General features: G+C 35.5%; 5 protein-coding genes and 2 long non-coding RNA genes across 7 annotated transcripts; 4 read left to right on the top strand and 3 right to left on the bottom strand.

Annotated features, from left to right (window-relative positions):
- Positions 1-9,143: 9,143 nt before the first annotated feature.
- LOC109017701 (F-box/kelch-repeat protein At3g23880-like) lies at positions 9,144-10,337 on the bottom strand. The gene has a single exon (XM_018997750.2). It carries the CDS (start codon positions 10,335-10,337, stop codon positions 9,144-9,146), a length of 1,194 nt encoding a protein of 397 aa, XP_018853295.2.
- Positions 10,338-26,009: 15,672 nt separating this feature from the next.
- On the bottom strand, positions 26,010-27,206 carry LOC109021980 (F-box/kelch-repeat protein At3g23880-like). The gene has a single exon (XM_019004737.2). The coding sequence runs from the start codon at positions 27,204-27,206 to the stop codon at positions 26,010-26,012; it is 1,197 nt and encodes a 398-aa protein (XP_018860282.2).
- A 9,542-nt stretch (positions 27,207-36,748) lies between these two features.
- Positions 36,749-37,684, top strand: LOC109020203 (ribonuclease 1-like). The gene is made up of 3 exons (XM_019002621.2): positions 36,749-36,997; positions 37,125-37,326; positions 37,464-37,684. Exons 1-3 carry the CDS (start codon positions 36,749-36,751, stop codon positions 37,682-37,684), a joined length of 672 nt encoding a protein of 223 aa, XP_018858166.2.
- A 6,890-nt stretch (positions 37,685-44,574) lies between these two features.
- On the bottom strand, positions 44,575-45,913 carry LOC109018875. Its single transcript, XR_002000668.2, has 3 exons — positions 45,828-45,913; positions 45,040-45,100; positions 44,575-44,703 (listed from the first exon to the last, which is right to left on the bottom strand). It is a non-coding gene; the product is annotated as an uncharacterized LOC109018875 (long non-coding RNA).
- Positions 45,914-46,680: 767 nt separating this feature from the next.
- LOC118349833 lies at positions 46,681-47,262 on the top strand. The gene is made up of 3 exons (XR_004802765.1): positions 46,681-46,752; positions 47,063-47,113; positions 47,186-47,262. It is a non-coding gene; the product is annotated as an uncharacterized LOC118349833 (long non-coding RNA).
- A 15,403-nt stretch (positions 47,263-62,665) lies between these two features.
- Positions 62,666-63,172, top strand: LOC108981173 (F-box/kelch-repeat protein At3g06240-like). Its single transcript, XM_035695612.1, has one exon. It carries the CDS (start codon positions 62,666-62,668, stop codon positions 63,170-63,172), a length of 507 nt encoding a protein of 168 aa, XP_035551505.1.
- A 6,893-nt stretch (positions 63,173-70,065) lies between these two features.
- On the top strand, positions 70,066-71,247 carry LOC118349852 (F-box/kelch-repeat protein At3g23880-like). The gene has a single exon (XM_035695611.1). The coding sequence runs from the start codon at positions 70,066-70,068 to the stop codon at positions 71,245-71,247; it is 1,182 nt and encodes a 393-aa protein (XP_035551504.1).
- Positions 71,248-72,089: the final 842 nt, after the last annotated feature.

The following is a 72,089-nucleotide window of genomic DNA, read 5'->3' as shown; positions in this document are numbered from 1 at the left end:
CCATGTTTTATTTTTGTTCAGATACTCCATTTCCTCTTGCATTGCAAGTAACCATTTATTAGCCTCCTTACTCTCCATGGCTTCTTGATAGGATCTTGGATCTAATTCCACTACCTCTTAAGCAACCGTCAAAGCAAAAGCAGTCAACTCAGCATAGCCATATCTCTGAGGTGGCTTGATGACTCTCTTTTGCCTGTATCTTACCAAGTTATAAGAATTTACTCCACCTTGATTTCTGTCATCTGAGCTTGACTCTTCAATTTTTCCAACTTGATCATCCAGTTGAATTGGCGTGGTTTCTCCTTGCTCCACCTCAAGTTGCATACTGTTAGAAACAAGGTTCTGTGTTATTTCAGTTGTTTCTTTTTGTACTCGAGTCATTTGTTGTTCATTGAATGTCACATCCCTACTAATTATACACTTCTATTTTTCAGGTTCATCAACCTACAATTTGTAGCCTTTGAGCCCTTCTGGATACCCCACATAGATGCACTTGAGTGCTCGAGGTTCAAGCTTGTCTGTTCTTGAGTGAGCATAGGAACCACAGCCAAATACTCTCAAGTAGTCATACCTTGAGGGTTTTCCTGACCACATTTCTTGAGGGGTCTTGAAATCAATTGCTGATGAGGGACTTCTATTTATCAAATATACTGCTATAGCAGCAGCTTCTGCCCAAAATGATTTTGCTAGGCTTGAGTTTGATAGCAGGCACCTTACCCTCTCCAAAATGGTCCTGTTCATTCTTTCAGCTAGACCATTTTGTTGAGGGGTTTCTCTTACTGTTTTGTGCCTAGCCAGCCCCTCCTTTTGACAGAAAGTGTTAAACTCATTTGGTAAGAACTCTAGTCCATTATCAATTCTGAGTTTTTTCACCTTCCTTCCCACCGGGTTTTCAACTAAAGCTTTCCATTCCTTAAACTTAACAAATGTATCACTTCTGTTTTTAAGGATATAAATCCATACATTTCTCGAGTAGTCATCTATGATGGATAAAAAATAGTTTCCTCCACCATGAGAACTAACATTTGCAGGTCACCACAAGTCTGAATGGATATAGTCCAAAACTTGTTTGGTGTGATGGACTGCAGGCTTGAAACTGGTCCTTGTGGATTTTCCAAGTATGCAATCTTCACAAAATGGTAGTTCTCCCAATTTTTTCTCACCTAACAAGCCTTGTTTCTGAAGCTCTTGATGTAACGCCCCGTCCCCAAGGGTCCGGAGAGTTAACTCATATCACTTAAAAATCATTTTCCTTCCACATAGTACATATTCTAATTTTTTTCTATCGCACAAAATACTCATATATTTACATCAATTACTCTAGAATAACTATTCTAAGACAATACAAAATTTAATAAAAACATCAATCTCTCAACAAATCACATCATCAGAGCACAACAAGCTTACTGAATGAAAATCCTCAATACCCATATAAACCTTCTATGCTTAAACCATCATTCTTAACTCTTCTCACCCATGCTCCATATCCTTGATCCTTAACTGAAACATTCAAATCATTTGAAAAATATTGTGAAGATAAGGGGTGAGTTATCAACAACTCAGTAAGCAGAGAACATATACTAGTATGTAAACATGAGCCTTTTCAGAAAGTTCAGTATGCATAAACAAAAATATTTTATTTTTATATGTAGATCTCAGAAAAACGTGTTATCAGAAAATCAGAGCGACTTTTCAATCTTTTCATACTCAAAATCAACAATTCATATTTAAGGATCCATTTCATATTCAAAAGCGCTTTGGCATAACATAACTGAACATCTTCATTTTATCATATCATATCATATACCATGTTTAACCCCCGTGGTAGGGTTGTGCTATCCCCAGTGGCCAAACCAGGCATGTATCATGTGGTAAACTTCCCATTTTTCAATCTTGGAGTCCCGAGTGTGCACATAGGAAAAAACACGTAAAAAGACCACTTTGTTTCCAAAGTGGGTGCACTCTATCATATCATAGTGGTACCAACCATATCACGTGAACCAGTATCATCATCTCCGAACCATATTCAGAATAGATAAGTATGCCAAAGTTTTATCATATCCATATCATATCAAAACACGTGCGAAACATATTCATATAATTTCCATTTGATCAAAAACAGATCAAAATCATTTCATATCACATGCATAAAAATCTCAATGATATCATATTCGCTCTTTTGCATATTTCAGAAACATGTCAAATATTGCTCATGTCTACACATTTCATGTCAAAAACATTTCTTTTCTCTTTCATACGTATCTCATGAGGGAATGCGAAACTTATACTGAGGTTGTTTTTCATTTTTTTTTTTTTTAAAACAACATGCACATTTTTACAAACCAACCTCAGTTCATTTCTTTTTATGCAAATCTAGCATAGGAACCCCGCTTACTTGGACGACTTAACTTTTCCAAAATTTTCCTCAAATATGTCGAGTTGGTTATAAATCGTCACCTATAAAGATAATCACGTAATTTCCGTAAGTTTCCAATCAATCATGTATTTCGATATTTAAGCCTAAACTTCTTAAATAACCTATTTTAAATTTCTCAAAACTTAAAACCTTCATAATCCCAAAATATAACATCACTTCCTAAAATCACCAATATCCGCCACAACCCACGTTATACACAAAACACCAATATTTAAACCCGAACAGCCAACAAATCTCATAGTCTAAACCAATCATATTAACAACTCCATCACCCAATCCAATCAACCCCGTTACTCCTCGGACTCAGTCCGGCAAAACCAATCAGCAATTAAATACAGTGTAATGTGCTAGTGTAAAAATACATTAAATTCACAAGAATTCTTTGAAAAATACTTACAATGCTATATAATAATTTCTGGAGGATCACAGAGGTACAAGAAGTGGAAAAACAGCTGCGGAACAGTGCAAAATACACTGTGGCCGTGGGTCACAGATACCCACTTTTAAACGGGTGCAAACGAAGACCCGAGATTGATAGGGTAGGGCCTAGGGATGTCGGTGAAGCTAGTGGTGGTGATGGTTGGCCGTGAGTGGCGGCGCAAAGGGTGGTTTAAGGCAAAAAATACCCAAAACGGAAATGGAGTTGGATGTGCTTCACCGGTGATGGATCGGAGGTGGGGTTGGGTCCAATGGGTTGCTTGGAGGTTGAGGATGAAGTGGTGGAGAAATGGTGGCCAACGGTGGTGCGACGGCGGCGCAGCGGCACAAGAGGTGCCGTGGCTTTAATGGGCTTGTGGTGGCTAACGGAGGCGCGGCTGGGGCTGTAAATGGAGGGGTGACTTCGTCGGCGGCTTGGGAAGACGATGGGCCGAGCGGTGTCGGTCACCGCTGGCTCACGACGGCGCTGGGAGGAGAAGAAGAATCGGACGGAGGGAGAGAGATGGCTGGCATCGCGCGCGAGAGAGAAGAAAAGAAAGAAAAGGAAGAAAAAGAAAAAGAAGAAAAAGAAAAGAGGAAAGAGAAAATGTAGGGAAAGAAATGAGGTCCAATCCTCACATCTTTGGTCACAAAAAAAATGATCCAACGAAAACGATTTTAAAACAACAAGTGAAATAAAATAATTCAAACGTAGTGATTACAATGAAAATAAATAATTAAACCCAATAATAAGTTAATTAATTTGAGAAGAAATTTAAACGCATAACAATAATTAATTTAAAGAAAGCACTTCAAAAAAAAAAAAAATTTCGTAAACTAAAAATCATAAAATAACCCAATTAAAATCCAATAATTTTAAAACAAGAGAATAAATTTTGAATCAATAAATTCTTCATTAAAAATACCCTAAAATACAGGGTGTTACACTTGAAGACCCCTTTCACTGACATGCCCTAGTCTCTTGTGCCACAACACAACCATGTCATCCATTTTGATATGAACAGATGATGCCTCCCCACATATTTTTTTCCCTATTAGTGTATAGAGGCTATTTTTTATGATGCCTTTCATTATTATTAAAGATCCCCTTGTCACCTTTAATACTCCTGATTCTGACTTGAAGGTGCAGACAGAATGATCAAGCATCCCAAGAGAAATTAAATTTCTCTTTAACTCTGGTATGTACCTTACTATTTTCAGTAGCCTCTCCATACCATCATGTAGCTTCAATCTGACTAACCCTATTCCTAGAATCTTGTAGGTCCTGTTGTTTCCAAGGATCACCTGCCCTCTATCTATTTCAATGAAAGTTTCAAACCATGATTTCGAGGGGCACATGTGAAATGAACACCCTGAGTCTAAGATCCATTCCTTGCCAGAATCTACCTCAGAGACGTTCAACACTTCAGCACTGTCATATCCATCTAATACAACAGCAACATTTCCTTCTCCCTTAGGTTTGTTTCCAGAATTTTGTTTCCTCTCAGGGCAGTCTCTTTTAAAGTGCTCTTCTTTGTGGCATACAAAACACTTGAGTTGTTTCCCTTTTGATTTTGACCTCGATTTGTTATTCATTCCCTTGTGACTTTATTTTTCTGCTCTACCCCTTACTGTCAAACCTTCCTCAATTTCTGTTTTTGTGTCAGCCTTGTTTTGCAATTCTCTTGAGTGCAAGATAGACTGCACTTCATCTAAGGTCAAGCTTTCTCTACCATACATTATAGTCTCTTTAAGATTTGCATACGAGGTGTCTAAAGAACTTAGTAGCAAAATAGCTTGATCGTCATCGTCAATTTTAATGTCTATGTTTGCAAGATCCAAGATGATCTTGTTAAACTCATCAAGATGTTCTTCCATAAACATACCTGGGGTCATTTTAAAGGTGTAAAGCTTGGTCTTCTTATGGAGTCGATTTGCCAGGATTTGGTCAAATAGAGGCTTTCTAACTTTAGCCAAACCCCTGCAGCTGTCTCTTCCTTGGCAACTTCTCTCAAGACTTTGTCACCAATGGAAAGAATTAGAGTGTTGTGGGCCTTCTGCAAGATCTCAGTTTTTACTTTTTCAGACAAAGAATTCATGTTCTTTTCACCAAGAAGTGCATCCTGAAGGCCCTGCTGAACTAGAAGAGCTCTCATCTTGATCCTCCATAACCCAAAATCATTTTTTCCATTGAACTTCTCTATGTCGAACTTGGCATTTCCCATCTGAACCTCAGCTCTTGATACCACTCGTTATAGCTTTGAGTTGCTTACTGTGTTAATGCTTCCAACTCAGATGCCAAGATTTGTAATGAATAAAATAAAGAACTTGTAAACAGCACATAAAAGAAATGTAAAGAACACAAAAGAATTTACGTGGTTCGATCCTAGTGATTTACGTCCACGGCAGCAACAATCAATAGACTTTTATTAATTGATGATCAAAATACAAGTCTTGAGATTACAAGAACATTCTCTCATACACACCTCACCTATCTTAGAGCCTTACACAAATTGTTCTCTCTGTTTCTCTCTCGTATTTTCTGTATTGAATGCAATACCTCAAGCAAATGAAGGCCTCTATTTATAGACTTAATTAAGTTGTAATGGATCAATAGAATGAGTTTCTGTTTTCCTATAAACAAGCCAAAACTCGAGTCTTTCCACATGTGCAGCCATGTGCACATGTACTTTGCTCTAAATGGTTGACACCTTTTATAACAATATATATAAAAGTGGCCAGCCATTGCATGCCCTCTTTAATTAAAAGGATCAGGAGTACCACTCCAGTACTAGTGCAACTATATATGAGCTTGGATCCATGCAACAATATCTCGGGAAATATTTGGGAAAATATTCTATAAAACCCATACAGTAAAATAATTTACAGAATCACCAAACCCCGAAGAAACCATGATCACAATCCACACCAGCTTGTTTTGCATCGAAACCAATATTTACATCATTAGAACCCATACAGTAAAATAATTATGTCATGCATGCAAAGGAAATCTCTTGACGTCGTTCGTGTTAAAATAGGTATAACTCTTGCAAGCTTATGACACGGCCATGCATGGAGTCATGAATTAAAGTGTAATTGGTAGGGGTACTACAGTCTACTATTGCGGTCTGGTACACGATAGATGCAGGTAATTGCATGGAGAGATACGTACGTACGTACATATATGCAATCATCATGATTATATGCAAGCTACCATGCACCTCATGACCCGACCCAAAAGATATGTACGTACGTATATATGTAGCTGTACGTGAAGTGACGATCAGTGACTTCTAGCTGGGCATATGTACGTACGTACGTATCTCTCCATGCAATTACCTGCATCTATCGTTTGGCTGGCATATCAACAACATCAACGCAGAAGGTATTATGAATCAGCAGGATTGAAATAATTATAAGTTGTTGGGTATTAATTTGTTTGTTGATCGAGGTCTTCTTGATTGGTATATTTGAACTTAATATAGACCTACGTACGTTACCCACCCATAATAAATTGCTAAACTTATCCCATTCCTGATCAGTTGACCATTTGATGAGCAGATTTTTGAGATATTGCTTTTTGTGAAAAAGACAAAAATGATTGTGGGAAGAATATTTGAAATGAATGCATAAAGCTATAGTACTCTTGAATCCAGACATAAAAATGGAAAACATTTTAGAGCTCGTTTCAAGAAAAATAAATATTTATGAAGAATTATTTATAATGAATATAATTATTTATGATAATAATATACTCATCTTAATAAAAAAAAAATACTAGTTTTAATAATAAATATATAACTAACAAGAAATAAACAATTTTTTTTTTCCTTTATAGTGGCTCATGTACTACAAGGTGGAAAGATATTTAAAATTAATACAGAGGATCCAGATGTATATATATTTTCTAATGAATTAAGGATTCTATATATTATATATCCTTGTTTTCTACAAAAGAAGATCTAGTACTGCATGGCATTAATCAACATTACTGTTATAGGTAATATTGATAGACATTGCCACATGCAAGTGATCACTGTATATTTTCTAGCAAGCTATTTGATCTTTTTGTTTTTTTTTTCTTATTCTTAGGGTTTGATTGGACCTTTCCACATAACAACTGAGATTCACCAAAGGCTTAAACAATTAATAGATTTAAATACAAATTCGAAGATGGCAATATATGTACATGAGAATAATATCCACCCACTTTGAATAAGAAAAATTTTATTCATCATCTTCACACATCACATACTACACTTATATATATATATATATATATATATTTAATCTTACCAAATGTGTGGTATATGGATGATGAGTATAATAATTCAATAAGTTTAAGAAAAAAATAAAAATAAAAACTTAAAAATTTTAAAAAATAAAAAAAATAAAAAAAGATATGGCGTGTGGTATGTGGGGATGATGAGTAGTAAAACTCTTTGAATAATGGGTTAAGACTTTATCTTTGAAGTTGTGTAAATTGAATAATGGGAGAATAGTCATTCATTTTATTTAGTTCCAGCTAATTAAGGATACGTTTGGATAATAAGAATATTTAAGAATAGTTGTAAAAAATAGTGAAATGGTTTGTGAATAGTAATAAAATAGTTTGGGTTAAGATTTTTATTAGTTTTTGATAAATGAGCAAAAAAGTTGAATACAAATATTATATGGTTAAAAATTTGTTTGAATATAACTTTTTAATAGAATTTTTGTTTGGAAGTTTGGAAAAGTTTTATAGGATTTTGTATTTTGCTTGAGAGTTTGGACAACTAAGCTGTAATGATTAGGTAATGATTACATGAAAAAGTTGATGATTTGAAAATGAAAAATGTTTAATTCATGTTTGATCAGTGATGTTTGAAATTAAAAAAATATCTAAGAATAGTTGTATTCTCAAACAGGTCTTAAAGAAATTTTCAATGGGGAGATCCGGAAAGAAATTAAACAACATCCGATTAAGGAAATCTTCATTTCAGACGTAACATGATCATCTAATTAAAGATCAGCTTCCATTAATGGCAAGACGAAACAAACTGTTTTCTCATAGAAAAATTCATTTAGTGGTTCGATCTCTAACCTAAATGTTTTGTAAAATATTTTATATATGCATGAGTACGTACATTATAAACCACGACACAACCAATTACTGATATTAATGAAAGCATTAATCAAAATTATAAAAAGCCGCTAGATTTAATTAATTCGTAATTGCATGCTTTCAAATTAAAAATTTCCGATTTGCTAAGACGTTGTAGCAGTTGGGTATTCTATATATGCAAAGAGCATTAATGAATAATTACTCATCCATCAATCGAGCATGGATTATCATGAACCAATTAAATTAAAGCTCTCATCATCATCATCATCCCATGTCAAATGGATCATGTCATATATATGGTGCGCATTTACGAAATTTACCATACACGATCCACGCGTCTCTGGCCACAAAAATGCATGCAACGGCAATATTCTTTAATTTCGAATCAGAGAGATCGATAAAGCTCTCATGCATGCATCCTAGCAGCTTGAACTCACGTACAGTACTACAGATCTCACAGAGTTCAACCCAATAATCATGAGGCGCAGCTTTATATTAATACATGTAGATGATCTAGTACTACAATATATATTTAATGACAGATATTAAGATATATATTTTATATGAAAGATCAGAAGTAGTACTAGGGTCAATAAAAATATATCATGCACTGAGAAAAAGCTGAGAAATTATTTTAATTTGTGAACTTAACATAGAAATTTGCATATATGTTTGTTTAGAAATTAGTCGATGAAGATTATAAATTATGCAAATTAAGTGATTTAATTTGAATGTTATTGGAAACATATATGGTTACTTTTTCTTAAAGATCGAGCGATTACGTAACTCAATGTTCGACTGATCAGCATGCAGATCGGAGAAATTTTGAAGGACAGCAGGCCGGGTCGTTCATGCATATTGCTTTCCACAAAAAGAGACACCATAGAGATTATTATCTTGTTTGGATTTTAAAAGAAATGTTTACCAAAACATTTAAGAGGGCATTGGCTGGCAACTTCATTGAGAAGAATTTGCCATATTGTTTTGGAAATCAAAGCTTGTTTTTATTAAAATCGCTTTAATGCATACAACGAATGCTTTTAATCACCACAGAAAAATATAGAAAGATAATCCTGCATTCGTTAAGTACCAAACTCGTGAAGATCAGTACTACTGTATATATATATATATATATATATTGATATCAAATATTATTAACATGAACAAAGTCGATATAAATCATAATTAATTAATTAATCCACTAATGGAAACTAGGCTTTCCATGTAACTAATGACCTGAAACGAGAATACTTGATCTCCATCAATTTGAAGATTAATAGTACTCATCATCTCTTTGGTAGAGACGTCATACAAAGCCAGCTGTCCATCTTTTTCGAAGAATATGATGTCATTCCTCCAAAATTCTAATGGTCTACAAATTCCTGTAAGAGGGCCAACCCTGAACAGCTTTGTCCAAGACTCCCTAACCCCATATTCATTTAATAACCATACATCCCAACACATAGGTGACCACTCCGCATGTCTTTTTTTCCAACTAATAGCCACAGCAACCAACTCATTCAACAAGAAATATTCAACATCATATCGATATCCATTATATATAAGGCTATCATTCGGCATCGGAGTTATTAGGAATACTTCCTTGGCTACGTCAAATGACACAATACCTTCCCAATCACTGTCCGATGCCCACCAATTACCAATCCCATTCAGGTTTGTCTTCATACCTCCAAAAGCATTCCAAATACAAAAAGGGAGGTTGTCAACTTGTGTCCAAGAGTCAGTCCTTAAGCTATATACCTCGCTATAGAACATGACTCCCATTTGATACTCGTCTATGAGTGCCATTTCATACATGTCTAAGTTAGGGTAGTTTTCGAAGAATCGAAAATTTCTGATTATCTTGTAGTTGTGAGTTTTGGCATCAAAACCAAATCCGATGCCATTAGGGCGAGCACTATAGTTGGCAGGAAGGCCGGGCAAGTTTGATACAGGGACAACCTTTGTTTCTTTGGTTGCAGGGTTCCATAAAAGAGTATTCAAGCCACAATTGTCATGAAGACAAACAAGACCATCACAAGAACCCACAATAAAAATCTCTACTTTCTTGTTGATAATTCCAGAATATGGTGAAGGTAGGGGTACTTGCGCAAGGGATACTTGAAGAGTTTCATGAGAAAGCGTGGAGACGACATGTTTGGAAGTGATTTTATCACGCCGGTTAACGAGAAAAAAGGCATTCTTGTTCCGATTGGAAGGGGACTGAGTGTGGAGGAGATGTTCATAGATAAAGGTTTGATCTGAAATGAAGGCGTACCAAGATTTGCAGACACACTTGAATCGCGATAAAGAAATAACAGGCAACCATACCAGAATATGTAACAACAAGTCTTCTGGAAAGTGGTTGTTCATCACCATTGTTTCTTTACTTGATTGCAAGCTTGACTAGTTTGCACAATATGAAGCATGAGTATGTACGTCTTCTTATTATAAAGCGGCCAAGAGGTTTGAAAAGTAAATGAGAATTTGTTGTAATAAATGTGAAAAATCACCCGACGTTAATGTTGTTTATGCTCATAAAGGCTTTCCCTCGAAATCTTCCCGAATCCACCATTTCATGATCAATATGATATTGCTAATTACCATACAGATGGCTGGCCATTCAAATAATAGCTGGCAACTAGATCGAGTACTAGCTATGATTTATGTAAAAATATTGACTTACATAAAAAAAAAAAAAAAACGGTGATTAATTTTGATTTTGAGCGTTGTAGATCAAATATCGATTTATGTTACCCATACCGTACAGATGCATGGCTGGTCATTCATATAATAGCAAATGGCTAGATTCTTAGGTATTGCAATTAATATCTTGAAAGGAATGCTATATATTAATCACCACATGCTGACACAAAATCATTACTTAAGATATATGCTCTAGTATTTCCCTCAAGATACATGATAAGAAATTTGATTTTTAGAGACAAAATCTTTAAGGGAAGAATTAAATTTGATCCCTAATTGTAGTTATTTTAGATGAAATTTAAATTTTGTCCCAAAACATGGATGCAATTTTTTATAAGTTTGAGCCGACAATTATATGTTCTAACTATAGTTTCTGACATGAAACATAGCGTCTCAAATGAGAAACGTGTTTGAACGTAAGTTAATCGGTTTGAACGGTAATGTATTTTATAGTTGAACGTTGCGATAAGAGTTTGAACAATATTTGTTGTGGGAAGTTTTATACAATTGTGGTGGGGAGGGTTGTGCCTAGTTTGAACATACATTTTTTGTTCAAACTGTGTTTGAGACCATTCGATGGTATGGTATTTTTCATTCTGAAATTACCCAAATGTCCTTGTATTGTAACACAAAGATCTACCAATTCTCTTAATAAATTGGTTAGTCGTTAAGCATGTAATTATTTTATAATCAAACAATAATATAATATAAATAAATTGCGTAACACTAATATTGGTAACGAAGGGAAATCCTTTAAAAAACTTTTTAAAGGTAAAACCCTACTGGGCATAATAGAGGGAGTAGTGGATGATGTGTTTCCATATAAACTCTCTTTATTTAGTTACAATAGATTTTGAGATTTTGCTTTTGCTGTTTTTTGAAGTTAGTAGTACTAGTATTGATTGAGCATTAAAGAAGATATGAAGATAGTTGTACTAGTACTAGCGAAACGTTTCACTAGTATCTTTTTTTTTTTTTGGAACATATTCTTTGCAGCGACTAAACGTGGCTTTGAAACGTCCCTTTTTGGTCAAAAATACATTTTTGGGACGATTAACGTATGTTGCAAATACGTTTTTAGCATCAGAATCCAAATTTGTCAGAAAATACATTTTTGCGATGATTAGGGTATGTCGCAAATGCACTATGAGGGGCAGTGAAAATCTGAATGAGGGGCTCAACTTTCAATTGATTTCTAAATGAGGGGCGATGGGAAGATATGTTTCATTATTCAGTATAATGAGCCTATTGTGATTTGTGTGGAATTTTTGACGTGGCAGAGTATTATTGGAGGCTGTTAAAGGCTTACTTTTCGGTTGGACTGCTGCAAAGCGGCTTTCTAAGAATTTTGTAGTCGAGGAAGGATGGAAGTGCTCTTGCTCTGTGAATTAATTGTCGTTGGGTTCGGTCATGATCATCCTATGGTGATTGCTTATGATTGCATGTATTTAGCCTTGTACGTAGTGGCCTCTCGTTCCTTTTGTAACGCCTAACCCAACAGCCTTTGTTCCCACGTCCCAAATAGCTTCAAGATTCACGACCTTTGGCATACAGTTCCTGAAAGGGCTCTATTTAGAGCTATCCGAAAGTAATCATTTTGGAAGTAAGTTGTGAAGGTTGTTACTTACTTACATGGAAAGCCTAGTTTCCACTTTTGACACATGATTTGTAAGAGGTATCCCAGCCCCTTCCATCTCATGCACAAAATGAAAATGATCAAGCGAACACTAACAACAAATATAAAACATATAAACAGGTCAGAAGGTAATTATTTTTGAGATATGCAAGTATGAAATAATATTGAATAATACCGTAGCATTATATATAATTGAGACTCTGGGGCCAAACTCATGGATTTTGAGGTCGTTGAATTGGGACACGGCCACCGGAGCAAATGGTCGGTATATAGTACTTGAGTTATGTGTTCCAAACGATAGATGTAGGTAATCGCATGGAGAGATACGTACGTACGTACATATATGCAATCATCATGATTATATGCAAGCTACCATGCACCTCATGACCCGACCCAAAAGATATGTACGTACGTATATATGTAGCTGTACGTGAAGTGACTTCAGTGACTCAGAATCATGATATGGTCATGTAAGGACCAATGACAGTATGCAACAACAGAAAAAGCAAAGCGAGACAAGGTGTACTGCATAATCATATGAGGAAGACAAGGAGTTGTCTCATTACTAACTAAAGATCTGTTGTCCCTTCTTTATATAAGGTTACAACTTGAGTTGTCCAGAAAATTTAGTTTTGATTGATTCGGAGAGACTGAGAGTGGACAAAATTATCAAAATTCAAGTTCTTTTAGATAAGGTTACAACTCTTACCTTACATTCATGTCCTGTTGGTGATGGTTGATCGGGACGATGGACAAAATTATCAAAATTCAGCATTGATCAAATGGGGAATTTTAATTTCTCCGTCCATGGATCTAGCCACATATTCTGCCTAAGTTGAACAGAAAAGTATTACAGCCACAAAGAGATTTCACAAAAAAAACTCACAAATTGACGTTACTTCATATGATACGTTAGATCTATTTTATAATAAAAATAACTTCATAATATGATGTATCACTTAAAGGCATATTAGTTTGTGAGTTTTCTTTTGTGAAATATTTTGTGATTAAAGTATTTCTCGATTAAATATTTTTTTCTAACAGATTACTTCCTAGTTGTAGGTGTGGCAATTCGTATTCATGGGTCGTGTTCTTGTAGTGTCAAATTATGGACAAATTCAATTATATGGGTTAACCCGAACATCACCTATTAAGCTAAATCGTTCAGACCTATTAAACCCTAATAAGGTCCAGTTTAATAAAAGGTAATACGATACGACTCATTAAGACCAATTTAATAATTAACTATAAATGAGTCAAAACGACATGACCCATTTTGATCCATTTCATGTATATGAGTTGAATTAACTCACATATCTCATTTGTCATAATTAATATAATTTCACACATAAGTTAAAATCTATATTTATCAGTAACCATAATATCTAGAAAAATTTTCAAAAATTTTCAAAACTTTAAAATGAGAAATTTTCAAAATTTCTCACAATTTCCTACCAAAATATCACTCAAACACAAGACAGTTTTCAATTTCAAATTTTCAACCTTTTCATTTAACCATTATCTAAACTATACAACTTTTACAAATTTTAAAACAAAACACAAAAATCAATACTATCTTTTCAAACTTTGACACAAAAATTATATTAACAAATTATTTTCAAACAATTTTTTAACTTTATATTATTTTTATTCAACTGTTACTCTCTCATTTTTCAAAACTCAATAAAACACCTTAAGTCAAACCATTTTATTACTATTCATTGAATTTTGAGATAGTCCATGTGTCCAAACAAGCCTAGCTATGACTACCTATTAATAAAAAAAAATCAATATTTTTTAGATTCTAACCTATAATAAAACTGATATTACAAACTCAACAACAACAAATATGAGCATGGGTCCAAAATTACAACCCCAGCAATGCATATTGAGAAATAACAATATTACAACCTAACAATAATAAAATTGAATTTTTGAAATATTTAAATGGTTATTGCGGGTTGACCCATTTATTAATTGTGTTTTAATGGGTCAACCTGTTTTGGCCTGAACCTATTTATATCAAACTCAATCTTGTTAATTTTGTGTCATGTTCATGTTAAACTTATGAGTAATATCACATATTGCCACCCCTATCCAGTTGGCCAAGTTCTTACATTTAATATATTTGATGCCATTCAAATCCTTTTTTAATATTAAGAAATGGTAAAGAATAATATTTTATCTAAAACTAGACTCTTCCAATTTTTGGTATTCTTCAATTAATGTTATATCCCTATATAGCTGATCGTACTTCAGAAAGTACGTATGATCACCTTATATAAATTAATTAAAGATAAAGCTACCCTCACATACATACATACATACATACATATATATGTTATAGCTTTGAGTTGCTTACTGTGTTAATGCTTCCAACTCAGATGCCAAGATTTGTCATGAAGAAAATAAAGAACTTGTAAACAGCACATAAAAGAAATGTAAAGAACACAAAAGAATTTACGTGGTTCGATCCTAGTGATCTATATCCACGGCAGCGACAATCAAGAGAATTTTATTGATTGATGATCAAAATACAAGTCTTGAGATTACAAGAACATTCTCTCATACATAGCTCACCTATCTTGGAGCCTTGCACAGATTGTTCTCTCTGTTTCTCTCTTGTATTTTCTGTATTGAATGCAATACCTCAAGTACAAATGAAGGCCTCTATTTATAGACTTAAGTTGTAACATAATAGAATGAGTTTCTGTTTTCCTATAAACAAGCCAGTACTGGAGTCTTTCCACATGTGCAACCATGTGCACATGTACTTTGCTCTAAATAGTTGACACCTTTTATAACATTCTCCACCTTGGAAATCATTTAGAACTTCCAAGCTGCCTTTACTCCTCTTTGACTGTTGCTGCAGATCCCCTCTAATTGGCTTGGCAATTTCCCATATTGATCAAGTCCAGACAATGTCTGAACTTGACTGTTGGCAATGACTTAGTCATCATATCAGATGGATTTTCTTCTGTTGGGATCTTTTCTATCCCAATCTCTCCAGGTGAAATAATGTCTCCCACAAAGTGTAGCTTAATGTCTATATGTTTTGTTTTTTCATGGTATACCTGGTTTTTGCAAGATGAATTGTGCTCTGGTTATCATAGTGAATTGTGATATTCCCTTCATACATGCCTAATTCATGTGATATACCCTTTAGCCATATAGCCTCCTTTATAGCCTTTGTCATTGCAATATACTCTACCTCGGTTGTTGATAAGGCAACTATTGGCTGTAGATTTGCCTTCCAACTGATGGCACCTCCAAAAGCAGTAAATACAAACCCTGTCAAAGACTTCCTTGTGTCTATATTTCCTGCATAATCAGAATCAACAAACCCTTTTATTCCACTTCCCTTTTGTGAGTTTCCACCAAACTTCAGTCCCAAACAAGCTGTACCAGATAAATACTGAAATACCCACTTGATTGCTTGCCAATGGGGTATTCCAAGATTGCTCATAAATCTGCTGACTATGCTAACAGTATATGTCAAGTCAGGTCTAGAGCATACCATAGAGTACATTACACTTCCCACCATGCTAGCATAAGGTATTTTATGCATAAACTCTATTTCTTTATCTACTTGAGGAGCTTGTGTTACTGACAGTTTTGAGTGTTGCCCCATGGGAGTGCTTACAGATTTTAAATGATCCATGCCAAACCTCTTAAGAACCTTTGAGATATATGCCCTTTATGATAAGTAGAGTAGCCTTTTCTCCCTATCTCTTACTATTTCCATTCCCAAGATTCTCTTTGCAGGCCCTAGTTCTTTCATTTCGAATTCTGACTTTAGAATGCCCTTGACTTGTTCAATCAGTTTTGAGTCTTTACATGCTATTAGCATGTCATCAACATACAACAATAGATATACTAAGATTTTCCCAACTTTCTTGTAATACACACAGCTATCATACCAACTTCTCTTGAAACCATTTTCAATTATGTGTGAATCAAACCTTTTGTACCATTGCCTAGGGGACTGTTTAAGTCCATATAAGGATTTCTTCAGTAAACACACCTGATTGCTGTTTCCGAATACCCTTCTGGTGGCTGCATGTATATGACCTCATCGAGGTCTCCATGTAAGAAGGCTGTTTTTGCAACCAATTGTTCCAAGTGTAAGTCTTCATAAGTAGTGTATGCAAGCAGTAGCCTTATAGAGGTGTGTTTGACGACTGGAGAAAAGATTTCATTGTAATAAATTCCTTCTCTCTGTGTAAACCCCTTGGCTACCACTCTTGCTTTATACCTTGGACCCTCAACTGCTGGTATCCCTTCTTTTCTCTTATAAATCTACTTGGACCCTATCAATTTTTGTTTCTCTGGTTTAGTAACCAGGACCCATGTTTTATTTTTGTTCAGATACTCCATTTCCTCTTGCATTGCAAGTAACCATTTATCAGCCTCCTTACTCTCCATGGCTTCTTGATAGGATCTTGGATCTAATTCCACTACCTCTTAAGCAACCGTCAAAGCAAAAGTAGTCAACTCAGCATAGCCATATCTCTGAGGTGGCTTGATGACTCTCTTTTGCCTGTATCTTACCAAGTTATAAGAATTTACTCCACCTTGATTTCTGTCATCTGAGCTTGACTCTTCAATTTTTCCACCTTGATCATCCAGTTGAACTGGCGTGATTTCTCCTTGCTCCACCTCAAGTTGCATACTGTCAGAAACAAGGTTCTGTGTTATTTCAGTTGTTTCTTTTTGTACTCGAGTCATTTGTTGTTCATTGAATGTCACATCCCTACTAATTATACACTTCTGTTTTTCAGGTTCATCAACCCACAATTTGTAGCCTTTGAGCCCTTCTGGATACCCCACATAGATGCACTTGAGTGCTCGAGGTTCAAACTTGTCTGTTCTTGAGTGAGCATAGGAACCACAGCCAAATACTCTCAAGTAGTCATACCTTGAGGGTTTTCCTGACCACATTTCTTGAGGGGTCTTGAAATCAATTGCTGATGAGGGACTTCTATTTATCAAATATACTGCTATAGCAGCAGCTTCTGCCCAAAATGATTTTGCTAGGCTTGAGTTTGATAGCAGGCACCTTACCCTCTCCAAAATGGTCCTGTTCATTCTTTCATCTAGACCATTTTGTTGAGGGGTTTCTCTTACTGTTTTGTGCCTACCCAGCCCCTCCTTTTAACAGAAAGTGTTAAACTCATTTGATAAGAACTCTAGTCCATTATCAGTTCTGAGTTTTTTCACCTTCCTTCCCACCGGGTTTTCAACTAAAGCTTTCCATTCCTTAAACTTAACAAATGTATCACTTCTGTTTTTAAGGATATAAATCCATACCTTTCTTGAGTAGTCATCTATGATGGATAAAAAATAGTTTCCTCCACCATGAGGACTAACCTTTGCAGGTCCCCACAAGTCTGAATGGATATAGTCCAGAACTTGTTTGGTGTGATGGACTGCAGGCTTGAAACTAGTCCTTGTGGATTTTCCAAGTATGCAATCTTCACAAAATGGTAGTTCTCCCAATTTTTTCTCACCTAACAAGCCTTGCTTCTGAAGCTATTGATGTAACGCCCCGTCTCCGAGGGTCTGGAAAGTTAACTCATGTCACTTAAAAATCATTTTCCTTCCACATAGTACATATTCTAATTTTTCTCTATCGCACAAAATACTCATATATTTACATCAATTACTCTAGAATAACTATTCTAAGACAATACAAAATTTAATAAAAACATCAATCTCCCAACAAATCACATCATCAGAGCACAACAAGCTTACTGAATGAAAATCCTCAATACCCATATAAACCTTCTATGCTTAAACCATCATTCTTAACTCTTCTCACCCATGCTCCATATCCTTGATCCTCAACTGAAACATTCAAATCATCTGAAAAATATTGTGGAGATAAGGGGTGAGTTATCAACAACTCAGTAAGCAAAGAACATATACTAGTATATAAACATGAGCCTTTTCAGAAAGTTCAGTATGCAGAAACAAAAACATTTTATTTTTATATGCAGATCTCAGAAAAACGTGTTATCAGAAAATCAGAGAGATTTTTCAATCTTTTCATACTTAAAATCAACAATTCATATTTAAGGATCCATTTCATATTCAAAAGCGCTTTGGCATAACATAACTGAACATCTTCATTTTATCATATCATATCATATACCATATTTAACCCCCGTGGTAGGGTTGTGCTATCCCCGGTGGCCAAACCAGGCATGTATCATGTGGTGAACTTCCCATTTTTCAATCTCGGAGCCCCGAGTGTATATACAGGAAAGAACACGTAAAAAGACCACTTTGTTTCCAAAGTGGGTGCACTCTATCATATCATGGTGGTACCAACCATATCACGTGAACCAGTATCATCATCTCCGAACCATATTCAGAACAGATAAGTATGCCAAAGTTTTATCATATCCATATCATATCAAAACACGTGCGAAACATATTCATATTATTTCCATTTGATAAAAAACAGATCAAAATCATTTCATGTCATATGCATAAAAATCTCAATGATATCATATTTGCTCTTTTGCATATTTCAGAAACATGTCAAATATTGCTCATGTCTACACATTTCATGTCAAAAAAATTTCTTTTCTCTTTCATACGTATCTCATGAGGGAATGCGAAACTTATACTGAGGTTGTTTTTCACTTTTTCTTTTTTTAAAACAACATGCATATTTTTACAAACCAACCTCAGTTCATTTCTTTTTATGCAAATCTAGCATAGGAACCCCGCTTACCTGGACTTCTTAGCTTTTCAAAAATTTCCTCAAAAATGTCGAGTCGACTATAAATCGTTACCTATAAAAATAGTCACGTAATTTTCCTAAGTTTCCAATAAATCACATATTTCGATATTTAAGCCTAAGCTTCTTAAATAACCTGTTTTAAATTCCTCAAAACTTAAAACCTTCATAATCCCAAAATATAACATCACTTCCTAAAATCACCAATATTCGCCACAACCCACGTCATACACAAAACACCAATATTTAAACCCGAACAGCCAACAAATCTCATAATCTAAACCAATCATACTAACAAGTCCATCACCCAATCCAATCAACCCCGTTACTCCTCGGACTCAGTCCGGCAAAACTAATCAGCAATTAAATACAGTGTAATGTGCTAGTGTAAAAATACATTAAATTCACAAGAATTCTTTGAAAAATACTTACAATGCTATATAATAATTTATGCAGGATGACGGAGGTACAAGAAGTGGAAAAACAGCTGCGGAATAGTGCAAAATACACTCTGGCCGTGGGTCACAGATACCCACTTTTAAACGGGTGAAAATGAAGACCCGAGATTGATAGGGTAGGGCCTAGGGATGTCGGTGAAGCTAGTGGTGGTGATGGTTGGCCGTGGGTGGCGGTGCAAAGGGTGGTTTAAGGCCAAAAATACCCAAAACGGAAATGGAGTTGGATGTGCTTCACCGGTGACGGATCGGAGGTGGGGTTGGGTCCAATGGGTTGCTTGGAGGTCGAGGATGAAGTGGTGAAGAAATGGTGGCCAACGGTGGTGCGACGGCGGCGCAGCGGCACAAGAGGTGTCGTGGCTTTAATGGGCTCGTGGTGGCTAACGGCGGCGCGGCTGGGGCTGGAAATGGAGGGATGACTTCGTCGGCGGCTTGGGAAGACGATGGGCCGAGCGGTGTCGGTCACCGCCGGCTCACAGCGGCGCTGGGAGGAGAAGAAGAATCGGACGGAGGGAGAGAGATGGCTGGCGTCGCGCGCGGGAGAGAAGAAAAGAAAGAAAATGAAGAAAAAGAAAAAGAAGAAAAAGAAAAGATGAAAGAGAAAATGTAGGGAAAGAAATGAGGTCCAATCCTCACATCTTTGGTCACAAAAAAAATGATCTAACGGAAACGATTTTAAAACAGCAAGTGAAATAAAATAATTCAAACGCAGTGATTACAATGAAAATAAATAATTAAACCCAATAATAAGTTAATTTAATTTGAGAAGAAATTTAAACGCATAACAATAATTAATTTAAATAAAGCACTTCAAAAAAAAAAAAATTTCGTAAACTAAAAATCATAAAATAACCCAATTAAAATCCAATAATTTTAAAACAATTGAATAAATTTTGAATCAGTAAAAATAATTTCTTCATTAAAAATACCCTAAAATACAGGGTGTTACACTTGAAGACCCCTTTCACTGACATGCCCTAGTCTCTTGTGCCACAGCACAACCGTGTCATCCATTTTGATATGAACAGATGATGCCTCCCCACATATTTTTTTCCCTATTAGTGTATAGAGGCCATTTTTTATGATGCCTTTCATTATTATTAAAGATCCCCTTGTCACCTTTAATACTCCTGATTCTGACTTGAAGGTGCAGACAGAATGATCAAGCATCCCAAGAGAAATTAAATTTCTCTTTAACTCTGGTATGTACCTTACTATTTTCAGTAGCCTCTCCATACCATCATGTAGCTTCAATCTGACTAACCCTATTCCTAGAATCTTGTAGGTCTTGTTGTTTCCAAGGATCATCTGCCCACTATCTATTTCAGTGAAAGTTTCAAACCATGATTTCGAGGGGCACATGTGAAATGAACACCCTGAGTCTAAGATCCATTCCTTGCCAGAATCTACCTCAGAGACATTCAACACTCCAGCACTATCATATCCATCTAATACAACAGCAGCATTTCCTTCTCCCTTAGGTTTGTTTCCAGAATTTTGTTTCCTCTCAGGGCAGTCTCTTTTAAAGTGCCCTTCTTTATGGCATACAAAACACTTGAGTTGTTTCCCTTTTGATTTTGACCTCGATTTGTTATTCATTCCCTTGTGACTTTATTTTTCTGCTCTACCCCTTACTGTCAAACCTTCCTCAGTTTCTGTTTTTGTGTCAGCCTTGTTTTGCAATTCTCTTGAGTGCAAGATAGACTGCACTTCATCTAAGGTCAAGCTTTCTCTACCATACATTATAGTCTCTTTAAGATTTGCATACGAGGTGTCTTAGGCTTCGTTTGGTTTTTAAACATCTCTCAACTCATCTCAACTCATCATTACAACTTTTTCAAATCCCAACATAAAATATAATAAACAATTCAACTTTTTCAAATTCTAAAATAATAATAATATTAAAAAATAATATTTTAACAATATTTTATCATCTCAACTCAACTCACTTCAACATCCAAACGCAACCTAAAGAACTTAGTAGTAGAATAGCTTGATCGTCATCGTCAATTTTAATGTCTATGTTTGCAAGATCCAAGATGATCTTGTTAAACTCATCAAGATGTTCTTCCATAAACATACCTGGGGTCATTTTAAAGGTGTAAAGCTTGGTCTTCTTATGGAGTCGATTTGCCAAGGATTTGGTCATATAGAGGTTTTCTAACTTTAGCCAAACCCCTGCAGCTGTCTGTCTCTTCCTTGGTAACCTCTCTCAAGACTTTGTCACCAATGGAAAGAATTAGAGTGTTGTGGGCCTTCTGCAAGATCTCAGTTTTTACTTTTTCAAACAAAGAACTCATGTTCTTTTCACCAAGAAGTGCATCCTGAAGGCCTTACTGAACTAGAAGAGCTCTCATCTTGATCCTCCATAACCCAAAATCATTTTTTCCATTGAACTTCTCTATGTCGAACTTGGCATTTCCCATCTGAACCTCAGCTCTTGATACCACTCGTTATAGCTTTGAGTTGCTTACTGTGTTAATGCTTCCAACTCAGATGCCAAGATTTGTAATGAATAAAATAAAGAACTTGTAAACAGCACATAAAAGAAATGTAAAGAACATAAAAGAATTTACGTGGTTCGATCCTAGTGATTTACGTCCACTGCAGCAACAATCAATAGACTTTTATTGATTGATGATCAAAATACAAGTCTTGAGATTACAAGAATATTCTCTCATACACAGCTCACCTATCTTAGAGCCTTACACAAATTGTTCTCTCTGTTTCTCTCTCGTATTTTCTGTATTGAATGCAATACCTCAAGCAAATGAAGGCCTCTATTTATAGACTTAATTAAGTTGTAACGGATCAATAGAATGAGTTTTTGTTTTCCTATAAACAAGCCAATACTCGAGTCTTTCCACATGTGCAGCCATGTGCACATGTACTTTGCTCTAAATGGTTGACACCTTTTATAACAATATATATAAAAGTGGCCAGCCATTGCATGCCCTCTTTAATTAAAAGGATCCGGAGTACCACTCCAGTACTAGTGCAACTATATATGAGCTTGGATCCATGCAACAATATCTCGAGAAATATTTGGGAAAATATTCTATAAAACCCATACAGTAAAATAATTTACAGAATCACCAAACCCCGAAGAAACCATGATCACAATCCACACCAGCTTGTTTTGCTTCGAAACCAATATTTACATCATTAGAACCCATACAGTAAAATAATTATGTCATGCATGCAAAGGAAATCTCTTGACGTCGTTCGTGTTAAAATAGGTATAACTCTTGCAAGCTTATGACACGGCCATGCATGGAGTCATGAATTAAAGTGTAATTGGTAGGGGTACTACGTACAGTCTACTATTGCGGTCTGGTACACGATAGATGCAGGTAATTGCATGGAGAGATACGTACGTACGTACATATATGCAATCATCATGATTATATGCAAGCTACCATGCACCTCATGACCCGACCCAAAAGATATGTACGTACGTATATATGTAGCTGTACGTGAAGTGACGATCAGTGACTTCTAGCTGGGCATATGTACGTACGTACGTATCTCTCCATGCAATTACCTGCATCTATCGTTTGGCTGGCATATCAACAACATCAACGCAGAAGGTATTATGAATCAGCAGGATTGAAATAATTATAAGTTGTTGGGTATTAATTTGTTTATTGATCGAGGTCTTCTTGATTGGTATATTTGAACTTAATATAGACCTACGTACGTTACCCACCGGACCCATAATAAATTGCTAAACTTATCCCATTCCTGATCAGTTGACCATTTGATGAGCAGATTTTTGAGATATTGCTTTTTGTGAAAAAGACAAAAATGATTGTGGGAAGAATATTTGAAATGAATGCATAAAGCTATAGTCTTGAATCCTGACATAAAAATGGAAAACATTTTAGAGCTCGTTTCAAGAAAAATAAATATTTATGAAGAATTATTTATAATGAATATAATTATTTATGATAATAATATACTCATTTTAATAAAAAAAAATAATACTAATTTTAATAATAAATATATAACTAACAAGAAATAAACAATTTTTTTTTTTCCTTTATAGTGGCTGTACTACAAGGTGGAAAGATATTTAAAATTAATACAGAGGATCCAGATGTATATATATTTTCTAATGAATTAAGGATTCTATATATTATATATCCTTGTTTTCTACAAAAGAAGATCTAGTACTGCATGGCATTAATCTACATTACTGTTATAGGCAATATTGATAGACATTGCCACATGCAAGTGATCACTGTATATTTTCTAGCAAGCTATTTGATCTTTTTGTTTTTGTTTTTCTTATTCTTAGGGTTTGATTGGACCTTTCCACATAACAACTAGATTCACCAAAGGCTTAAACAATTAATAGATTTAAATACAAATTCGAAGATGGCAATATATGTACATGAGAATAATATCCACCCACTTTGAATAAGAAAAATTTTATTCATCATCTTCACACATCACATACTACACTTATATATATATATACATATATTTAATCTTACCAAATGTATGGTATATGGATGATGAGTATAATAATTCAATAAGTTTAAGAAAAAAATAAAAATAAAAACTTAAAAATTTTAAAAAATAAAAAAAATAAAAAAAGATATGGTGTGTGGTGTGTGGGGATGATGAGTAGTAAAACTCTTTGAATAATGGGTTAAGACTTTATATTTGAAGTTGTGTAAATGGAATAATGGGAGAATAGTCATTCATTTTATTTAGTTCCAGCTAATTAAGGATACGTTTGGATAGTAAGAATATTTAAGAATAGTTGTAAAAAATAGTGAAATGGTTTGTAAATAGTAATAAAATAGTTTGTGTTAAGATTTTTATTAGTTTTTGAGAAATGAGAGAAAAAGTTGAATACAAATATTATATGGTTAAAATTTTGTTTGAATATAACTTTTTAATAGAATTTTTGTTTGGAAGTTTGGAAAAGTTTTATAGGATTTTGTATTTTGCTTGAGAGTTTGGACAACTAAGCTGTAATGATTAGGTAATGATTAGATGAAAAAGTTGATGATTTGAAAATGAAAAATGTTTAATTTGTGTTTGATCAGTGATGTTTGAAATTAAAAAAATATCTAAGAATAGTTGTATTCCCAAACAAGTCTTAAAGAAATTTTCAATGGGGAGATCCGGATCAAAGAAATTAAACAACATCCGATTATTAAGGAAATCTTCATTTCAGACGTAACATGATCATCTAATTAAAGATCAGCTTCCATTAATGGCAAGACGAAACAAACTGTTTTCTCATAGAAAAATTCATTTAGTGGTTCGATCTCTAACCTAAATGTTTTGTAAAATATTTTATATATGCATGAGTACGTACATTATAAACCACGACACAACCAATTACTGATATTAATGAAAGCATTAATCAAAATTATAAAAAGCCGCTAGATTTAATTAATTCGTAATTGCATGCTTTCAAATTAAAAATTTCCGATTTGCTAAGACGTTGTAGCAGTTGGGTATTCTATATATGCAAAGAGCATTAATGAATAATTACTCATCCATCAATCGAGCATGGATTATCATGAACCAATTAAATTAAAGCTCTCATCATCATCATCATCCCATGTCAAATGGATCATGTCATATATATGGTGCGCATTTACGAAATTTACCATACACGATCCACGCGTCTCTGGCCACAAAAATGCATGCAACGGCAATATTCTTTAATTTCGAATCAGAGAGATCGATAAAGCTCTCATGCATGCATCCTAGCAGCTTGAACTCACGTACAGTACTACAGATCTCACAGAGTTCAACCCAATAATCATGAGGCGCAGCTTTATATTAATACATGTAGATGATCTAGTACTACAATATATATTTAATGACAGATATTAAGATATATATTTTATATGAAAGATCAGAAGTAGTACTAGGGTCAATAAAAATATATCATGCACTGAGAAAAAGCTGAGAAATTATTTTAATTTGTGAACTTAACATAGAAATTTGCATATATGTTTGTTTAGAAATTAGTCGATGAAGATTATAAATTATGCAAATTAAGTGATTTAATTTGAATGTTATTGGAAACATATATGGTTACTTTTTCATAAAGATCGAGCGATTACGTAACTCAATGTTCGACTGATCAGCATGCAGATCGGAGAAATTTTGAAGGACAGCAGGCCGGGTCGTTCATGCATATTGCTTTCCACAAAAAGAGACACCATAGAGATTATTATCTTGTTTGGATTTTAAAAGAAATGTTTACCAAAACATTTAAGAGGGCATTGGCTGGCAACTTCATTGAGAAGAATTTGCCATATTGTTTTGGAAATCAAAGCTTGTTTTTATTAAAATCGCTTTAATGCATACAACGAATGCTTTTAATCACCACAGAAAAATATAGAAAGATAATCCTGCATTCGTTAAGTACCAAACTCGTGAAGATCAGTACTACTGTATATATATATATATATATATATATATATATTGATATCAAATAGTATTAACATGAACAAAGTCGATATAAATCATAATTAATTAATTAATCCACTAATGGAAACTAGGCTTTCCATGTAACTAATGACCTGAAACGAGAATACTTGATCTCCATCAATTTGAAGATTAATAGTACTCATCATCTCTTTGGTAGAGACGTCATACAAAGCCAGCTGTCCATCTTTTTCGAAGAATATGATGTCATTCCTCCAAAATTCTAATGGTCTACAAATTCCTGTAAGAGGGCCAACCCTGAACAGCTTTGTCCAAGACTCCCTAACCCCATATTCATTTAATAACCATACATCCCAACACATAGGTGACCACTCCGCATGTCTTTTTTTCCAACTAATAGCCACAGCAACCAACTCATTCAACAAGAAATATTCAACATCATATCGATATCCATTATATATAAGGCTATCATTCGGCATCGGAGTTATTAGGAATACTTCCTTGGCTACGTCAAATGACACAATACCTTCCCAATCACTGTCTGATGCCCACCAATTACCAATCCCATTCAGGTTTGTCTTCATACCTCCAAAAGCATTCCAAATACAAAAAGGGAGCTGGTTGTCAACTTGTGTCCAAGAGTCAGTCCTTAAGCTATATACCTCGCTATAGAACATGACTCCCATTTGATACTCGTCTACGAGTGCCATTTCATACACGTCTAAGTTAGGGTAGTTTTCGAAGAATAGAAAATTTCTGATTATCTTGTAGTTGTGAGTTTTGGCATCAAAACCAAATCCAATGCCATTAGGGCTGGCACTATAGTTGGCAGGAAGGCCGGGCAAGTTTGATACAGGGACAACCTTTGTTTCTTTGGTTGCAGGGTTCCATAAAAGAGTATTCAAGCCACAGTTGTCGTGAAGACAAACAAGACCATTACAAGAACCCACAATAAAAATCTCTACTTTCTTGTCGATAATTCCAGAATATGGTGAAGGTAGGGGTACTTGCGCAAGGGATACTTGAAGAGTTTCATAAGAGAGCGTGGAGACGACATGTTTGGAAGTGATTTTATCACGCTGGTTAACAAGAAAAAGGGTATTCTTGTTCCGGTTGGAAGGGGACTGAGTGTGGAGGAGATGTTCATATATAAATGTTTGATCTGAAATGAAGGCGTACCAAGATTTGCAGACACATTTGAATCGCGATAAAGAAATAACAGGCAACCATACCAGAATCTGTAACAACAAGTCTTCTGGAAAGTGGTTGTTCATCACCATTGTTTCTTTACTTGATTGCAAGCTTGACTAGTTTGTACAATATGAAGCATGAGTATGTACGTCTTCTTATTATAAAGCGGCCAAGAGGTTTGAAAAGTAAATGAGAATTTGGCGTAATAAATGTGCAAAATCACCCCACGTTAATGTTGTTTATGCTCATAAATGCTTTCCCTCGAAATCTTCCCGAATCCCCCATTTCATGATCAATATGATATTGTTAATTACCATACAGATGGCTGGTCATTCATATAATAGCTGGCAACTAGATTGAGTACTAGCTATGATTTATGTAAAAATATTGACTTGCATAAAAAAAAAAAAAAACGGGGATTTTGATTTTGAGCGTTGTAGAAATATCGACTTATGTTACCCATACCGTACAGATGCATGGCTGGCCATTCATATAATAGCAAATCGGCAAGATTCTTAGGTATTGTAATTAATATCTTGAAAGGAATGCTATAGATTAATCACCACATGCAGACACAAAATCAGTACTTAACATGCTCTAGTATTTCCCTCAAGATACATTATAAGAAATTTGATTTTTAGAGACAAAACTTTTTAGTGAAGAATTAAATTTGATCCCTAATTGTAGTTATTTTAGATGAAATTTAAATTTTGTCCCAAAACATGGATGCAATTTTCTATAAGTTTGAGCTGACAATTATCTGTTCAAACTATAGTTTCTGACATGAAACATAGCGTCCCAAATGAGAAACGTGTTCAAATGTAAGTTAATTGGTTCGAACGGTAATTTATTTTATAGTTGAACGTTGCGATAAGAGTTTGAATAATTCAGTAAGCAGAAGACATATTCTAGCGTGCAAACATGAGCATTTACAGAGTACAATATGCGGAACAAAATATTTTCTAGAGTTATTATGCAAAACAAAACATGTTTTCAAACGTAACAGAGCGATGATTTTAAGACACATAAAATCGAGAGTATTTTGGCATAACATAACCTGAGCATCATCATCACATCAAAACAGAGCATCTCACAGAGCAGAGACCATGTTTCACCCCCGTGGTAGGGTTGTGCTATTCCAGGTGGCCAAACTGGGCAGAGACAGAGGTTAAATTTTTCCCCTATTCTTCTCAGAGCCCCAAGTGTGCACAAATGAAAGACCACAATAAAATCACTTTGTTTTCAAAGTGAGTGCACTCAGAGACAGAGAAGTTGATACCAACCCAAACAGAGCAGAGCATAACAGAGCAGAGCAGACACAGAGTCAGATACAAAATCAATACACCATGCCAAAGGTTTTCAAATGCCATATCAAAATAAAATAGAGTACCAAAACATAACTAGGACATCATAACAAAATTTAGCTCATGTCTACACAATGCATGTCAAAAAATATTTTTCCTTTTCCACACAGATTTCATGAGTATGCAAATAAACGACAGAGGTTGATTTTGTTTTTTTCAAGTTCTCATTTCATCACAAAATATGCAAAGTTTTCAGAAAGTCAATCTTAGTCTCAATAATTCATATAAAACCTAGCATAGGAACCCCGCTTACCTAGACTTTTTAGCTTTTCAAAAATTTTCTCGAAAATATCGACCAATAATTAATCGTCACCTATAAAATAATCACGTAATTCTCGTAAAATTCCAATTAATCTCATATTTCGATATTTAGTTCTAAGTTTTTAAAATAACCTATTTAATTCCTCAAAACCTAAAATGTCATAACCTCAAATTATAAATCATCGCTTTCTAAAATCATCAGTTTTCCACTTAATAACTCCGACCAAAACATTAGTATTAACTAATATTATTTTGTATTATAACGTGAGACAAAAACCCGTATAGAATACTAAAATATTTATTGAAAACGACGTAGCGTCATGGAAAGACATGTCCTACCGAAAACACTTGTTCATGAAACAATTGGCTAAAAGGGTAAAACTGTAATTATAACTCAAGATATTTACTAAACCTACGGAAGTTTACGAAAGCTAAACACTTACACTAGGCAGCGTTGTTGTGCTTGGAGAGTAACAGAGGACTTACCGTGAGGGAAGGTGTGCGGCACTGGGTGCGGTGGAAGGTGGTGAACTCGGCGGAGCACTGAGAGAGAGAGAGAACAACACAGTGAGAGAGATAACGGAGAGAGAGAGTGAGGGCAGCACGAACGTGTTTGCGGTAGCTGGGCCAGGTTGTTTCTAGTGGAGGCTTGGGATGGTGAAGGTCATGCAGGGGTTGATCAGGGGGTTAAGAACGTGGAGGCTAGGCTTCTAGGGAGGCGATGGCGTGGAGGATAGGGGTTGTCCGTGGTGCAACTACTCTGTCTTGGGGAGCAAAAACATGGAAATTTTGTGGTTTGCAACGGAGGCTACGGGAGGTGTTGGGCGACGGCTTTGTGTGGCTGGGCATGGTGGCTTACGGAGTCACAAGGGGCTGGGCCAAGGCCAGAGGCTTCTGTCATGTAGGGGGGAAACTCGCACGGGGGTGGTTTTCGTTCGGTTGAGCGCATATGGGCGTGGGCTTTTGTGATGGTGAGGTCGTGCAACTAGGCTGCAGACGAGGTCTAACGCCGTGGGTGTGGAGGTGTAGAGATAGCGACGGTACTACATGGAGGTTGTGGAGGGTGGCGGCTTGTGGTGGATGATGGTTTGTGGATGGAGCTGCTTCTGTGCGTGTGTGGGTGGAATTGCCGTGGGAGTTTTTGTGACAGCTATAGGCTTGGTAAACTAACATACAAGTACATATATATTTATCTATATATATTTATTGGCGATGGAAAAACCCTAGAGAAATGAGAGAGACGTGTGTGAGAGTGAAATTGTGTGGGTAAGGAAAAAGGATGGGCTATTGCGAAGAGCCTAGCTTGGGAATTACAATGGCAAGAGGGATGTGCAGTGTGCATGAAATGTGTAACGCAATATATATATAGTAAAACAAAAAGAAAACTCTAGGAAGGAACAAAGGAAGAACAATGCAAGAAAGACGTGCATGAGGAGAAAACAGGTGCGTGATGTGCATGGCATGGAGACTAAAGGGATTTTCACGGCTTGCGTTTTGGATGGGGCTTGGGTCTTGGGCTTTTTCTTACGCATAAGTCCAAAAATATATAAAAATGGGGCTTGACTGGGTTCAAGTGTTACATTCTCCCCCTTATAAAAATTTCGTCCTCGAAATTTACTAGTACCACAAGTAAAGCCTAAATATTTAACCGGTACAACCATTTCATTCCATGCCTACACCAAATGCCAATCATATTGTCAGACCTAATTAATATTCCAAAATTGTCGAACCTAATATTCCAAATTCTAACCCTCCAATATTGTCGATCGTATTCTCCCATATTTTCCCTAGCTATACATGTTCGCGCACACTGCCATTTCAAGCCTAAAATATAAACCTCAATCATGCAATTAACGACCAAATAATAAATTTCAAATCCCCCACCTAATATAAAAACTTCAATAATATAATTAAAGACCTAAAATAATTTTGAACTCTCCACATAATCTATAAACCATTTACAAATATCGAAATAGACTCTCAAATTATCATGTCACCAAAGCCACGCTTCCTCTGCGCACTCTAACAACTTGTAGTCCTAAACACATTGTATCTCAAATCAAGTACATCTGAAAAGAACTAACCTCCACATTTAACCAATCCATACAGTTTTTGTTTTCTCGTTAGGTTTAATTTTGTGAAATCTCCCAACATGTATTTAGCCTCTAATACATCCATATCACAAATTTAAACCTCCAGTTCCTAATCAAAATTCATTTCCATGAAGTCAACTAAAAATCTAAATCTTAAAACCTGTCAGAATTATTTCCTACAGTCCACAAAATACGCATACCAGAATTAAAATCTCAAATGTCATAAAAATCATTTCCTGAAAACAAAAATATGCAAAATCCAAAACCTCAGATTTTTGTAGAATTCATTCCATAGGTCCGCAAGTGCTAAAACCTTACATATCATAAAAAATCATATCCTGGAACCCGCAGAATTCTACAACCTTAAATCTCCTCAAAACTTTCTTTAAAGTATGTACCATCTCTAAGTCTCAAATGTACCATCTCTAAATCTCAAATATCTAAAATTTCGAACTCGACGACGAGAACCCATCCTGAGATCTTAAACTCAGTTAAACGTTTTAGGGAAAGAAAACAAAATATGTATAAACAAAATATAAATACCGGCTAAAATATTTAAAAACAAGTTAAAATAAATAAATGAATCAATGAAATCTTGAACTTGTTTTAACCATTCTTAGCCATTTATTTAACCAACTCATATAGTCTTCCCTACCCTATATAATTGTAAACCCGACATCGCTCTAAACTGTCTTACGTCTTAGAATCTAAACCTAAAAAATCTAAACCTTAAATTAATCTTTATAAATATTATCTCCTATATCCCACAAATTAAGCTTGTCGGATCTAAAATCCCTAAACCTCAAAATCTCGAAACTCAATCATAAAGTCTTGCAAAATCTAAAACTTTAAATCCTAAACCCACAGATATCCCCACTTCAAGTGTTTATAGTGTGCAGAACCTCAAACCTCCAAATATTCAGTCCATAAAATCTGAAGAATCTCAAAACTTAATTATCCACATAATCGTCTCGTAGTCCTAAACTTTCTACACCTCACGTCCGAAGATACTTCCTAAAACAAACTTCCCAGATCTATATGCACACAACATGTACAAAACAACCTAATGAGTCATTACAAGAATAGGTTTTTACTCCTGTGAAGCATGCCAGTACTTCATCAAAAATAATTTTTTATTTTACAAAATTACCATCTATAAAATTGTAAGAAGAATGTAAGTTAATCATTTTTCTGTTATTATATTATTATAATTTAAAAAAAACTTAAAATGTCGTACTTGCTGTGCATATATGGTTATAAAGTGGTCAGTCATTGCATGCATGCCCTCTTTAATTAAAAGGAAGACCACTACTCAACCTAAGATTGCTGATCTTTATACACATGTTCTCATCAAATGCACATGCATGGAGCCAAATTATCTCATAAAAAAACCACTTGATCTTATAGTACGTATATAATTGCATGCAGCCAAAGGAATATTTTATCGATTAGCTACCACTTTGGAGATATATATATATATATATATATAGAGAGAGAGAGAGAGAGAGAGAGAGAGAGAGAGAGAGAGAGAGAGAGAGAGAGAGAGAGAGCAATATTTGAATTAGTCGTATATTTCACACGTACATATATATAACATTCAAAATCATCGGCTTTTGTTAGCAGTGGCTATATTATTTCTAAATAAATCACTACTTTGTCATCATGAGTACCCATTATATTTTAATGGCTGACACCCAAAATTACCCAAATCCCATATATATAGTCCATCGATCTTATCTCAATGAATTAGGAGTGTACGTGTATATATAATATGGTATGCAAGAAATTAGAGTACTAGGTTGGGTAATTTTTCATATTTAATACGTCAAGTACTTTTCAACCAATAACAGATCATCATTAAAGGAATAGGTTTCCTTATTTACTACGCGCTTCCACAACTATTTTGTTGCTTTTATTTATTTATTTATTTATGTGAGACAATGACATGCATTTTCGCTTTCTTAATATTAGGTAGCGATCGAGGAGATGAAAAAGAATCCACACGCACTGAATAAAAAGTACCAGTTCTAATTTGGAGGGTAAGCCTTTATTATAAAGAGAAAATTCTCATTTCCGGCCTTCTATGGGTGCGGGTTTCTCAATGGCATGCATTAATCATGTCATTGATTGTAGTTTTTTTTTTTTTTTCTTAAATTTTATTTTATTTATAACAAACACCAGAAAACTTTCATTAATGAAAAGGAAAAATTCCAGACATAAATCAAACCACAAGGATTGAGATAAAAAGTCCGAAATACAATCCCACCACATGTTGATTCTATCAACATTCCTTGCATACTTAGCAAGATAATGAGCAGCTTCATTAGCTTCTCTATAAATGTTGATGTCGTGTTTCATAGCCCGAACAGTTCTGCAAAACCCAAGCTTCCAGGTACCTGCAACTAAGAAGAAAGCGAGGCTCCTGTGGCTATCGAGATCACTCCGATGCCTAAGTCAGTCGATTGCTCTTTGGAGAAGGAAAACACAATGCAAAATAAGAGTTACGTAAGTTGAATCGATATCCTCCCATAAGGAGGTTATCCCCTATTTATACCTGAGTCGGGCCTTTCAGTCGAGGGAGATCGTGGCATGTCAGATGCAAGACTTGCCACCTCCCATTCTCTGTCGCCTTAGTGGGGGCTAGTATGCGGCCGACCGAGGGATTGCGCCGTGTCTGCTGTTCTACGTCTGCGTGGCCACCACTTCTCTGTCATGCCAGGAGATGTCAGATTACGGGTGAACCATCCTTGGCTCATGGGATGCTCCACTGTGCGCTGGATTTCCTGACATCGATCTGGGTTGGCTCGTGCCTGGGATTTGGGACTTTGGGGTCAGGGTCATGATGATGTGTTGCCCACCTGACCCTGTAACTCAGACCTCAATCCTCTCAGACCCTAAATGGATAGGCCCGGGTAGACCGGTCTCGTGCTTACTTGACTTCCCGACCCTCTCGCCCTGAGCCCTTAGGTTCCCTACTCGGGCCCGGGCTTCGTGGTTTAGCCTTCCTAGGCTTGGGCCCTTCAGAAATGGGCCTTGGCTTTCTTAGGCATGGGCCCTACAGGAGTGGGCCTTCCCTCACAATAAACATGTCTAAACATACAATCCCCAAAATGAGAAGCCAGCTCTTTAATCTCAAAATAGATACCACCAAATTTGGAGTTGTTCATGTTGCCCTGATATAATGCTTCTATAGCTAGGGAGCAATCACTCTCTACCTGGATCTTTTCTATTCCCAAGCTTACACAAAACTGAAGGCCATGGAGAAGGGCCAGCAACTCCACCTGTTCAGGTTCAACAACATCATCTTCCAATGAGCTTGCAGCCATCAACACTCGGCCCGAACTGTCTCTCAAGATTGCACCTGTACCAGCTCTCCCCATCTCTTAAAAAACAACTCCATCAACATTTAATTTCAAAACATCAAGATTTGATGGCTTCCATTTGTAGAAATCTTGCACTTGTTGCATTGATAGTCGTTGGGCCCCTTTATAACATTTTAGCACAAAAATAGCATGTTCAGAAACTTGATGCATGGGAATAAGAACATGTTCATGAATGTATTTGTTCCTCCTATACCATATTCCCCACGCCAAGGCAAAAAAGGAAGACAAATGTTCAAATTGTTTGGCACTACAAAAATGAAACACCACCTCAAAAACATTCATAAATTTATCTCTCTCAAAGGCAGGGAGATAATCATTCTAGATCCTCTGCACATGCACACATTGCGCCAAAGCATGATACAACCCTTCATGTTCAACATGACATAGACTACAACTCACATCAGTTGGGACGTGTTTTAGTAATAAATTCTCCTTTGTAGGCAATCCATCCTTACAAGCACGCCATGCAAATATTTTGATCTTATTAGGCATAGGCATTTTTCAAATATTTTTCTAGACCACGCTAGCTATGGATACGCGAAGAGGATGATTCAGCTACCTGTGGACCCTGTTGAGCCAATAAAAACTTATAACAGCTTCTAACCGTGAACATCCCATTTCTTTTATAGCCCCATACATGCCTATCAGCCCTATTCCTAGCACGCAAAACAACTTTCTGGATATCCTCCACAACCCTTGGGTTAAAGAGAGCTCTAAATTCCTCAAATCCCAAATCCCACATTCTAGAGTTTTCACACATAAGAGACTTCACACAATCATGTTGGTTCCCTTCACTCGCCACAATCCCTTCCTTCACTAAAGAAGTATGTCCCGGGATCCAACTATCAAACCAAATATTTACTGAAGTACCATCCCCTATCCACCATCTACATCCCTCTAGAACCCATTTTTTGGCCTCCCAAATTCCTCTCCAAGTATAGGAAGGCGATCTACCCAACCCTGCTTGCAGAAAATCTGAACCTGAATAATACTTTACTTTCAGCAATCTGTGCAGTATTGAATTTTTCTCTTGGAGTAGGAGCCACCCCTGTTTAGCAAGCATTGCCAAATTAAAGAGTCGCAAATTTTTAAACCCCATCCCTCCCCATGATTTTCTGACATAGTACATTTTGTTCCAACTCTACCAATGTATTCGCCTCTCATATTTTCCTTTGCCCCCACCAAAACCTAGCCATCATACCCTCCAATTCAGTACACAAACTCGAGGTAAGAAGTCATTAATTGTAGCTAGTACAACCCGATCTACATGATGAACATGTAGTATTGTCTATAAAGAGGGTGCGCCTCATGATATATATGGCTGAACACATCTGTGAGATTAATTTATAGTGTGGCTGCAGCAAGGATAATGTACGCTTGCATGGATGAGATGAGAAGTTCATTTCTTGCCGCTCCCATTTTGTGGCCAAATTAAGCCTATGGATCGTGAAGAATCTGCAGGGATAATTACATGGGATCGATCGATGATGATGATTATGAGAGCTAGACGTAGCTTTCTTTCACTATCCATGGATATATATATCTGGCCACATAACCGTGGGGGTAAATATCCTATCCATCGTTGAGACTGCCACGCATCCATTTGGATAACTATTGAAATATTATTCTATATATATGTATGATCTGTTTGTGCTTATAATGCCTAGTATCATGATCCTTACTAGAATTTGAATATCATGTCAGTTTTTGTCCAACTTCAACATCATTCAAAATAAGTCGGTGCTAAATGGGCAATGGAGTCGGAGTACAAACTTTTTGCAAACCCCTAATTTTCACAGTTTAATTAGGTTGAGATACTCTATAAGTAATTGATGATATAATTATTAAGTCATGACTTGATGATCGTGTTAATCATCGATCTTGTTGATATGCCTGCAGCTTGATATAGAGATCGCGATAGAGCTAATTAATGAGGATTATTGATTATATAGACCTACGTACGTACGTACTTACCCAAAACAAATTTGAAAACTACTTACCATCCCATTCCTGATCATTTAACCATTTGAGCTGATTTTGATTTGAGATGTTGCTGATTTTTTTAATAAGACAAAAATGATCGTGCATGGGAAGAATATATATTTGCAATGAATGCATAAAGCTAGCTCCCTGTAATAATAATAAAGCTATCTAGCTGTGACTACTTGGACCCTAATTAATTATACCTATTGATAGACATTGCCACATGATCATGATCAGTAAAGTTTTCTAGCTATTTGATCTTTTTGTTTTCTTTGCTTATTACATGATGAGAATATGTAATATTGCACTAAACGGTTTGATGCAGCTTTATCTTTTTTTGTTTTTCCAATAAAAAAAGTTATAACTAAAGGATTATAGTATCTTTGTTTTCTATAAAAGAACACTGCACGGCATTAGTTGATATTAATGTGGTATGTGATATTGATAGGCGTTGCATATATAAAGCTAGCATGCCTGCCGGCTATAAGCACATCGACTCTCTAGCTAGCCTACTAACAAATATATTAAGAATTTTGTCATCTGAAGGATGGAAGGGGTGCTGATCCTGCTCTGCGTGTTTACCGTTGTTGGGGTCGGCCATTATTCTCATGTGGTTGCTTATGATTACATGTATTTAGTTATGCAGTGGCCTCGTTCGTTCTGCAACACACAACCTAACGTCTTTCGTTCCCGCGTTCCAAACATCTTCACGATTCATGGCCTTTGGCCCCAGAATCTTAATAATGCTCCAGTCAACTGTCCAGTACCTATACTTAATCATTTCCATTATCCTACGGTATTATTCATGAATTCATGATCTTAGCCTGCATGCATATATATCTCAAAAATAATTTAATTTCTTATTTATATTTTGTATGTGCGGTCAAGTGTTTACTTCTCTTATCATGCATCATTTTTTGCAGCTGAATGCTGATAAAGTACTCTTAAAAACCATGGATCGAATTTGGCCTAGCCTGATCAACGGAATGCCAAACGATCAGTTTTGGGGGGCTCAATGGAAGAAACATGGCACTTGCACTACCTACGCTCAAAACGATTATTTTCGGGTGGATTGTATTAGGGCCAACTTTCTTGGAAACATAACTGCATCCCTAGAAGCACAAGGCCAGTTTGCATTTTATTAATCACGTACATTACTTTCATTATTATTGGTTTATTGTTATTAAAATTACTACTACAACAACTAATTTATCATGCAGTAGTACTTATTCAATTTATTTATTTTTCTATTTCTAATTCAGGGATTCTTGTCGGAACTTCATCCCTAATAATGTTTTATAAGAGGGCGATTGAGGAGCAGTTACATCTAATCCCCAACTTTGCCTGCAACGAGGATAGCAATGGGACTCCGCAACTCTTTGAAATTCGATTTTGCCTAGACAAGGCTGGATTGAGCTTCAAAAACTGTAGCTGGTTCATCCCTCGGAAATGTTCAGGCAATATCGCGTTTCCAATACCATGAACTATAATAACATGCATGTTGGAATCCGTAGGGTTTACAAGCATTCCCTTTAATTATGATATTAATTGGCAAACAATTGGTGTTCGTTGGAAGTTGGGATAGACCCTTTTTACCTCAAAGTCATCGTTCTTCTATCTTTTCCCGAATCATGTAGCTAAATAATTGTATATATTTTGCGTAATCAATCAAACTCTTGCGAACCTATTGCTCTAAAAATTCATGACACTAAGTGCGTGAAAATGAAAAAAAGAAAAACTAAGTTGAGCCAGCTCCATGCAGAGCCTCCTGCATTTATCACCGACCGCACGTACCTAACACTTAATGCATGTACAATCTCCGGCCTTCAAATTGGGCAGAAATTTCATATATAGTCAACATGGGGAAAGCTCTTTCATAACAGGTAGTATAAGTAAAGAGGTGATCGATCCCCCTCAAGATCTAGAAAAATTGCCATTCATGCAATATATGGCTGACCTGTTTCTCGATAAATTATTTGTATTTTTGGACTATAATCTTGAGCAAAGGCAAAAATCTTATTTTATTTTAGATTAAAATAATTTTCTTTTTAGAATTTATTAATATCAAGAGAGGGCCGGATTTTAAGTGGTTTACCATGTCATTAATTTAAATAAAAAATTATTTAAAATATCTCACATAAATAAATATAATTAATTAAGAACAAAAAAAAATCTAAAATGGATAAATAATATCAATTTCTCATAGAGGATAATTAATTTATTTCTGAGAGTGCAAAAGTCATTAATAGTTCCTAGTTTTAAGTCAAATTAAACTGGAGTATCAGTAGTCTCGTTTTAGGTCATTACTTAAATACAAAGCCTAATTTCCATTAAAGGAGGAAGAAATGCGTATGAAGAACAGGAAAATTCTTATATAGAAATATATAAGAATATATTTATTTATTTTTATTCCAATATTTACTGTGATTCGATCATGTTGAAATTTAGAAGCGTAGGTATATATAAGATAATTTTTTTTTCCAGACGGACCAGACCGCGCGCAGTAGTAGACTGTAGTACTCCTACCAATTACACTTTAATTCATGACTCCATGCATGGCCGTGTCGTGAGCTTGCAAGAGTTATACCTATTTTAACACGAACGACGTTAAGAGATTTCCTTTGCACATAACTATTTTACTGTATGGGTTCTAATGATGTAAATATTGGTTTCGATGCAAAACAAGCTGGTGTGGATTGTGATCATGGTTTCGTCGGGGTTTGGTGATTCTGTAAATTATTTTACTGTATGGGTTTTAGAGAATATTATCCCAAATATTTCTCGAGATATATGCATGGATCCAAGCTCATATATAGTTGCACTAGTACTGGAGTGGTCCTGATTCTTTTAATTAAAGAGGGCATGCAATGGCTGGCCATTTTTATTTATATGTGTGTGTGTACGTATGCATATGAGGGTAGCTTTACCTTCGATTAATTTATATAAGGTGATACGTACTTTCCAAAGTACAGTCAGTTATATAGGAATATAACATTAATTGAAGGATACCAAAAATTGGAAGAGTCTAGTTTTAGATAAAATATTTTTCTTTACCATTTCTTAATATCAAAAGAGGATTTGAATGGCATCAAATACATTAAATGTAAGAACTTGGCCAACTGGATAGGGGTGGCAATATGTGGTACTACTCGTAAGTTCAATATGAACACGATACGAAATTAACAAGATTAAATAGATTTGGGCCAAAACAGGCCGTTGATCCATTAAAACACAAATAATAAATGGGTCAACCCGCAATAACCATTTAAATATTTCAAAAATTCAATTTCATTATTGTTGGGTTGTAATATTGTTATTTCTCAATATGTGTATGTTTTTATTGTTTGGGTTGTAATTTTGGACCCATGCTCATATTTGTTTGTGCTTGAGTTTGTAATATTGATTTTATTATAGGTTAGAATTTGAAAAATATTGATATTTTTTTATTAATAGGTAGTCATAGATAGGCTCGTTTGGACACATGGACTATCTCAAAATTCTATAAATAGTAATAAAATGGTTTGACTGAAAGTGTTTTATTGAGTTTTGAGAAAGGAGAGAGTAAAATTTGAATAAAATTAATATAAAATTAAAAATTTGTTTGAAAATAATTTGTTAATATTATTTTTGTTTCAAAGTTTGAAAAGATTGTATTGATTTTTGTGTTTTGTTTTAAAATTTGTAAAAGTTGTATTATTTAGTTAATGATTAAATGAAAATGTTAAAAATTTGAAATTGAAAAGTGTCTTGTGTTTTAGTAATGTTTGGATAGGAAATTGTGAGAAATTTTGAAAATTTCTCATTCCAAAATTTTGAAATTTTGAAAGTTTTTCTACATATTTTGGTTACTAATAAATATAGATTTTAACTTCTGTGTGAAATTATGTTAATTAGGACAAATGGGATATGTGAGTTAATTCAATTCATTTACATGAAACGGATCAAAATGGGTCGTGTCATTTTGACTCATTTATAGTTAATTATTAAATTGGTCTTAATGAGTCGTATGGTATTACCTTTTATTAAACTGGACCTTGTTAGGGTTTAACAGATCTGATTGGTTTAGCCTAATGGGTGATGTTCGGGTTAACCCATATAGTTGAATTTGTCCATAATTTGACACTACAAGAACACGACCCATGAATACGAATTGCCACACCTACAACTAGGAAGTAATCTGTTAGAAAAAAACAATTAATAGAGAAATATTTTAATCACAAAAGATTTTACAAAAGTAAACTCACAAACTAATATGTCTTTAAGTGATACATCATTTATAAAGTTACTTTTATTATAAAATAGATTTAACGTATCATATGAAGCGACGTCAATTTGTAAGTTTTTTTTGTGAAATTCTCTTTGTGGCTATAGTACTTTTCTGTTCAACCTAGGTAGAATATGTTGCCAGATCCATGGGTGGAGAAATTAAAATTCCCCATCTAATCAATGCTGAATTTTGATAATTTTGTCCATTGTCCCGATCAACCATCACCAACAGGACATGAATGCAAGGTAAGAGTTGTAACCTTATCTAAAGGAAATTGAATTTTGGTTATTTTGTCCACTCTTAATCTTTCCCAATAGATTTAACGTATCATATGAAGCGACGTCAATTTGTAAGTTTTTTTTGTGAAATTCTCTTTGTGGCTATAGTACTTTTCTGTTCAACCTAGGTAGAATATGTGGCCAGATCCATGGGTGGAGAAATTAAAATTCCCCATCTAATCAATGCTGAATTTTGATAATTTTGTCCATTGTCCCGATCAACCATCACCAACAGGACATGAATGCAAGGTAAGAGTTGTAACCTTATCTAAAGGAAATTGAATTTTGGTTATTTTGTCCACTCTCAATCTTTCCCAATCAACCATAACTAAATTTTTTGGACAACTCATAACCTTTATATAAAGGGACAACAAATCTTTAGTTAGTCATTGAGACAACTCCTTGTCTTCCTCAGATGATTATGCAGTACACTCTGTCTCGCTTTACTTTTTTTGTTGTTGCATACTGTCATTGGTCCTTACATGATTCTGAGTGTTCTTATTTCTACTCTTTTGGAGAATGTCCTTACCCATGTTGACATTTTGAGTCCAAACTTAAAGTCAGTAGCTGTAACACACAGGCCCAGCACAAAACTCGCATTCGATTTTTTTATTTTTATTTTTTATTATTATTTTTTTAATGTACATGAAAAGCTTACTTGGGTTTTAGCGAGTAATTTTTAGAATAGGGTGCGGGCCAAAGATTTTATATTGATGGAATATGGATTTTGTTTTATTTGGGCTTGATAATTGGGTTAAATTTAGTTAATAGTTTATGCACGAAGTGAGATTTACTTTATTTGGTATTTGGCCTGACAAAGTATGGAACGAGTGAAACTAGTTAGGAGTGTGAGTCAAGGCCCCTTAGTATTGTTTTAAATTCACAATCTATGAAAATTTTTAACAGCTCTAACAGGCCCAATCTATGCTCTACAATATCCAAGTTGTGGGCCAAATATTTTCAAATGGGCCTAAAAAGCCCAAGCCGCCAGGGATCAGTTCCTTTTCCACACCATGCACATTCCTTTTCCACTATATTCATAGCTAACAGTTCGTATTGTGGATATATATTCATGTATAAATAGTTATTCATCAATTTTACAAGCTAGGGCTACCACATTTTCTCCTTAGGTTTAAGCAAGCAAGCCTCCAACCCAAAGGCAGAAAGTCACTGCCAATTAACTAGTGGCAAAGCAGTGAACTGGCATCACCAAAGCACGAGCTCCACCGTGTGCACCACCTTCTTCATGAATCTAGCCACCCAAACTCCATAAAATAACGCCACTACATATTATCTTTGTTTTCTACAAAAGAAGAGTACTACTACTGCATGGCATTAATTAATTATTAATGTTATAGGTAATATATATTGATAGACATTGCCACATGATAATCAGTACAATTTTCTAGCTATTTGATGATCTTTTTGTTTCTTTTTTCTTATTCTTAGGGTTTGATTGACCGTTCCACATAATTGCTGAGATTCAAAGGCTTAAAAAATTCCAATTTCGTGAACATGAACTGCAAAGATCATGACAATAAGTTTATATACATGAGAATATGCAATATCGCACTAATATATTCAAACGAGTTGAAGCTTTATATATCTTCTTTGTTTTCCCAATAAAAGAAATTACGAAAGGATCGATAATTAGACACAAGGATGCTATTATCCTTGTTTTTTTTATAAAAGAAGACTGCATGGCATTAGTTAATATTAATGTGGCATGTGATCGATATTGATAGACACTGCCATCATGTGAGGTGAGTACTATTTTCTTTTTGATATTTTTGTTTTTTTCTTTCTTATTCTTGCAAGGGTTTTATCCCATTAATAACTAAGATTCAAAGGCTTAAAAAAATTGATTTAATTGCAAACATATCTTTTAATTAATGTTCAAAACAAGTCGCGCATACATTAAGGAACAAAACACAAAAAACTCTTAAACATCAGTTGGTTGTTGTGGCGCTAGTGGTAACATCAGTACCTAAAACTTGTTTATCATTCACAAATATCGTTTAAATATAAAATATATTTTAAATTTTAAATTTTTAAACATTTTTATCTAATCATTACTTAATCATTAGAATTTTTTCAAATTCTTAAAAAAACACAAAAAACAATACAACCCTTTCAATTTTTAAAAAAATGCTATTAAAAAATGAAAAATTATATTCATACAATTTTTTAACTTTATAATATTTTTACTCAATTTTCTCTCTCTTTTCTCAAAAACCAATAAAAAAATTTTACTAAACTATTTCACTGTTATTTACAAATATATTGAAATATTCTAAATATTCAAACGGGACCTAATTATTTTAAAAATGACAATTTATCATGTACATGAGAAAATCCATCCACTTTATTCAAATGGCCAGGTTAAGATCACCTTGTCTTCTTTCTCTTTTTCAATTAAAAAAAAAAAGAAAGAAAATTGTGATTCCATCTGTATGTTTTCTAATTATCAAGGACCCTATCGATCGTTGTTTTCTACAAAAGATCACAGACTGTGCATTAATATAGTGGTAGGTGATATAGAAAGGCATTTCCCACGTAAGTACAGTTTTGATCTTTTGCCGTTTTCTTATGTTTTTGTTTTTAATTCTTTGTTAGGGTTTGATTGGACCTTTCCACATAATTACTGAGATTCAAAAGCTTAAAAAATTGATTTACTAAATGCAAACATGTCTTTCATTAATGTTGATAATAAACAAGCCCTAGTCATGCATAAGACTAATCACAAGAATATATAGTTTTTTATTCTTGTGAAGCATGCCATCTATAAAATTACCATCAAAAATAATTTTTTATTTTGAAAAATTACCATCTATAAAAGTGCATGTAAGAAGAATGTAAGTTAATCATTTTAATTTCTGTTATTATATTATTATAATTAAAGAAAAAAACTTAAAATGTCGTACTTGCTGTGCATATATGGTTATAAACTGGCCAGTCATTGCATGCATGCCCTCTTTAATTAAAAGGAAGACCACTAGTACTCAACCTAAGATTGCTGATCTTTATACACATGTTCTCATCAAATGCACATGCATGCAGCCAAATTATCTCATAAAAAAACCACTTGATCTTAGTACGTAATTGCATGCAGCCAAAGGAATATTTTATCGATTAGCTAACACTTTGGAGATATATATATATATATATATATAGAGAGAGAGAGAGAGAGAGAGAGAGAGAGAGAGAGAGAGAGAGAGAGAGAGAGAGAGAGGTAAGAGCAATATTTGAATTAGTCGTATATTTCACACGTACATATATAACATTCAAAATCATCGCACTACAAGAAACAGGGTCTTTTCCGACGCTTAAATTCGCCGCAAATAACCCCCAAAATCGCTGGAAATAAGTATTTGCAGCGATTTACGTTGCGCCGGACTTTCGTCGCAATTGTAGAGCCTTTTAAAAGATTAGCTAGCGAATTACAAAATTCGTCGCCAAAAATTTTTATTTACAGCGATTTTTTTCGCTGCTAATAATACTAATTTCGCCGCAAATAACGTTGGGATTTCAGTCTTATTTGGCTGCGAAAAAGTATTTGCAGCGTTTTATATCGTTGCTAATACACAAAATATCGCTGCAAATATCTTGATATTATTTACAGCGCATTCAAAAATCGCCGCAAATAAGATAGGCTACTGAAAAAATTATTTGCGGCGAATACATGTCGCCGTAAAATGTTATTTGCGGCGATATTTATTCGCCGCAAATAATCTTCTTTGCTTAAAAATTATTTCCGGCGAACTATACTCGCCGGAAATGATTTCAGGTAATTAAAAAAAATTGCAGAAAACAGAATGAATAAAAAATACAATGCACATCCAACGAGTAAAAACTGCACAATCACATTTGGCCAACGAGTAAAAACTGCATTCATGAATTCATCGATGACAGCAACATACTCATCACCATCAAGACGATGTTCTTGAAGACCCAAATCTGGAAATAAAGTATAAATTGATCATCTATTTGAAGGGACTCATACATTCATGATGATGATCAGAAAAGAGGGGAGGGGCGATGTAGGTGAATTTATGGATGCAAGTGCACTTAATATGCAATACAAAGCAGGGTAAATAGACATAACCATGATTAAAAATCATTTTTTGCTTAAAAAATGGGGGCATGCATTTTTTAAGAAACATGGGTAGCAAGTCTGTTTTCTTGAACTAACTTAAAGTTAGCATGGTTGATGGTGAACAACTGCTTTTATGGGGGGGAAAATATATGGCACAACTACAATATCATCACCACAAATGGATGAAAAAGACTTACACAATGGGTCTTTTAGCAGCTTCTCAGTATTAGTTCCAACATCAATCATCACAGGAAGTACCTATTGATGGAATACAAAAAAGGAAAAAATTAATAAGTAACAAATCAATTACTTGGGCTTCACACTTAGTTGAGTTGAGTTGATCATTAAAGAATCAAAAGGAGAATAGAGGTCAAACAGGACTGTGGAAAACACATTATGTATCGAGCAAAAATAGAAAATGATCTCAGCACTGAACAATAATGTATCGAGCAAAACTTCAATACTGCACATCAGATTCAAGTATCTGGATATAAAAGTTCATTATTTAAATTTACATTCTGAAGATCTTTTAACTTTATTGAAGATCTTTATTGAAGCATTCTGAACCTGTGGGAAATGGAATGACTCACATAGTGTAATTTAAGAGAGTAGTCATGAGTGCTAAGGCATACATTGGCTACTTGTTAAGTGAAACTGGGTTTATAAGTGATTCTAAAATATTTACCAGCCTTTTTGAGGTTATAACATTGATATGGCTAGCGCTTTCCCTAGATTGTTATATCTGTTATTAGAACAACTCAGTGAGGCCAGCAATGCGATTCTAAAGCACTATATTGCTATGACTTTGATGAAATCGTCATGAATTTAAGAGGGAGATTTAGTAACACCTCATACCAATTATGCTAAAAAGAGATTTAGTAACACCTCAAGCCTCTGAGAACTAAAAAATAGAAGCAATTAAAATTGGTGTTGGAATTTTACAGCACATAAACAAAACACAAAGATTAGAACCAGTTCTCCCAACCTTAAATTCACAGCAATTGAGTCTTCCATTTCTTTTGTAGAGTCAAGAAGCCTTTCAGCCTGACCATGACAAGATTCACATCTGTAAACATAATTGATTTCTACTAGTTTAACACATAAAAATGGAGGCCTAAACATAATTGAAAAGTGATTCAAATAGAGGAAGAAGTATAGTTAAAACTATAGCAGACCCTTGTTGCTTAAACTGTACAACATGGAACAAAACAAGGCAGAAAATCATCTCACATCTTCAAGCAGTAGATTGCATGAATTATGCATGCTTCTACCTTCCCTCCACTTGGTTACACACCCAACTAAACAAGAAAATTTCGGAACTTGGAAGTGTGTTTGCTGCTATCTTTTTAGGTGCTAAACGTGAGCTAAGAGAGGGAAAAATGATGGAGTTTTAAACTAAACTGAACTTAGTCTTCCAACAAATGAAATTTAAGCCAAAGTTACAGCCTTGTAGAGTGAAGATATAAGCTAAAAATGAAGGTAAAACTGCTGCAGCACAAATGGAAAACATCACTTTGGCTGATATATTGAAGATTTGGGGCATTTATGAAAGTGGAATGGAACACATTAGCTCCAAAGGAAAGTAGAAGGCATTGCCATAATAAACAAGTGTCAAGAAAACCTACACAAAGGAACAAGAAACATATATCATATTCTTACAAGTGTCAAGAAAGCCTCGCTTTTTTTTTTTCCTTGGAAACATATATCATATTCTTACAACAACTTCATTGGGAATGACTTCATCCACCCACCTACACAAAGGAACAAGGAAACCTCACTGCTAAGCAATTCCCTCATCCATAAAACAAAACCATTCGATGAAATTGGCTTTTGCAGATCAGTAACTATGAGAAGGAATTGGAGGAGATGAAGCACATGACAAGACAAGAATTTGTGGCCTCTATTAGAAGGTGAGATATATATTGATCATGGCGTTATTAGCTTTCAAGAGTGAAATTTGACTCAGTAAAATCTTGGTATGTGGAAAAATCATGCAGACAAGATTTAACATGCCAACATTGCCCAACCCATTTTCTCTGTCTGGAAGATATTCATTCAGCTTCTCAATGTCTTCATAATGAACACATTATAGTTACATGCAGCATATGTGCTTGATGATCCCTAGAGTTATTTTATCGTTTCGAGAACAATTATCTGTTTCTTTTCTTGAGTTACTTGCAACTAAGTTCTACATTTTCTTCTATTGGTGATCAATTCCAGGAAGAGTAGTGGCTTTTCTAGGGGTGCATCCATGTATCGCGGAGTTACAAGGTACGTTACAAGAAAAGAGGCTCTCTAGTCTCTGTCTATCTCTCAACTTCTCATGACAACATATTTGAACAGGCACCATCAACATGGAAGATGGCAAGCAAGAATTGGCAGAGTTGCAGGAAACAAAGATCTTTATTTGGGAACTTTCAATAAGTCATGATCTTAGTATTTCTTCATTTAGGTGTATTGCTGATGGAAAATACCCACAACCCTCACTACAAGAAACTTACCCTTGCTTAGCCTAAACAGGACCACACTATATATTAATGTCAAACAGGACCAAAATGCCATATCCAGGTACATAATTTAATGCCATAGAATTAAATGACACAAATTTCAGCCACAAAAAAGGTTTATATAAATTGGTTTTGTTTCTAGAATGAAATAAACAGCCCACAAAAACTTGGTAGCACCCTTTTTTGGCAACGACAGTTGTTTAAATTTAGTTATGCCATGAAATAAAATTTGGTTTAGTAAGTCATCCCTGATGAATGAACCCCACATATGCATCAAAATGTATGCTGTCATCCAGAACTATATACACAGAATAATGCAACAATTGCCATCTATACCACATAAATATATGTGTGCACGTGTGTTCAGCCAACCAGTGATTTACATTTGTCAGACAACAAAATTTTCTGTTCTTTTTTTCTTTTTTTGGATAAGAAACCACAAGGCTTGTTTGTAGCCATGCCCAATAAATTTCATTTCGATAAAAATGAGAAAAGAACCAGTGCTGTGACAGTATGTTCATAGCAGTGATGATACTAAGTTATCTAAACCCAAATATTCTGAATTTAGTCCCCTTCTCAAAAGCGTACAGCCTTCAAGGAAAACTTCAGCACCATTCAACTGATTAGATTGTAAATGACTAATAAAACAAAAAAGAACTTGAAAAAATGAGAGAATACAATGGAAAAGCACTTACTACAACAATAGAAAATCAAAACCTTAAAATCATCCCTGAAATCAAAATCCTAATCTAGATTAAGCAAATCTACAAAATGCATACCAAGCTCTTGGGTTGCAAACAGAGCAAGGGAGGGCCTTGCGCTGCTGGACTGGCGACGGCGTCGACGTGAGGGTGGTGGCGAACGGCGCCCCTAGTGGCGGCAATATAAAGAAATCCAAGAGAGAGAGAGAGAGATCGGCGCGGGCTGGGGGAGAAGGAGGGGGTCGCCGTCGAGCTGAGGTGGCGGTGGCGTGGTGGGGTCGCTGGCGCCGGACTATGCTTACCGGCATGGGTTGTGCTCGAGAAAGGCTGAGTTAGGGAGAGAGAAGGGGAGGAAAGGGGGGGGGGGAACGCCTGGAGGGAAATTAATGGAGAAGAGCGGGCAATTTAATTTTATAACATATTTGCGGCGTCTTAATATCGCCGCAAATAACTAAAATCTCGCTGCAAATTAATGTAATGGTATATCAACGAAACTGAAATTCGCTGCAAATAAGTCTTGTTTGCAACCATTACTTTTGCGACGATTTTAAAATCGTTGCAAATACTCTTTTGTGGAGATTGTTAAACACAAAAATTGCTGCAACTAACCACTTTTGTAATTGCAGCGATTAACTAACCGTCGCAAAAAATGATATTACTTTTTCCGACGAATGTTTCGTCGTAAAAATTGATAATTCGCTGCAAAAGACCAATTTAGTATTAGCAGCGAATTTATTCGTTGGAAAAAGTATAAAAATCGCCGCAAAAGACTATTTTCCAACTTGATGGAAAAAATTAGCAACGATATAAAAAATCGCTGCAATTAAAGGTTATTGCGGCGATTTTATTTCCAACAGACATGAAATCGCCGCAAAAAGCCTTATTTCTTGTAGTGTCGGCTTTTGTTAGCAGTGGCTATATTATTTCTAAATAAATCACTACTTTGTCATCATGAGTACCCATTATATTTTAATGGCTGACACCCAAAATTACCCAAATCCCATATATATAGTCCATCGATCTTATCTCAATGAATTAGGAGTGTACGTGTATATATAATATGGTATGCAAGAAATTAGAGTACTAGGTTGGGTAATTTTGCATATTTAATACGTCAAGCTGTACGTACTCCTCAACCAATAACAAATCATCATTAAAGGAATAGGTTTCCTTATTTACTACGCGCTTCTTCCACAACTATTGTTTTGCTTTTTTTTATTTATGTGAGACAATGACATGCATGCATTTTCGCTTTCTTAATATTAGGTAGCGGTCGAGGACATGAAAAATAATCCATATGCACTGAATACAAACCGGCCGGTAAGCCTTTATAAAGGGCAAATTCTCATTTCCGGCCGTCCATGGGTGCAGGTTTCTCAGTGGGATTTTTATATGCAGCTTCTAACGCATGAGTACTACATATAGTTCTTTACATATTATTAATCTAAAACAAATTAATACCACATTAATATCCATTAGTTTTACTATTACAATTTACAGATGAGTGATGCATGTCTGCAGACTCTCTCTGGTGGATTGATAATAAAGTAACATTGTATTGAAAGTTATTAGACTTCCTAATTATACAGTAGCTAGTACTGCATGCATTCCACATTTTGTAATAAAGTCGAGACAACTTACGACATCATACACTTTGGTTTTTAATTTAATTCTTTGGGTGCGTGGCATATGATCATCATGTCATTAATTGTACCCAGTACTACCAGCTGATCTACATGATGAACATGTAGTATTGTCTATATATATAGAGGGTGCGCCTCATGATATATATGGCCGAACACATCTGTGAGATTAATCTGCAGTGTGGCCGCAGCAAGGATAATGCATGCATGCATGCATGAGATGAGAGCTTCATTTCTTGCCGCTCCGATTTTTGGCCAAATTAAGCCCATGGATCGTGAAGAATCTGCAGGGATAATTGCATATATGGGATCGATGATGATGATGATCATGAGAGCTAGACGTAGCTTTCTTTCACTATCCATGGATCTGGCCACATAACCGTGGAGGTAACTATCCTATCCAACCTTGGGACTGCCACGCATCCGTTTGGATAACTCATGAGGTCTTATTCTATTTATATATATATATATATATATATATATATGTATATATATGTGTATATATATATATGTATGTATATATATGTGTATATATATATATATATGTATGCATCTGGTTTGTGTTTATCATGTCTAGGTATCATGATCCTTACTAGAATTTGAATATCATGTCTGTTTTTGTCCAACTTCAACATCATTCAAAATAAGTCGGTGCGAAATGGGGAATGGACCTTTTTTCTCTGCCTATATAAAGCTAGCTAGCTGCATGCCTTCAGGCGGCCATGATATCCATCGACTATCTAGCTATTTGCCTAGTACACCGTATCCATCAACTATCTTGCCTAGTGCACCATATCCATCGACAAGCTTGCCTAGTATAGAAATATATTAAGAATTTTGAAATCGCGGAATGATGGAAGTGCGCACTTTGTTAATGCTCTTGCTCTGCGTGTTAATTGATCTTGTTGGGGTTGGTCATGATCATCAGGTGATTGCTTATGATTATATATTTTGTATGTGTGGTCGAGTGTTTGCTAATTATCTTAATTATCATCAGTTTGTGCAGCTGACAACTGATTCTAAACTCGTACAAACCATGAATCGAACTTGGCCTAGCCTGATCAACAAAATACCAAACGAAAAGCTTTGGAGGGCTCAATGGACTAAACATGCAGGCACCTGCACCACCTACACTCAAGACAATTATTTTCGAGTGGCTTGTATTAAGGCCACCTTTCTTGGAAACATAACTGCATCCCTAGAAGCAGAAGGCCAGTTTACATATATTTTATTAATCACATTGCTTTCATTATTATTGGTTTATTGTTATTATTATTATTACTACTACAACAACTACTGATCATGCAGTACTAGCACTTATTCAATTTATTTATTTTTCTATTTCTAATTCAGGGATTGATCTTGGCGGGACTTCATCCCTTATAATTTATTATAGGAGGGTGATTGAGGCTCAGTTACATCTAATCCTCAACTTTGCCTGCCACAAGGATGGCAATGGGACTCCACAACTCCTTCAAATTCGATTTTGCCTAGACAAGGCTGGATTGAAAGTCGAAATGTTTAGGCAATCTCGCGTTTTAAATACCATGAGCTATAATAACATATATGCTAGAATCCGTTTGGTTTACAAGCATGCTCTTTATGATATTAATTGGCAAACAATATTGGTGTTCCAATTGAATTAGTTGGGATAATAGACCCTTTTTACCTCAAAGTCATCGTTTGTTCTCTCTTTTTCCCGAATCATGTACCTAAATAATTGTATACATTTTGCCTAATCACTACAAGAAAAATAGGTTTTTGTGATCAATTTATTACAACCAAAAGACTTTTCACAACCAATTTTAATTGTAAATAGTCATTTCGCTAGAATTAACTGGTCGTAAATAAGCAGTTTTCTTGTAGTGAATCAAGTATTATGTAGTAGTTTATAATTGAATAAATCATTTATGGGTGTGCAAAATCAATCAAACTCTTGCAAACCTATTGCTCTGAAAATTGATGATACTGAGTGCGTGAAAATGAAAAAAAAAAAAAAACTAAGTTGAGCCTCCATCTAGCTAGCTATCACCGACCGCACATAACAAAATGCAAACTGCATCGAACAAGCTGCAAGTTTTAGCTAGCCATATTTACACATAGGTATATATGCCTCGGGAACCCTCGATTTATAAAGACAATTAATAACACTTAATGTGCAAGCTCCTTCAAATTGGGCAGAGATTTCATATATAGTCAACATGGGGAAGGGGCACCCATAGTGGATACCCCTTCCCCGCCTTTCCCTTAGCCAGGGATTATAAAGTGGCTTTATTCCTTAATGGCTGGGCATTTAAACCCAATTGAGATTTATAAATTGGAGTTTGTATATATAGCCCCTCTCCCTTAGTGTAACACACGAGGTTTGTAGCACAAGAAATCTCTCTCTCAATGGATGTGTCTCTATTGATGGAGCACTTTGGCTGTGGAGTTTGAGATTGTTTCTCTAGTCTTACCACGTAGTACACTTTACCATAGACCATCGACGAAGATGTCGGACCAACAACAATCATGGAAGAAATCTGTAGAACAACCACACCCGATCTAAGATTTGTCGCTTGAGGTAAACACTTATGCTATGTATCCCTGTTTAAGAATTTCTAACATTCGTATCCAAGCCTACTTCGGTAGTTCCTGAGTTAGATTATGATCTACTCTGTGATTTGTTTTTATTGAAATATTTTTCGCATGTGATGAGAGAATTTTTTTTCTCCCTTGATAACCATGGATGTCGGTGTTGGGCCACACAAGGCGGAAACTTCATGCGGAGAAGTAATGTGGACCATCAAACCTGAGGTGGTGCAATTGAGGTGTAGCTCACACTAGATGCTATTGAACACAACGAAGTGCCGCGTTAATCTAAGAGAGCATGTAAAGGTGCTACGTACACCTCAGTGTGACATGCACTTGAAAGTGGTTGCTCCATAATGCACCATCAACCTGAGGGGTTGCGGCACCAGGTGCTGATGCCGCAGACCAAGCGGGGGTAGTACACCGTGTTGCCACGGTGCGCATCAGACCCATGAGCGCGAGACGATGAATAATGCACTGGTGTAGAGCACCTAGGGTGCCTCGCAACGAGCTCGATCTGTTGCTTGCTGAGTTGTGGCACAGTGGCGATGCAGCAAACAAAGGTGCAACAAGCCCCTCACTACGATTCAACCACCCCTACAGGCAGCAAAGTCGGACACAAGGCCGATGCGACAGTCTCTGCCTTACACATACTTGTACGTGTACTATGCTACAGGTGGCAGGCAACCAATATCTTGGGCACCAAAGCGTGACGACAGCGCACACTGGTATGCAGGTGCCGCACTGCCAACTGCCAGAACGTGGTGGTGCTAACAAGAACCAGCGCCACAAATTGTTGCCTGCCATGAAGGGCGGAGCCCCACGGAGTGGCGCATCTTTTAAAATACATTACTAAAATTTATTTTTTCTATTTTACAAATTAACTTTTAAATTACATCATAAATCAGTTTATTTATTTTTCTTTATATAATTTAAATATTATACTTTTTAATATTTTTTTTCATTTCAAATATTTTCTCTAACTACTAATAATATACTCATATCTTTTGATATTTACAATATCTTCTTATATACAATGTGATAATTATGTTTTATTTTAATTTAACTCAAATTTATAAACTAAACCAAAATTTAAATTTATAAAATTTGAAAGATGAGAGATTTCATCTACCCAAGAAAAAAGATGCTCCAAAATCCAAAATCTACCCTAAATATTAGACCATCCACAAATCTGTCCAAGAAAAAACCACTCGAAAAGGGAGAAAGCTTGAGCTTAGGAATTTACCTCAGGAACTAGATGCTTGAGATGTGTTGTTTTTTGGCACTTTGCAATCGTTGCCTCCTTTTGGATTGAAGAGTAGAACTAGTCTTGAGAGGAAGTGAAGATGGCACGCGAAATATATTGGGGCTGAAATGAAATAATCTCCCTGCAGGGAAGAAAGAAGTAGAAAGTGTAACGCCCAGTCCTGCAGGGATCGAAAAGTTACTCCCTATAACTTAAAACTCACAATTCATCAGTATATTTATAGACTCCAAAATATAACATCATCAGAATACTACAAAGTCTCTTAATAAAATCTGCCACTTCTCGGAAATCTTTTATGAGTAATCCACTATGCTTAAATAATCATCTTACCGATGCTCCATAATCCTGATTCTTAGCTGGTCTATTCAAAAATCATTTGAAAAATAATTTGAGATAAGGGGTGAGTTATCAACAACTCAGTAAGCAGATGATATATACTAGTGTGTAAACATGAGTATTTTCACAGAGTTCAGAATGCATAAACAAAACATTTCAGTATCAATATGCAAATCTAAAAAAATACATATTATTAGAAAATCAGAGCGACTTTTCAAATATTTCATATTCAGAAACCAACTTTTCATATTCAAAGACTCCTTTGGCACAACATGCCTGAACAATTTCGTCTTATCATATCATATCAGAACAAAGACCATGTTTAACTCCCACGGTAGGGTTGTGCATCCTGCGGAAAGCCAAACAGAACATAAATCACCGTGTTACCAAAGCGATTGATTCAAAACAGAAAACCACTATTATATCCTGTGGCGGGCCAGAGGTCACTATTATCTCCCGTGACAGGGCCAGAGGTCACTATTGTATCCCGTGATAGGGCCAGAGGTCACTATTATCTCCCATGATAGGGCCAGAGGTCATTATTATATCCCGTGACAGTGCCACATATAAGAGCAAAACAGAATCAGAATCACCATATCAGAGTCAGAATCAGAGTCAGAAAGTCATGCCAAAGGTTTTTCAGATGCCACATCATAATAGAGTACAGAACAGAACAGAATCAGATCACAAAACATACTTTATGCACAAAATTTCATATTCGCTCTCTTTTCAAAATTCAGAAACAGAATGTCAAAAATAAGCTCATGTCTACACTAGTCATGACAGAAAATACTTTATTCTTAAACAGAATCTCATGAGTAATGCAGAACAAATATCTGAGGTTGTTTTCAGATTTCTTTTCATAACAAAACATGCACATTTTCCAAGAAAGACCTCAGTTCATTTTATTTTAATGCAAAGTCTAGCATAGGAACCCTGCTTACCTGGACTTCTTAACTTTTTAGAATTTTTCTCAAAAATGCCGAACAAATATTAATCGTCACCGATAAAATAATCACGTAACTTCCATAAATTTTCAATTAATCACACATTTCGATATTCAATCCTACGCTTCTAAAATAGACTATCAAATTCCTCAAAACTTAAAATCCTCATAACCTTAAAATATCATCATTTTCTAAGACCATCAATATCCACTTAATCGAATTCATACTAAAGAAGAAAATTTATCGAATAAGTATTATGATAAATATAGAACTCAATAAAAATTAATATTCAAAATATCTAAATTGCCAACAATATTTTATAAATAAAAAGAATACACTGGTTACTAAACTTTTCCTAAAATAATTCATGAAAAACTCACCTCTTATGAAAAATAGATTTACTTACTTTAACTAACAATATTATCAAAATACAATATAATATTTATTAAAACTTAAAACAAAATCCTATTTAAATATAAACTCAACACAAAAAAAAAATACTTCTCAGCCGAAAACTCAAACCATGAACTTTCCATATATATATTAGGTTAAAACTAGTAAGTGCCCAAGTTAAAACTTTACTTATAAATACACACACACACACACACACACACACACATATATAAACACCCTAAACGTAAAACAAACAATAAACATACAACATAATAAAAGAAAAACATGTAGCGGCAGCAGGGACTCACCGAGATGGTGAAGTGCGACGGCGCGGTGTATGACGGGAGGTGGTACACTCGATGGCTATGAACTGAACGAGAAAGAGAGAGAGAGAGAGAGAGAGAGAGAGAGAGAGAGAGAGCTAACAGGAGAGAGAGAGCTAACAGGAGAGTAAACTAGACGTGAGAGACAGAAAACAGAGAGGGAGATTACCGTGCGGTGGGGTGGCAAGAGGTGGACCTGGGGTGACTGAAAACTTCACCGGTGGTTTCTGGAGCTGCAACATGAAGGAGCTCTCAGTGGTGGGTATGGCAGCGGTTTAAGGTGGCTGAAAGCTGCTCTGCTTTTGGATACAAAAACAGAGAAAATCGAAACTTGCAGAAGAGGCTACGGGACGATAGGCGGCAGCTTCGTGTGGCTGCCGATGGAGGCTTGAAGGGGTCGGTTCTGCTTCGAGTTAGTGTTTTCCGACGTGCAAGGGGCCAGCCGTGTGGGTTGCGGCGTGGAAGGCTTGGCAGTGGGACTGCCCTTCGGTGGTGGTTGTTCGGTTTCTCGTGGGGCTTGGACAGTGCTATCGCACGGTGGTTCGTGTGTTTTGGGCTGGGTTTGATCGAGGCAATGGCTGGGATGCTGCGCAGCGGCTGGTCTTCAAGCGGTTGTGAGGACGTGCACTGAAGTTGGACGGTGGGAGGGCATGCAACGCTGCGGTTGCTGTCTGCGTGGGGAGGAGTTTCTAGCGGCGGCAGTTTGGGTAAATTCTCATTGCTTGGGAAAAACATATGCATCTATATATAAATGAGGTGAAACCCTAGGGAGACAAGAGAGACGTGTGTGTGCAAGCATGCCGTGAACGAAAGCGTGTGTATGCATGCCGTGGATGAGAGGCAGACCAAGGGGAAAAAGAAAAAAATAAAAACAGAAAGAAAAGAAAACAAAATTAAATCTGGTGTTTAAAAACAAAAATAAACATGTGAAGAAAAATATAATAAAATAAATGAACTAAAAATAAATAAATAAATAAAAAATAGAGTTTGGTTGGGTCCGGGTGTTACATTCATAGATATTTGATATATTTTTAGTATCCAAACGAGCCCTAAATTTCTATTATTAACATGTTCAGCAAATAGTTATGCCACATGAATATTCTTTTCCTGAAAATATTTTTGGCATGTTTGTCTAATATTCCATCATTTTGAACATGTACTTACTATTAATTTAGGCATTTTATTTATGCTCTAAGTTGCCTATATTGTTATTTTTTGTGAATAATGGAATATTATTGGGCTAAATGCCATTGCACGTAATTGTATGAGATCATTTTATCAATAATATTTGTTAGGTTAATTTTAGAAATTGATCTTCAAATTTTTTGGAATGTGATAAAGTACATGATCGATCAAGTAGCTTAAGTATGTATAGTCCATACTTATGATGGGTCCAAATGGATTTCTTCAATCTACGAAGAAATAGTTTTTTGTATGTGACTAACTCGATAGATTGCTTATCCTAGTAGAACTATGGTTGACATTGATTTGAAATTAATTTCCTATATGATCTAAATTTGTGCAAAAATTAAGTTAAAATTAATAATTTGACATTTTAGCTCAAGAGATTATTAAGAAGCTTAAAGAATGCTCGATCTTGCAATGTACGTTAATTATTTTTATTCTAACTTATAAGAATAATTTACTATAGTAGATTGAAGAATAAGAAAAGATTGAGTAAGTAAGAAATAAAGATATATCATTACTTAGCTACTAAAACGTCACAAACTATATTTATTGCACAAAGTGTTTTTTTCTTTTAGAGCTTTTAATGCGATATTGGTGAAGTTTATACATAAACTGATTGACTTTGTAATCTTATTTCTGAAATGGAGAAATGATACACTAACATATGTTCTTGGGGCATAAGATGATGGGTGCGTGACTTGAGAAATTGATCATTTTTTCGCTAATGAGATCTCTCTCCTTTACTTAGAAGAATTAATAAGAAAAGGTAATATGAGCATTTTCTACATTAAATCCCTATATATGCACACTAATATTTCTAAGGACATAAATAAAAAATCGCCTCATCATATAAATGAGATTCGAAAGAGAAAATTCTTTTTCTTAAAATTTTTTAGTAAAATATTTTTTCCCGATTGCAATCATATGAGTTATATGATGAGAGCAAATATCTTTCAATGTTATAAGTTGCTGAGAGTGGAGTTATAAGTAAATTATAGCACAAGACAATTGTTACAATATCACACTTGGGCTGATATATTATGGGGTTGCAGCCTTAATGCTTAAATGTCATCTATAGATCAAGTTCATTCACCTTTTATTAAGGCCAAGTGACTGTGTGATTGTTTTGTACAAAGTGATTTCAATTAAGATGAAAATATGAAATATCTAAGGTTGAGTATTTCTTGTTAAATCAAGAAAATTACTCATATTTTTGGCTTGGCTGGGGTATTGTGGATTTTATTAATGCTTGATTTGTTGATATAATGTTTTATCTTGCATTACCTTAATATTAATATTTTTGAAATCTTCATAAAAGTTCATCGAAAACAGTCGAAGTAATTCACCAATTAGTGGGACGATACCTTTGCATGATGATATACCACTAGTTATGGTGGTTCTAAAAAATTTACTAAAATATAAGATTCTCATAATTAGCATTGCAGTAATATAACAATATTTTCTTGTCATTTAGATACTAGAATGGAATATTTGTAATATGTGTTCTGCTAATAAACGTATTGAACTCACATAGTAGGAGTCCCAAGATAGAATTCTAGATTCATTTCACTTATATGATCCAACATATGGTTGTTGATCTTATCAACAAAAGAAAATTGAAGTGGATAGAAGTATAAATCCATCTCTTTCCACTAATTAAGCTGACTTTAGATAAACATTTATCGCAAATTTGTTGGAACTTTTATGGAATGAATTAAATAGTTGACTCTCATAAGATGCAAAGTATTTTGAGCGCATGCCTATTACTTATACTATTTTGATACAAAAAAAGATAGGGGTGGCATTATGTCACTACAAGGGACAATACTTTTACCAGCGATACATTTTCGCTGGTACAACCCATGTTTATGCCGCCTTACACCTACACCAGCGATTTCAATCTCGCTGGAATTTCGCCGATATTAAAGCCCCATATTAGATCTACTCCAACGGAAGCCAAAATTCGCCGTCATTGCATTTTGTTTCCCAGCAAAATTTTTTCGCTGCCTCTAGATCATATAATCGCCACAATTTGAAGAGACGACACTGCCATTAATCGTTGGGAAAAAATCCTTCAAGCGATATCTCTTCGTCGCCAAAAAGTGAAATATCGCCGGTAATTTCCTTTAGCCGCGATATTAATAAATCGCCGTTAAATAATTAACTATTTTAAAATGCCAGTTCTAGCGATAAAATTTCGCTGGTAATTCCCCTTTCCCTTCCAGATCATTTCTACAGCGATATTAACATCGCTGGGATTGAGTTGTTCGTTTGGAAACCCTTTCGCCGCGCTACTAAAATCGCTGCTAAATATAAAATTATAGCGATTCTAAAATCGCGGGAAAATTAGAATTTCGTTAGAAACTTATTTTGCGGCGATACAATAATTGCCGCCATTTAATACTAACAGCGATTTTTTGTTCGCCGGAAATTGATTTGTTCCTTAAGTGCACTCAGTTCCAGCAATCATAAAGACGCCGTAAGAGATCCAGACCGTTTGTAAATTTACTAGCGGCGAGAAATAAATCGCCGGTATTGCAATGTTTGCAGCGATTTGAAGATCGTTGGTAGTGGCCCCTTGCGTCTGCTTAATGAATTTACCGGCAAAAAAATTCGCCGCTACTGACCTTAAAATCGCCGGGAAAATTGAATTCAGTGGGAACCATTTGACCTCATTTTCTTACTAGGCCTGGTTTTTGGTTGTTCCTAAATGCAATATGGTATCCGACTTCTACTACATTCATTCAAGTATTCAACCAACAATGCATGCAAGTAATAAATACTCATCCAAACTCATATGTATTTATACACTAGGGTGGTGTATTATATTCTCATATCAAGTACAAATTGGGCTACATCTAGTATAATAAATAACCACGACGGTCATAACAAATCAAGTTGCCACTAGACTATCCACCCCAATTTCCACTACCAAGTTCCACAACTCTATTTAAGTGGGATCGTTCATCAGCATTAGCACCCAACAACCAAGCATATCGTCTTCGACTTGGGGGTACGCTGCGTCAAAAATATATATTGCGCAACACTTCTCATACTCTTCATCCGTGTATTTGTCAATATCAACAAACTGCACAACATTAAGGAAAACAAAAAAAATTAGTTATGAGTTTAATCGAGATAGTTTTGATTACATTATGACTAGAAGAACAACCAATGAAATTTGAGATTGAAAACTATTTGAACAGTATCAAGGACGTTAGTGTTGAACTTGGTATTCGGGATTGAGTTCCATTTGAAATTTGTGTATTGACTGTAATTAAATGAGGTGCGCCCATTGCTTCTATAATATAGTTTGACTGCTCCGTTAGTATATGTCATTTTATAGTTACAGTTTTCCTACTATGAATCTTTATTGTACTATGGCTTCTAGATCTTCCACCCCAATTCGATCTAATTCAAGGGAATGGAGGAGTTTCGGCAGTGAGGCATTCAAGTGGCGTTCCGTCCGTCGCAAACAGGAGTGACCATCGGCATAAGCAAGAGATGGAAGGTAGGTTTGGTGTTTGGCGAGTGGGTTTTTCGTATTTCTTGGGTTTTGTCGAAGTGGAGAAGAACAGGCCGTGGGGCGGAAATGTTTGGGGAGAAATTTACGTATTTTCATCTTTTGCCGCCCCAGAATCAATCCCGGCGTAAATTTTTTTGTCGCAACAAGTTAAAACATTTTGCAGCGCACAAAGTCGTTGCTAAAACATTCACAATCGCCGTAATTAACAAATTAATTGAAGTCCTGTACTGTTTCGTATTAAAACATGAGGCGAGTTTAAAATCGCTGTTAATAATGTCCATTGGCAGCGAATTTTTTTGCAGCAATTTATGAATCGTCGGTAAAGGACATATTTCTTGTAGTGTGTGATATGACCTATTAACCTAACATGAACACAACACGATAATAACGGATTTCGGTTTAGTCTTAATGGGTTCGGGTCAAAACGGATTGACTCGTTAAGACACGATTGCTTAACGGGTTGAGAATGGGTCAACCCATTTTGGTCCGTTATGATCTGTTAAGAAAGCTAAGGTTACAAATATACTCTTATACCTAAAAGTAAAATTATTGAAATTTTAATTTCAATATTTTTATTGTTTGGATTTTAATTTTGAACTTGTAGTTAGTTTTATATTTTTTATAGATATTGTGATTTTAACATTTATATAAAATTATCCTAAACTTAATCAGGTCAAACGGGTTAATTTTGGGTCTATTCAATCCATTTACATAAACGAGTTGAAACAGGTCGAGTCGAGTTGTGTTAATCTATTTGGTAGTATTCACTAATGGGTCAAAACGGACCCGTTATATTAATTAGTCGTGTTAGGGTTTGAGATTTTAACACGATAAGCTTAACGGGTCGTGTTTAGGTTGACCCATATAGTGTAATATACATGCATTGACACGACACGAATACGACCTATTAACACGATTTGACAACCCTAAAAAAAAATATAAATGTTGCTAGTAGTATATATTTTCATGCGGCCTAAACCAACAATTTATTATGAGAAGATATCAACCGGAAGCGAATCCAAGTATATCACTATATATATAATTGATCTTACGTATTTCATGATGCCATTGATCAATTAATCCTTTTGTTATATTAAGAAATTGTAAAGAAAAAATGAATTAAGTAGGTCAGGCATGAGTAATACGTATCTTGAGGGAAATACTAGAGCATGCATATATGTTAGGTACTGATTTTGTGTCTGCGCGCATCATGTAGTGGTTAATATATAGCATTCCTTTCTATATAATATTAATTACAGTAACCTAAGAATTCTGCCGATTTGCTAATTAATTGTGGTGTTTTGGGTATGGGTAAAACAATATTATTAATTAATTAGAATCTCTCCGGAAAAGGTGAGTACAATCTTTTCACAACACTCAAAATTAATCACCATTTTTTCTTTTTATATATAAGTCGATCAATATCTCTACATAGAGAAAATTATTCATACGCCATCAAATTGCCAGCTATTAATATAAGAATGGCCAGCCATAAATGCAACTATATATAATTATTCTGTATGGTAATTAGCAACGATCATGAAATGGGGGATTCGGGAACACGTCGAGGGAATGCCTTTATGAGCATAAATATCATTAACGTTGGGTGATTTTGCACATTTATTACGCCAACTTCTCATTTACTTTTCACACCTCTTGGCTTTATAATAAGAAGATGTACATACTCATGCTTCATATTGCGCACACTAGTGATCAAGCTTGCAATCAAGTAAAGAAACCAATCTGATGAACAACAACAACTTTCCAGACGACTTGGTGTTACAGATTCTGCTATGGCTGCCCGTTATTTCTTTATTACGATTCAAGTGTGTCTGCAAATCCTGGTACGCCTTCATTTCAGATCAAACCTTCATCTATAAACACCTCCTCCACACTCAATCCCCTTCCAACAGGAACAAGAATGCCCTTCTTCTCGTTAACCGGCGTGATAAAATCACCTCCAAACTTGTCGTCTCCACACTTTCTTACGAAACTCTCCAAGTATCCTCCGCATAGGTACCGCTACCTTCACCATATTCTGGAATTATGGACAAGAGAGCACAGATGTATATCGTGGGCTCCTGTAATGGTCTCGTTTGTCTTCACGATAACAGCAGTTGGAATAATACTCTATTATGGAACCCTGCAACTAAAGAAACAAAGGTTGTCCCCATATCAAACATGCCCCGCCTTTCTGCCGACTATGATTTTGTCGTCCTTAACGGCATCGGGTTTGGTTTTGATGCCAAAACTCACGACTACAAGATAATCAAGAATTTCTGACTCTACGAACACGACTCTTACTTAGATCCATACTTTCCGATAATCTGCATGTACCATAGTGAGGTATATAGCTTAAGAACCAATTCTTGGAGACAAATTGACAGCGTCCCTTGTCATATTTGGGATTCTACTAGAGGTATGAGGACAAACCAGAATGGAATAGGTACTTGGTGGGCAACGGGTAATGATGATACAAATTGGCAAGGTATTTTGTCATTTGACATAACCAATGAGGTATTCATAAAAACTCCGCTGCCGGATGGTAGCGATATAGGGTATGCTAATGATAAATATCTAGAATATTTCTTGTTGAATGAATTGGTTGCTTTGGGTATTTCTTGGAAAGCTGTAGTCGAAGAGGGGTCGCAAATGTGGTGGGATATATGGTTGTTGCATGAATATGGGGTTACGGAGTCTTGGACAAAGCTGTTTAGGGTTGGCCCTCTTACTGGAGTTTTTCAACCATTAGAATATTGGAGGAATGACATTATATTCTGGGAAAAAGATGATGGACAACTAGCCTTGTATGACCCTTCTACCAAAGAGATGACGAATCTTCAAATTGGTGGAGAATTACTCTCGTTGCAGATCATTCCTTACACGGAAAGCCTAGTTTCTATAAGCGGAGCAAATGATATATTATGAATAACAGAGCAATTGTGAAAAGCGTTAGAATATGTTTAAAGCAAACGTAGTATGTACCGGAGATAAGAGTGAAGAGAATTTTATGATTAAGGAATTGGCCTGAGCACAAGTGTTCTGCATGCACTTAAATCTTTCTTTTACATGATCTTCTTGTCTGCATGTGGTGTTTCTGTCTATACATTAATAGCATAATAACATTAATTGTATGACTGAATGAAAACTACGTACAGAGAATGTTTTTTAAAACAGTATGGCAAATTCTTCTCAATAAATTAGCAAATGCCATCTTAAATGTTTTGGAAAATATTTCTTTAAAATACAAACAATATAATAATCTATCATGTAGTACGTACCACCAATTACAGCCTCTATCACACCCTGTGTTCTAGATACTGAAACCAACACAACCTTGTATTGTCTTCTCTGTTAGATTGGGTTTAAATTTCTCAATCTGGGCTGTGATATAAGACTTCAACCCTATTCACTATTTATTTAACTAATGTTGTGAATTCTTACACACTCACAGAGTTCATCTCTAACAAAATAAAAAGATTAGTGTATCTGACTAAATTAATTTGTTCTTTTATCTTATAAGGCACATGCAACTCGATCCCATTTAAGTGCATTAATGGGGCCAAACCCACCTATAATCCGCAAAATTTATATTATTTTCTTACAGTATAATCATGTAGTGCTTTCACGTACACTATTATAAGATGTCATCTCAATTATATTTAGTGTGTAAATAAATAATGACAATTATATAACATGTTGCGATAGGATAGGAGTGCTACATCATACATACTAATCTAGGAGTAGGGGTGCTATCCGCACCCCCCAAAAGAGGGGCCCCTGTCCCTCCCTCGCATGCACTGGGTGCAATAGTTTGGGCCTCCACTCCGCCCCCAATCCAAATTGAACCCTTATGAAACCCTAATCAAACCTAATCAATATAAAAAAAAAGTTCAAACACAATCAATAACATCCCTCACAGCATACAAAACAAAATCTCCATCTTAAGACTATTCCCGGGCATACCTAACCAGGGTTATGACCCGGACCGGAACTCGGATGAGACTAGCTTGGAAACCCAAAAATTCGGGTTGGGCTATACTTGATTTATATATATATATATATATATATATATATAACTCTATATTTATTACGGTTTTTTCAAGAATTGAATTGTGGTTCTAAAAATTTTACTAAAATATAAGATTCTCATAATTAGCATTGTAGTAATATAACAATATTTTCTCGTCATTTAGAGACTAAAATAGAATATTTGTAATATGTGATCTGCTAATAAACATATTGAATTCACATAGTATGAATCTCAAGATAGAATTTTAGATTCATTTCACTTATTTGATCTAACATGTAGTTGTTGATCTTATCAACAAAAGCAAATTGGAGTGGATAGAAGTATAAATCCATCTCTTTCTACTAATTGAGCTTACTTTAGATAAACATTGATCGCAAATTTGCTAAAACTTTTATGGAATGAATTAGATGGTTGACTCTCATAAGATCACGCAAAGTATTTTGAGTGCATGCCTGTTACTTGTACCATTTTGGTACAAAATAAAAGTATGAATGCAGCTATATATTTAAGGTCTTTTGCGGCGATTTTTTCACTTTTTACGACTGAGAAATTCACCACAAATACTAAATTGGTCTTTTGCAGCGACTTGTGACTTTTTGTGCTGCACAATTCACTAGAAAAAGTAACTAATTTTTTGCAACGGTTAGTTAATCGCTATGGTTGTGAAAGTGGTCATTTGCAGCGATTTTTTATGTTTAAAAATCGCCAAAATAGATTATTTCCAGCGTTATTTAAAATCGCCACAAAAAATAACTAGAAATCCTACTTATTTGCGGCGAATTTAAACTTCGCCGCGGAATTCAGCCTTAAAACTGAACCTGTCGAATGTACTGTAAGTGTATTTTCGACAATTTTTTGTCGCCGCAAATGAGTATTTGGAGCAATATTATTTTTGTTGCTAATGACTTTTTTATTTGCGGTGAGGATTTTAGTATTTGCGGCAAGATTAAGATGCCGAAAAAAGCTAGTTAAATTAAAATGCCCGCCTATTCTCAATTCATTTCCCTCTAGCCCTTCCCCCCTCCCTCCCCTTCTCTCTCCCACGATCTTCCTTCTTGAGCACAACCCACGCCGGCCACGCCACCGCCACCTCACCTCGACGGGCACCCCCTCATTCTCCCCCACCCCCCCCACCGATCTCTTTCCTCCCCGAATTTGACCTCAGCTCTGTCTCTCTCGGATTTCTCTATATTGCTGCCACTAGGGACGCCGTTTGCCACCACCCACACGTCGACGTCGTCGCCAGTTCTCTGTCGGAGCCCCATTCTCCTCCACGCCCAGCCCTGCAGCCTGAGGCCCTCCCTCTCTCCCCAGCTCTGTTCGCAACCCACGGTCACCAGCTTTCCCCAGCGCCACCGTGCTCCTCCCGAGCCACCATTCCACGCCAAGCAACCACCACGACCACCCCTCTCAGTATGCTACTTTTTAAACCTTTTAGAAATGCATCTTATTTTGTCATATTTCCTAATTTTTCTGAGTGGTGCGTGGAGGACCAAGAAAAAGAGACCCTGGGAAATGGTGTTGTGCATCTATTGTTGTTGCTGTTCTTTTTTCTTTTGGTATTGAGTTTCTGTACGGATTGTAGTACTGTGTTGTTTACAGTTTGCCATTTTTATGCTTCTATGAAGCATCCAACATTGGTGCTGCAGTTTCCCTTTATATTGTTTATCACTTGAATCTGCTTAGGGATAGATTCTGTAATTTCTTTTTTCAATTTTATAAATCCCTGAATACATATTTTCAATTTAATTGATAGTAAGAGTGACTTAGGTTCACTAGGCAGTAGTGTTAGATATATATATATATATATAGGTTTATGAAGCACATTCAGATCAGTACTTGTGCAACAATAATTTAATTGGACCACAAGCTATGGTCATGACTACTGTGTTACAAGTCTCAAAGCACATATGCTGCATGTAACTATAATGTAACTATAACTCTAGGGATCATCAAGCACATATGCTGCATGTAACTATAATGTATTCATTATGAAGACATTGCTCATTGTCATGAATATCTTCCAGACAGAGAAAATGGGTTGGGCAATGTTGACATGTTAAATCTAGTCTGCATGATTTTTCCACATACCAAGATTTTACTGAGTCAAATTTCACTCCTGCAAGCTAATAACGCCATGATCAATATATATCTCACCTTCTAATAGAGGCCACAAATTCTTGTCTTGTCATGTGCTTCATCTCCTCCAATTCCTTCTCATAGTTACTGATCTGCAAAAGCCAATTGAATCAGTGTCCACAAATTAGAACCAACCCAAGTGCATTAATGACACAAATAATGCATGGCAGCATTTTTATGCATTTGAGAACAAACTTACTTGAAAATTGGTAGTAGTGGATGCTCCCCAGTATTTCAGTGCAGCAAGATCATAGGCCCTAGCTGCTTTCTCTTGTTTGTCTTACCCACCTGCTCAAAAGAAGAATTAAAATAAATACAATAAGAAGATGTTATTACTTTGAAAAACACTAATACATAAAATGAATAAAAGAAGGTTGAAATTAAGAAGTCAAGGGAGAAAATGAATAAAAGAAGGTTGAAATAAATATAATAAGAAGATGTTGTTCTACTCCTGGTTTATGTAAATTGTTTTACTCAAGATAAACTTGATTACCATCCCCAATGCATGCTTAATTATTCAAAATGTCATTTTTGGCAGGAAATCATGATGCCTTGCTTATTTTATTGCTGGTGTTTATATATGCTATCATCACAAAAAAGATACTGGTCTTCTAAATTCAAATGGGAGTATGTTTTTTCTACATTGGTACTTTTTTTATGTGGAGTAATCATCTCCATTGTTTATATTTGAGTACCTTTGAAACTTTGGAAGAATGATGTATGGCTACTTGGAATTTTCCTTCCATAAAATTTCAAGTATGTAGATAGTACGCTTTAGTTTGATATATGGTGTGTAGTGTATCATCGAATGGCTTTGTTTTATGGATGAGGAAATTGTGTATTTCTTGGCAGTGAGGCTTTCTTGTTCCTTTGTGTAGGTGGGTGGATGAAGTCATTCCCAATGAAGTTGCTGTAAGAATGTTGGAAGAATGTTGGAATAACTGACTTGAAAGTTGACATTTGATCTGTGTTTATAAGATGGGATACTTATTGTTTGATAAATGTTAATAATTCCATTTCTCTTCCTCTGCACCAAGGTTAATGGATTATTGTATTATTTTGTTGATATTATTTTTCTTGAATTTTGCATGCGGGATGCATTTGCATTGTTATTTCTTCCCTCTATCTATGCATTTGCTTTGGTGGTGTCTGAAAAAGTGGTGGTTTGAAACTGTATTGAATGGAAGACTGTCAACATTTATCAAATGTACAAGAGTAATGCTAGTTATAAGTTCTAAATGTACAAGTCTTGACATCATCTCTCTTTCCTAGTAAGACACTACTATGTTTTGCTTCATACCGTGAAATGTAATTTTCTCATCATAGGTGTAAATATGGAAGTATATTAAATTATTATTGTTTGTGGTCTTAAAGCCCTGTAAATTGAAAAATAACAGCTTCTATTTTTCTTTCATAGTGCGGGGGAAGATGAAGTGAGCTATAGTGGGCCCATTGCCTGGTGTTACTAAGGATATTGCTGGATACAAGGTCCAGAGATTTTAACATAGTACACTTGGACTATGCTCTTTCTATATATATACTTTAGAGTGTCTTGGGAATTTCTATGCATAAAGCGAGGCTGAGATTGTCTTCACCTATCTTATATATATATTTAGTGTTCCATACTTACTGAACAGCCATAAGCATGAAGCTGTTGGACTAATTAAACTTAATGATTAGGACTAGATCCCACTCAATTGACTTTGTTGCTCGAAAAATGTTGTTGGTTCATGGGTGTATTCTTTTAATGGCAATTATCACTTGACATTTAGTGACTAATCTTATTTTATTGAGCAGACCAACTGCAAAGAATTTATTTTGTGACTTCTTTATCAATTTATTTATCTATTTTTTACTTCCACATTTTATTCCGGAGTTGGCTATTGTTTGTAGGCATAAGAATAGAGGAAAAACTTCAGGATCAGGTTTCTATTATAGAGTAAATGAATTGACACTTGGGTATAGAGTAAATGAAATGATTGTTCTTCTTGAAAGAATATCATCTCCATTTACTATTGAGAAATTAATGGTTTATTGTTTATTGGTTAATATTTCAGTTATTGAGTTAGGCTAGGATCATATTGTGGAATGGTGAGTTTCATTCTCAAGCATGGTTTATTTACTATTTTTTGGTTTTAGTTTTTTTATTCTTAAGCATATATTATAGTCCTTTCATTTGAGTTAAGGAGATCATAATATGGTCATATTAGGGGCAGGAATCTTTTCAGAGAATGTCAAAAGAATTTTACCTTACAAATCTGTAAGGTAAAATTCTGCTGGCATGGATTTTTTTTTTATTATTTTTTGAAACACGAGAATATCTCGCCGCAAATAGTTTTTTGTCAAATAACACTATTTCTGGCGACTAAATATCGCCAGAAATATCCTTTTACAGCAACAATTACTCGCCGCGAAAGAGAATCTTTTTTGCAGCGATTTTAACCACTGCAAAAAATAGTATACGAGGCGTTTTTTTAACACGCTGCAAATAATATGAAAGTATTTCCAGCAATTTTTTGTGTATTAGCGACGATATAAAACGCTGCAAATAATTTTTCGCAGCAAAACGAGACTAAAATCCCAACGTTATTTGAGGCGAAATTAATAATATTAGCAGCGAAAAAAATCGCTGTAAATAAAAATTTTTGCCGATGAATTTTGTATTTCGCTGGCAAATCTTTTGAAAGGCTCTACAATTGCGACGAAAGTCCGGCGCAGCATAAATCGCTGCAAAAAAGTATTTGCAGCAATTTATAGTGTTATTTGCGGCGAATTTAAGCGTCGGGAAAGACCCTGTTTCTTGTAGTAAGCTAATAGTATATATTTCATGCGATCTAAATCAACCATTTATTCTGATAAGATATCAACCTTGAAGATGGAAGCGATTCCATGTATATGATCACTATATATATAATTGATCGTAAATTAATCATTTTTTTATATTAAGAAATTGTACAGAAAAAATGAAGTACGTGCGTAGGTGCATGAGTAATGCGTGTATCTTGAGGGAAATACTAGAGCATGTTAAGTACTGATTTTGTGTTGTGTCTGCGCGCATCATCATGTGGTGATTAATATATAGCAATCCTTTGTATATAATATTAATTACAATACCCTAAGAATTTTGCCGATTTGCTAAGTAATTGTGGTGTTTCGGGTATGGGTAAAACAATATTATTAATTAATCAGAATCTCACCGGAAAAGGTGAGTACAATCTTTTCACACAACACTCAAAATTAATCACCATTTTTTCTTTTTATATATAAGTCGATCGATATCTCTACATAGAGAAAATTATTCACACGCCATCTAATTGCCAGCTATTATAAGAATGGCCAGCCATAAATGCAACTATATATAATTTCCAAATAAATGACCATCTGTATGCATGCATGATAATTACAACATATTCGCATGAAATGAGAGAAAATTTCGAGGGAAAGCCTTTATGAGCATAAACAACATTAACGTTCGGTGATTTTGCACATTTATTACGCCAACTTCTCATTTACTTTTCACACCTCTTGGCTTTATAATAAGAATACGTACATACTCAAGCTTCATATTGCGCAAACTAGTCAAGCTTGCAATCAAGTAAAGAAACCGAGCCCTTTCAAAAAAAAAAAAAACAGGTAAGAGACCAAGCTGATGAACAACGACGACTTTCCAGACGACTTGCTGTTACAGATTCTGCTATGGCTGCCCGTTATTTCTTTATCGCGATTTAAGTGCGTCTGCAAATCCTGGTACGCCTTCATTTCAGATCAAACCTTCATCTATAAACACCTCCTCCACACTCAGTCCCCTTCCAACAGGAACAAGAATGCCCTTTTTCTCGTTAACCGGCGTGATAAAATCACCTCTAAACTTGTCGTCTCCACACTTTCTTACGAAACTCTCCAAGTATCCCTCGCGCAGGTACCGCTACCTACACCATATTCTGGAATTATGGACAAGAGAGCACAGATGTATATCGTGGGCTCCTGTAATGGTCTTGTTTGTCTTCATGATAACAGCAGTTGGAATAATACTCTATTATGGAACCCCGCAACTAAAGAAACAAAGGTTGTCCCCATATCAAACATGCCCCGTCTTTCTGCCGACTATGATTTTGTTGACTTTAACGGTATCGGGTTTGGTTTCGATGCCAAAACTCACGACTACAAGATAATCAAGAATTTTCGACTCTACGAACCCGACTCTTACTTAGATCCATACTTTCCGATGTTCTGCATGTACCATAGTGAGGTATATAGCTTAAGAACCAATTCTTGGAGACAAATTGACAGCGTCCCTTGTCATATTTGGGATTCTACTAGAGGTATGAGGACAAACCAGAATGGAATAGGTACTTGGTGGGCATCGGGTAATGGTGATACAAATTGGCAAGGTATTATGTCATTTGACATAACCAATGAGGTATTCATAAAAACTCCGCTGCCGGATGGTAGCGATATAGGGTATGCTAATGATAAATATCTAGAATGTTTCTTGTTGAATGAATTGGTTGCTTTGGGTATTTCTTGGAAAGCTGTAGTCGAAGAGGGGTCGCAAATGTGGTGGGATATATGGTTGTTGCATGAATATGGGGTTACAGAGTCTTGGACAAAGCTGTTCAGGGTTGGCCCTCTTACTGGAGTTTTTCAACCATTACAATATTGGAGGAATGACATTATATTCTGGGAAAAAGATGATGGACAACTAGCCTTGTATGACCCTTCTACCAAAGAGATGACGAATCTTCAAATTGATGGAGAATTACTCTCGTTGCAGATCATTCCTTACATGGAAAGCCTAGTTTCTATAAGCGGAGCAAATGATATAGTATGAATAACAGAGCAATTGTGAAAAGCGTTAGAATATGTTTAAAGCAAACGTAGTATGTACCGGAGATAAGAGTGAAGAGAATTTTATGATTAAGGAATTGGCCTGAGCACAAGTGTTCTGCATGCACTTAAATCTTTCTTTTACATGATCTTCTTGTCTGCATGTGGTGTTTCTGTCTATGCATTAATAGCATAATAACATTAATTGTATGACTGAATGAAAACTACGTACAGAGAATGTTTTTTAAAACAGTATGGCAAATTCTTCTGAATAAATTAGCAAATGCCATCTTAAATGTTTTGGAAAATATTTCTTTAAAATACAAACAATATAATAATCTATCATGTAGTACGTACCACCAATTACAGCCTCTATCACACCCTGTGATCTAGATACTGAAACCAACACAACCTTGTATTGTCTTCTCTGTTAGATTAGGTTTAAATTTCTCAATCTGGGCTGTGATATAAGACTTCAACCCTATCCATTAGGCCTGTGCAAAAAAGTACTTCACCCGATTAAACCGAAAGGTCTGACGTAGGCCCACCCGACTTTAGTCGGATTCATTGGATCAAAATAAATATCGGATTTATTATATCTATTATCGGTCGAAACCGACCACCGAAGAAAAGAACCGCACCGTTTCTAAATTTACAAGAAAAAAACCCTTTAATTAAAAATGGGTAGTAGTTGTACCCTAAACTTTAAAAAGTTTGAAAAATCTGCACAAAACCGAAAACCCCCCATCAACATCACTCATCAATAATACTCTCTCTCTATGGATTCACCCGATTGAATCACCAGAGTCTTGACCCAGGGATCATTCATTTCCATTCATATATCTC

The sequence above is a fragment of the Juglans regia genome, chromosome 11 (assembly GCF_001411555.2).
Source record: "Juglans regia cultivar Chandler chromosome 11, Walnut 2.0, whole genome shotgun sequence".
Taxonomy (NCBI): Eukaryota; Viridiplantae; Streptophyta; class Magnoliopsida; order Fagales; family Juglandaceae; genus Juglans; species Juglans regia.
Note: the sequence above shows the minus strand (reverse complement) of the source record. Positions and strands in the feature narration are given on the sequence as shown.

Bases quoted from the DNA above. Each gene is read 5' to 3' on its own strand.
- LOC109017701 (XM_018997750.2), bottom strand. From the start codon at position 10,337: ATGGTGATGAACAACCACTTTCCAGAAGACTTGTTGTTACATATTCTG.
- LOC109021980 (XM_019004737.2), bottom strand. From the start codon at position 27,206: ATGGTGATGAACAACCACTTTCCAGAAGACTTGTTGTTACAGATTCTG.
- LOC109020203 (XM_019002621.2), top strand. From the start codon at position 36,749: ATGGAAGGGGTGCTGATCCTGCTCTGCGTGTTTACCGTTGTTGGGGTC. The intron at 36,998-37,124 runs GTATTATTCATG...CATTTTTTGCAG, and splicing joins ATCATTTCCATTATCCTACG to CTGAATGCTGATAAAGTACT. The intron at 37,327-37,463 runs GCCAGTTTGCAT...TTTCTAATTCAG, and splicing joins TGCATCCCTAGAAGCACAAG to GGATTCTTGTCGGAACTTCA.
- LOC108981173 (XM_035695612.1), top strand. From the start codon at position 62,666: ATGAGGACAAACCAGAATGGAATAGGTACTTGGTGGGCAACGGGTAAT.
- LOC118349852 (XM_035695611.1), top strand. From the start codon at position 70,066: ATGAACAACGACGACTTTCCAGACGACTTGCTGTTACAGATTCTGCTA.